Source organism: Zingiber officinale, chromosome 2B (assembly GCF_018446385.1).
Source record: "Zingiber officinale cultivar Zhangliang chromosome 2B, Zo_v1.1, whole genome shotgun sequence".
Lineage (NCBI taxonomy): Eukaryota > Viridiplantae > Streptophyta > Magnoliopsida > Zingiberales > Zingiberaceae > Zingiber > Zingiber officinale.
In genome coordinates this window covers 132,627,751-132,698,681 of record NC_055989.1, presented here as the reverse complement: position 1 = coordinate 132,698,681, position 70,931 = coordinate 132,627,751, and the positions used below count along the sequence as shown (strand labels likewise).

At 41.6% G+C, this 70,931-nt stretch overlaps 6 protein-coding genes across 7 annotated transcripts; 4 read left to right on the top strand and 2 right to left on the bottom strand.

Annotated features, from left to right (window-relative positions):
• Nucleotides 1-14,217: 14,217 nt before the first annotated feature.
• On the bottom strand, nt 14,218-16,400 carry LOC122047296 (peptidyl-prolyl cis-trans isomerase FKBP12-like). The gene is made up of 5 exons (XM_042608474.1): nt 16,247-16,400; nt 15,600-15,633; nt 15,450-15,511; nt 14,959-15,011; nt 14,218-14,562 (listed from the first exon to the last, which is right to left on the bottom strand). The coding sequence occupies exons 1-5, from the start codon at nt 16,332-16,334 to the stop codon at nt 14,461-14,463; spliced, it is 339 nt and encodes a 112-aa protein (XP_042464408.1). The 5' UTR covers nt 16,335-16,400; the 3' UTR covers nt 14,218-14,460.
• A 4,056-nt stretch (nt 16,401-20,456) lies between these two features.
• On the bottom strand, nt 20,457-21,291 carry LOC122047295 (protein MIZU-KUSSEI 1-like). The gene has a single exon (XM_042608473.1). The coding sequence runs from the start codon at nt 21,226-21,228 to the stop codon at nt 20,515-20,517; it is 714 nt and encodes a 237-aa protein (XP_042464407.1). The 5' UTR covers nt 21,229-21,291; the 3' UTR covers nt 20,457-20,514.
• A 7,786-nt stretch (nt 21,292-29,077) lies between these two features.
• On the top strand, nt 29,078-29,962 carry LOC122048734 (BRI1 kinase inhibitor 1-like). Its single transcript, XM_042610265.1, has one exon. It carries the CDS (start codon nt 29,078-29,080, stop codon nt 29,960-29,962), a length of 885 nt encoding a protein of 294 aa, XP_042466199.1.
• A 1,816-nt stretch (nt 29,963-31,778) lies between these two features.
• Nucleotides 31,779-35,166, top strand: LOC122047294 (galactoside 2-alpha-L-fucosyltransferase-like). Its single transcript, XM_042608472.1, has 2 exons — nt 31,779-31,999; nt 33,431-35,166. The coding sequence occupies exons 1-2, from the start codon at nt 31,831-31,833 to the stop codon at nt 34,843-34,845; spliced, it is 1,584 nt and encodes a 527-aa protein (XP_042464406.1). The 5' UTR covers nt 31,779-31,830; the 3' UTR covers nt 34,846-35,166.
• Nucleotides 35,167-35,904: 738 nt separating this feature from the next.
• LOC122047293 (alpha carbonic anhydrase 7-like) lies at nt 35,905-37,449 on the top strand. Its single transcript, XM_042608470.1, has 7 exons — nt 35,905-36,019; nt 36,091-36,308; nt 36,396-36,502; nt 36,576-36,678; nt 36,888-37,055; nt 37,167-37,220; nt 37,287-37,449. The coding sequence occupies exons 1-7, from the start codon at nt 35,920-35,922 to the stop codon at nt 37,368-37,370; spliced, it is 834 nt and encodes a 277-aa protein (XP_042464404.1). The 5' UTR covers nt 35,905-35,919; the 3' UTR covers nt 37,371-37,449.
• A 504-nt stretch (nt 37,450-37,953) lies between these two features.
• Nucleotides 37,954-39,541, top strand: LOC122047292 (F-box protein At1g10780-like). 2 transcript variants are annotated; one of them, XM_042608469.1, is made up of 4 exons: nt 37,954-38,779; nt 38,861-38,973; nt 39,038-39,141; nt 39,227-39,363. In XM_042608469.1, exons 1-4 carry the CDS (start codon nt 38,002-38,004, stop codon nt 39,234-39,236), a joined length of 1,005 nt encoding a protein of 334 aa, XP_042464403.1. In that variant the 5' UTR covers nt 37,954-38,001; the 3' UTR covers nt 39,237-39,363. The 2 variants fall into 2 exon arrangements, with proteins under 2 accessions (XP_042464403.1, XP_042464402.1); XM_042608468.1 differs by having other exon boundaries at nt 38,861-39,141; nt 39,227-39,541.
• The last annotated feature ends 31,390 nt before the right edge of the window (nt 39,542-70,931 follow it).

Here is a 70,931-nt window from a genome sequence, read left to right as displayed (position 1 = left end):
CATCAACCGTCTCATGTCCGTTCGATCAATGGGGAATGGATATTGTGAGTCCATTTCCGGTGGCGACCGGGCAGAGGAAATTTTTGCTGGTAGCGGTCGATTATTTTTCCAAGTGGGTGGAAGCCGAGCCACTAGCCAGGATTACCGAACAGATGGTCAAAAAATTCATCTGGCAACACATCATCTGTAGGTTCGGTATCCCTCATCGATTGGTTTCCGACAATGGGCGGCAATTTACCGGGAAGGTGCTAGAAGATTGGTGCAAAAGCTACGGCATCGAACAACACTTCACGTCCGTGGCTTACCCCCAAAGTAACGGTCAAGCCGAAGTAGCTAATCGGGAAATTCTCCGTATCCTGCGCGCTCGGCTCGACCACTTGGGAGGAAGTTGGCCGGATGAAGTGCCGGGCATTTTATGGGCCATCCGAACAACTCCTAAGGAAGGAACGGGCGTTACACCTTTTCATTTGGTGTACGGCGGTGAAGCCGTCATTCCGGTTAAAGTAGGCGTCGAGTCCGTCCGGGTCCAATTGTACGATGAAGGCAACGCCGAGCGGAGGAACATGGAGCTGGATTTGATTGACGAAGAGCGAGCCAAGGCATCCGTTCGGCTGATGGCATACCGTCAACGAATGAAGCAAAACTACAACCGCCGCGTCATTCCCCGATCATTCCAGGTCGGCGACCTTGTCTGGAAGAAAGTCAAACCGGTCAGCGACGTCAGCAAGCTTGAAGCTCCGTGGGCAGGTCCCTTCAAAATCATCGAAAAGCTCCGCTCAGACGCGTATTATTTGGAGGATGAGGACGGTCGGCAGCTAGATAGGCCATGGAGCGCGAACCACCTCCAGCCTTACCGGGCGGGGTGAAAGGTGTATCACTGTAAATCATCCTGTGTACTTTTTTTCGACTGAATACTGGAAATGCAGAAATGAAGAATCAAGAGAACAAATATAAGGCATTATCAACAAGAATCGAAGGCCCCGTACCGTTCGGACGGAGGTAAATTATCCGAGCCAAAATGTTCGACGAAGCAGACCCTGAGCCGTTCGGCCAGGAGTACGTTCTCCACGCTGGGTGAAAGGGGCATATGGATTATCCGAGCCATGCGCCCGAATAGCGAAGGCCCCTGAGCCGATCGGCCAGGAGGGGCATGCATTTAGATGCGCAAGCAAATTACCCGTGTCGTTCAGCCGGGCATAAAACCTGTTCAAGCACGAGATAAGCTGTGAAGGCCAAGGTCGCTCGACCTGGTAAGGAGTTAGCCTTGAAGGCCGTCTAGCCCAGACGTTAAACCGTAGAGCCGCGCCGACCGGCTATAAATATCCGTGCCGTCGAGCTCCGACGTTAAATATTGAGAGACGAGCCGGCGTCTATAAATAATCCGAGCGAACGAACCGACGAGCTCCGTCGTTAAAGATCGAGAGCCGCGCCGACCGGCTATAAATATCCGTGCCGTCTAGCCCAGACGTTAAACCGTAGAGTCGCGCCGACTGGCTATAAATATCCGTGCCGTCTAGCCCAGATGTTAAACCGTAGAGCCGCGCCGACCGGCTATAAATATCCGTGCCGTCGAGCTCCGACGCTAAATATCGAGAGACAAGCCGGCGTCTATAAATAATCCGAGCGAACGAACCGACGAGCTCCGTCGTTAAAGATCGAGAGCCGCGCCGACCGGCTATAAATATCCGTACCGTCTAGCCCAGACGTTAAACCGTAGAGCCGCGCCGACCGGCTATAAATATTCGTGCCGTCGAGCTCCGACGTTAAATATCGAGAGACGAGCCGGCGTCTATAAATAATCCGAGCGAACGAACTGACGAGCTCCGTCGTTAAAGATCGAGAGCCGCGCCGACCGGCTATAAATATCCGTGCCGTCTAGCCCAGACGTTAAACTGTAGAGCCGCGCCGACCGGCTATAAATATCCGTGCCGTCTAGCCCAGACGTTAAACCGTAGAGCCGCGCCGACCGGCTATAAATATCCGTGCCGTCGAGCTCCGACGTTAAATATCGAGAGACGAGCCGGCGTCTATAAATAATCCGAGCGAACGAACCGACGAGCTCCGTCGTTAAAGATCGAGAGCCGCGCCGACCGGCTATAAATATCCGTGCCGTCTAGCCCAGACGTTAAACCGTAGAGCCGCGCCGACCGGCTATAAATATCCGTGCCGTCGAGCTCCGACGTTAAATATCGAGAGACGAGCCGGCGTCTATAAATAATCTGAGCGAACGAACCGACGAGCTCCGTCGTTAAAGATCGAGAGCCGCGCCGACCGGCTATAAATATCCGTGCCGTCTAGCCCAGACGTTAAACCGTAGAGCCGCGCCGACCGGCTATAAATATCCGTGCCGTCGAGCTCCGACGTTAAATATCGAGAGACGAGCCGGCGTCTATAAATAATCCGAGCGAACGAACTGACGAGCTCCGTCGTTAAAGATCGAGAGCCGCGCCGACCGGCTACAAATATCCGTGCCGTCTAGCCAAGACGTTAAACCGTAGAGCCGCGCCGACCGGCTATAAATATCCGTGCCGTCTAGCCCAGACGTTAAACCGTAGAGCCGCGCCGACCGGCTATAAATATCCGCGCCGTCGAGCTCCGACGTTAAATATCGAGAGATGAGCCGGCGTCTATAAATAATCCGAGCGAACGAACCGACGAGCACCGTCGTTAAAGATCGAGAGCCGCGCCGATCGGCTATAAACATCCGCGACTGTGAACTTACTGGACGGAACTAAGGACGCCAAAACACGAGCGTTCGCCGCAAGTACTAAATTGATTATGGCCGAACGGCCAAACGGCCATCAGCTCGTCAATACTTCGCATTCACTGGATGCAAACAGTATAGCCAAGTGTTAAACGATTTCGAGGAAAACGAGTCTACCGATTAACCTGATCAGTCGTTTAGCAAAGGAACATAAGGAGGCCGAACGGCACGTACAAAAAATTTTGCATCTGCCGAGCGGATGAAATACAGAAAGCACTTGAAAGAACTCGCCTCACTCCGGGTCTTCAAAATTAAAGAAGGCGTCCGGGATATCATCAATCATGGCCGCCAGGTCGGAGGCGGGAATATGCATTCCCTCAGGAAGGTGGCCACCCTTCTTCAAGTGCGTCATGGTGACCTTGACCGCTTCGGCGAAAGTAGAAGAGACGTTGCCACCGAATTTTACGTCGAACCTCTCCGAGCGGAGGTATTCTTGGCGCGCTGCTGCCAAGCGACTCGGCTCTCCCTCTTTATATTTTTTAAGCACCGCCCGGGAGGCGGTTAAGAAATCTTGGAGGGCCTTCAAGTCCACCTCAGCCTTTGTGTGTTCAGCCGAACGGACCTCCCGCTCGGCGTTCAGCTGGGCCTCCAGATCCTTGGATCGCTGATCTAGCGCACGGACATCTACTTTCATCTTGTCCAAATCAGCTACCGCTCGCTTCTTCCGGGCAGTAGCGCGTTTAGCATCCGCTTCGTGCTTCTTGACTTGGCCCTCTAGCCGAGCCACTTCTGTAGCCAGGTCGGCGGCCTTCTTTTGTTCGGCCTCGAAGGCTTGTTTCTCTCGCTCAGCCGACGGACCCCCCGACACTTGGAGTTTTTCCAGGAGCTCCTCCAGCTCGGCTAGCCGATGGCTAGTGGCGATTTGCTCAGCCCAACGCTGTAAAGGAAATAATGAAATCAGGAACCAAACAGTAGCATGGCACGGGAAGAAAAATGAATTTACCTGAGTGGCCTGCTGCATGTTGTTGTCGCCGAGCTGCTTGGGCGTCATGAGGGCCACTTGAATCTGCGCGTCCTCAAAAAGCTTGGCGAGCGGACCCGTCAAGATTATTTCGTGAACGGGGCTCGATGGCCGATCGGCGGACAGTAAATATTCCTCCGATGGGAATCGGAGGGTAGTCTTGATGGTCGGGTGGCCGGCCGGCACTTCTTCAGCTGTAGTCGCCTGGCCCGAGGACTCCCCTATGGTGAAAGTTTCGCCCAACCGTCGCAGGCGACGACGAGTCCGGGGAGGAGAGCCGGAGGGCTGTGCGGTGGGCGAAGCCACAGGGGTCCCGATCTGTGATGGCGTGCGATCAGGCGAAGTTACGCCGATCGGCGCCTGTGGTTCCCCCTCTTGGGTCGGCGGAAGGCTGGAGTCTTTTCGACGTTTTCGCCGAACCTCCAATGGTGGATCCCCGACCTGGGGGACGCCCAGCTCGGCGGAGGCTGAGGAAACAGGATCCGCCTCAACCTCCGTTGAAGAGGATGGGGCAGCTTCTGTTTCAGGGGCGGACTGCGCCCCCCCCCCCCCCTCTCCTGCATCTGCCGGGCGGCTGGGGATGAGACCCCGCTTGGCGAGCTCTTTTTTGGTGGCCGCTTCAATTTCCACGGACTTTAATTTCAAATGAGCGGTAGCCTTGGAGCGCCACATGACTTCAGCTACAGTGAAAGAAATTAAAATCAATTAGACAAAAAAGACTAAGAGAGTAAAGAGTCCTTACTCATGCGGAAGGGGAGATTTGCCCGAACGGGAGATAATCCGAAAATATACAACACCCCCTTGAGAAGCAACTGGTCGATCTTGTACCGCTGACCGGACAACCAGTTCGCCGCATGAAGGTAGGCTGGATTGCTTCTGAACTTGCCGAGCTCCGGCTGGGTCGGCACAGCGGTCTGCCATTTGGTTCGGAATGCTGGCCGCTCGGGAAGTCGGATATAGAAGAAAAACTCCTTCCAGTGTTTGTTGGAGGTCGGCATATTATCAAAAAATTTAAAGCCTATTCTACTTTGAAAGATAAAAGTGCCCAACTCGGATTGTTTGGGGTAGAAGAAGAAGTGGAATATTTTGGGGTCAAGAGGGATACTGTGCAGCTTAAAGAGGACGACCACCCCGCTCAGCAGCCTAAAAGAATTCGGCACAAGTTGGCCGAGCGGGATGCGGAAATAATTACAAACCTCCAAAATAAATGGATGGGTAGGAAATCTAAGGCCGCCCTAGAATTGGTCTAAAAAGAAACAAATGGTGCCGATCGGCGGGTCATGTGGCCGGTCAGTCGGGTCGGCTATAATTATTTCATGGTCATCAGGGATCCCATACGTCCGAACAAGATGCCGAGCGCCCTCTTCATCAAACCGACTCTCCATGGTCATAAACCACGGGCCATGAACATCAACGGTGGGTACGGAAGTGCTTGCCATGACTAAAGTACCAACAAAAAGAAGGAAGGAAGCCGGAAGAAACTCAGAAACGGAGGACAGATAAGAGTTTGCAAGCAAAGGGGCGAGAGGAGTTCCACGTGAAATGGAAAGGCCGAACGAAAGGAAGGGAGGAGCTTACTGATGGAAGATGGACGGAGAGGATCACCAGAAAGCCGAAAACCACCAAGAGGCGAGAACTGGGACAGCCGGAATGACGCAGTCGTGGGCACCTTCGACGGAGGAAGCACAATGGAACAGGCAATGAGGCGTAAGTGCGGAGACGATGGCTTTATACGAACGAGGCTGGTTGGCCTCGTCCATCGGATGCAGGTCACGAGAGACGAGGTCATCATCCAACCGTCCATTTCAAAATGACCGGCGTCCCATCGTACGGATCGTCGCCGCCACGCGAGAAGAGCCACGTGGCGCCTTACCACTAGGCGCAATTAATGCGCCCATACCGCGCATGCTGCGATTTAATGGAAAGGATTTGCGCGATTTTCGAGAAGATTTCGACAAGCAAACATCCACGTTGAACAACAAGGCATCCAAAACGAAGAGCCGAGCGGCTGAATCCGGCATAAGGGCCGAACGGCTCAAGGAATATTATAGGTGATGGTAAGGCGACGACCGACCGCTCGGACACATAGTCCAGTCAGTCGGACTCACTGCCTCCTTCGACTAGACTTGAAGGGGAGGCAAGTGATCCGGGAGTAAGAGAGGGGGACCCCATTCAGCAGAGTCAACGCCACGAGGAGATCCAAAGGCAATAAGCCAACCATAAGCTTGGCCGAGCGGATAATGAGGACGACGACTGGCTGAGGCTTCCGAGCGGAAGCAATACACCCCACCGGAGACGGGGTTCCGACGCTCATGATGAATAGTAGGTAGTGCCGAGCGGATGGCCGGCTCAGCCGAAGGAATAAAACATCAACACTGCGAAGTCTAGAGCACATGACCGAGAATCTCCCGAGCGGATCATCACATCCGACCGGCCGGACGCGAGGAAACCGCCGACCGGCCGGACGCTCGACGGAGAGTAAGAAAAGGCAGGGATAGAAACATCTTCTGACAGCAGATGACACGCAGAATCTTAGGATGTGAGCTCACTGTCCCATCAAAGACGTGCTCATACTGTAGCAGTAAGGAGTCAGGCAAGTTCCTCTGACAAGCCCATGCTGGGTATGGGCTGGGGACACGTGTGTGTGCCTCGGTATATGTGCATCAGCCTCCTCAGAAGTCTATATAAGGCCTCCACTTATTCAACCGGAGGTACGCGAGTCCTCATTCTGGAGCCACCTTCTTCATCTATTCCTCGCCTGACTTGAGCGTCGGAGGACACCCCTCCCGGCTTGGTTTGGTTGCAGGTTCGCCAGAGCACTCGAGGATCTAGCGAGGGGGCGCCACGTGCCCAGCATCCGTTGACTCCTGGTTCGGACAGGATCAAACAGCATAAACTAGCAACAACAGCATAAGTAAGTAACAACAACATAAGTATAATAACAACAGTGTATCCACGGATGATCACCTCGCCTACCTCTCTACACCACGACCCCTGTATGGTCGAGAGGTCGGATCAATGACAACTATACGACACTCCAGCCGTCACTACTCTCGAGTGATCGAGTAGACAGTTTGCATAGTAGTTATCTAGCTACGTAGCAATAGGGTTCCTGCTGCTCACAACTCCAGCTATCACTACCCATGAGTGGTCGAGTGTGGTACGACAGGACAAGCAGCACACTCCAGCCGCCACTACCCATGAGTGCCTGAGCGTGCGGCCCTGGCCAATGACCCTCTCAACCACAAGGGACACATGGGCGCCGGCATGCATGCAATAACATGATGCGTAAAATGCAGCAGTTATCATATATATATATACACAAATCATGTATGCTACATGAAGCCAACATGCTCAATAAGAAACATGTATCAATAGCGGTCAAAGCAAGTAAACATGGTATCAGGTGTCCATATCCAATATCTAATATCCCGTATCTGGTATCTATATATCCAGTATCTAATATCTAGTATCTGGTGTCTAATATCTGCTAAATATCATATAGATAGCAACGAGAGATTGTATCGATATAGAAACGAGTAGCTCAAAGATTGAGTGGAAGTATCAAACGCAGGAAAAATAAAAGTGGAGTCAAGATAAACACAGTATCTATCTGAATATAAAGCTCATGCACTAGGGTCAAAATACTAAGGAGATAAAGTAAGAAGTACCCGCCTTTATACATAGACCGTGTCCAGTATTCCCATGTCGAGACGCTTATCCCGAATCCAACATCCTGCAAATCGCATGATATACAGTTTAGCTAATCACATATACAACAACTAGCTAAACCTAAAACCCATTTCTAATTCGATTAGGTAACTTTTTAATTTCACCTAATAATCCAAATCCAATATAAGTTCATCTTTAATCCACCAATCAATTCAAGATCTAAACTAGCAATCCAACTAATATAATAGATCATGTATCAATTAATCCTCAATTATCACAAACATCTTTTAGATTAATCAATACCAAACTTAAAATACGCATATCAACTACTCAAGTCCATAACCCATATTCCACAATCAACATTCCCATAAAGCAACTCATATCTCTGCTAACTCAACTTCATTATCAATTCCCTTATCAAATCTAATGTAGAAAAGAAATCAAATCTAAACATGACTTACCCCAATTCTTGCAACTAGGTGTCACTGAGAGTGACTCACAACCAACAGCAGCGATCCACTACTGTTTGATAACTCCTTCCCTTGTAAACTCAATCTCAAATGAGCTGCTGGTAGCTCATGATTAAAGACGCTCACAACTGGAACAGGATGACCGACACTGTGGATTGTTGGTGAGTAGTATGGGCAGAATCTCAATACATTACCGGTAGCTTCCTTCTATTACTAGGTCATTCGAGCACCAGGTAATTGGGCGAGGAAGAGGGAAAAGCAGTGTTGATCCTAGGGTAGCGATATAGCTCGGTAGGCGACGATGGAATCGATCTATAGCCGCTATCACTGGAGATGGCATACACCAATACCATTTGGTGATGGCGTCGGCAGTCTCGGCACCCACCCAAAAGAGCAGTGAAAATGGAGTCGTCGAACCCGAGAGTCGACAAATGGTTGCTCGTGGCTGAAGAGGGGTCGACGACAACGAAGGGGAACATCAGCGAAGATTAGGGCTCATGACTAAAGAGGGGTCGATGGCTGCTCCCACAACGACCGGCAGAATCGATGATCGATGGCTTGACAGGGACGTCGCGATTGGGGCATCGCAAGAGGGAAGAGCAGCGGCACGAGTCGAGAGAAGAGGAGCTCGACGGTGGATCGGGAGAGAGTGATAACGTTGGAGTGGAGCTAGGGCACACATGAAGAAGATGATGATAGATTTGTGTCGGTGCTTGGGCCCGTCGTCAACCAGCCGTCGATGCTCGTGAGGTGGAGAACAGGCGGAGACGGGAGAAGAGAGATTGAGTGGCGAAGGTGGGGAAATCGGGAAAGAAAGGAAAGGAAATTAGGAATTTAATACTTAGGTCTAATTCATTAACACCTAAGTTGAGTCCAAATCAACTACCAACTTAATGGTTATTCCAAACAGGCTTCCTACCGTACAATAATTGATCCCCGTAAACATGTCACACAATATTCGTTTAAATCCCAGAAAATCTCTAAAAATTCTTGAAAAATCTAATAAGATTATTTGTCAAATAACCTTATTATTTATTTACTATTTGAGCACCGTATTTTACAAGGTTCCTGCAAAACAACCACACAAATACAAACAAACAACCTAGTTTATATCTATAAATCTATCTGACCTACTAGGCTTATCTTTTGCTTAGAGGTCCCTCCTCTAAGTTGACCATCTAAGAGTTAATGCCTTAGGATCAAGCCGCACTCCTGTAAGTTTATCCGACCTATTAGGCTTTATGCTTGGATTGTATCCAAGACTTTACCATTACCTAGGGTTACCTTCCCATAGGATTTTCATTGCCTAGCTTCACTCATTAGGACTTCCACCACCTATGGTTACCTCCCCCTAGGATTTCCACTGCCTAGATTCACTCGCCAAGACTTCCACTGCCTAAGGTTACCTCCCCCTGAGATTTCCATTTTATAGCTTCACTCACTAGGACTTACCCTTGCCTAACTAAGTTAGGACTTTTCATTACTAGTCATCTAATCTTGACTAGTCTTTTTTCTTCCAAATATCAAGTCCTATTTAGATCAACTTCTGGTCAAACTAACTAGACTTAGGTAGATTGTCAAACATCAAAACCCCATAAGCTAATTGCTCCAACAACAATTTCATCCACTTATTCAATCTGAGCCAATTGTGTAGTTATATCTCCTAGTTGGCAAGCTTCTTTCATATGCTTCGAGTCCCTGCATATTTCACAAGTTGTAACAATCGCATTCACCAGATTGGTGCTCATCAAGTCAAACATTTTTGTTAGGGTGTCCATCTTCGTATAATCCACATCATACTTCACAGGAATTTTGATTGGGTTGCTACGTTCTGAACCCATTGGTAATAATTCAGTGCCACACTTTCAATAATTTTTTCTGCTTCATCTAGTCCTTTATTCATGAGAGCTCTATCCACTACAGAGTCCAAAGAAACTTTTATTTGATAGTTGATTCCATTGTAGAAAATTTGAATTACGAGTCATTTCTTTAATTCATGGAGAGGGCGCCATCTTAACATTCCTTTAAATTTGTCCCAAGCTTCGTGTAAGAATTCCCCATTATTTTGTCTGAGGCTTGAAATGAGATTCCTCATGTGAGTGGTCTTGATTGGAGGATAAAATTTCTCCAAGAATCTTTGTTTACATTGCTCTCATGTGGTGATACTATTTCCTACAATGAATTAAGCCAAGTTTTAGCTCCATCTCTCAAGAAAAAATCAAATAGAAGCAATTTTATCACTTTGGCTGGAACACTGTTCATTTTCATTGTGCCACAGATTTCATAAAATATCTTTAAATGTTGGTTGGGGTCTTCGGTAGGTCCTCCCCCAAACTAGTTTTGTTGTACCATAGAAATCACCATGGGTTTGATTTTGAAATTATTGGCCTTGATATAAGGTATGATGATGCTAGGCCTGAGGCTCCTTGCATACGTTGCTACATACTCTTTCAAAGGTTTGCTTGCCATTGCTAATTGTGTTTGTTCTTCTTCCAATTATCTCTATAGAATTCTTCTCCTTCTAAATATTCTGTCAATCTCAGTATCAACAAGCAATAAAGTTTCTACAGTATTAGATCTTCACATAAAAAAGCAAGTTCCAAATCAGAATTATTTGCAAGTACAAAAATATAAAATTTAAAAACAAGTAAGAAACTACAGAATATAAGAATGAAAATTGAATTACAAACTAAGAAAAATAAATATAGAATTTTATTAACAAAAATAAAAATATCTAGAGTAACTAATTACTTATCAACTAATGTTAATCACAAACAATTTCGACGTGGTGCTAAAAACTTGTTGTCTTACTGCAATTACACGATTAAGTCATCAAGTAATAAAATATTGATCCCATAGGGACTATGAACTAAACACTAGCTGAGTCAGTAAAATAAGTTATCTAGACTAATGAAGCTTGGTTGAGGTCACGAATAAAAGATAGCAAGAGGGAGTGAGAGAGAGTGAGCAAGAGAGAGAAAGATAGAGAGGAGAGAAAGAGGTCTAGAGGATGCAAGTGAGATTGGAAAGTTGGTTGAAAAATGATTTTAGAATTTTTGTTTCATCGTAATGCTAGTTGATGTGCTATGAATTGTTCATCTCTTATCCTCTATGTTTATACTCTTAAAGAGATTCTAACTAAATACTTGTACGACCCTGTAACGGTTGCACCAGAGTTTTTATCCCTTTAGATTTCAATGTAATTAAATGGAAGAAGTAACATAGAAAATTCAGTTAAAGAGATACCTCATGTCACATGAGGGTCCTCCGATCATACATTCTAAATTACATAGATCACACTTCCTAACATAGAATTGGGACACTCTGTCAAGATGATACTCTAGAATGTTTGGTTATAAAAGGGATATCCTCTGTCACTAAGGGCCCCCAGTCATACAATATAGAGTATCTCCTCCACATGGTGACCAATCCTTTATATCCATTCAATTAAACACACATATAACAAACATTGATCACACACACATTTAATTAAACATAAACAAGACATAAATATGTCATTGAAATAGGAAATTGGCAAATTCATAGTGTATACATTAACATCACATTACAAATACTTCATACATATTAGAATACGAAGGACTACTCCATAGCAAGAGAACTAGAACTCAAAGACGTCAAAGAACATAATGTACAACCCAAATCTAGAAGAGAAGAGAAGAAAAGAGAAAGCTTAGCCGGATGAAATCAAAGTCTTTGGAAGGAGATCCTTGCTAGGAAGATGGACATATCACTGAAAATGGCCTCGGATCGTCGATAAATCATCAGAATCTGTTGTGCATTTGGACCTCGAGGAGAAAACCCTTCTCCCTTTCAAAAGGGAATCTAAAACCTATTTTATAACAGGGGCACACGACCCCTAATTCTCTATCACACGGTCATGCTAAGGGACACAATCATGGCATAATTCTTGCTGGAGACCTAGTATGACTGTGCCAAAAAGGCACACCATGGAAATTTTGGTTCGGTTGCAAAAGGGCACAACTGTGCCTATAAGGTACACCCGTGACATTATAGCTTCTGGTGGGGAGCATGATTGTGCCTTTTGGCAAGGCCCAAGCATAATATCTATTGCAAAAAGGATATGACGATGCCTCTTGGCATAATAGTTGCTAGTGTCTGGCTCAAAGCACATGACCATGTGCTTGTGAGGCACAACCATGTGTGCTACTGAAGTCCGCCTCAACGTCCGATTTGGTCCATTTTCGCTCAAAAAAGTATTTTATCAATCAAAATATAACGAGAATAGATCTTCGAACTAAAAGAGTAGAAGTATGACATAATAATGAAATAGGGTGCAATAAATATAGATCGTACTTATTAAATGTAAATAGATGTGCGATAAACAATACCTAAAAGGATGCATAATCTATGCACATCAATTTCTCATGGCTCTCTTTGTTGTCAATCTAGTCCTGTATCAACATCTCTTGCTGTTAATAGTCTGTTGATAGTATAATAAAAATTTAAGATGTTATTTTCATGTGATGCTATGTGAGCTATTTCTTTTGGAAAGTTTATTTTATAAGCTTCACATACAAGTCTTGCTATGTTGCCCAAGTAATTTTCTCCAACTCTCATCACAACTTCTCCAATTTCTATGTCAAGTTCATTTATAGCTTGATAGTCTCTTTAAACTGTGGCAATCCATTGTTCTAAGTAGGTATCATACATTTAAGAGTCATCATATTCTCCTATGTTTAAAAGTATATTTTTTTCATGAAAAAAGTAATTTCAGGTGGTCTTCACTTTCCTATGGTTCTAAATACCAAATTATTGTTTATATAAGGAGTTTTTATTCTAGGAGGATACCTTATCCATAATCCCTTGTTCTCATTGAACTGTCATCTTCTTCTGATACATCCTCTATATATTTTATCATCTCAGTCGACAATATAAAAGAAATGTCATCTTCTTCTGACTATAGTTTAGTCAATTCTTTCTTACATCTAATGTATCCTCTGGCAACATACCCAAAAGTCCCAAACAATTATGCTCCATTCAATTATTTGCATCCCCCTCTCTCTCTCTCTCTCTCTCTCTCTCTATATATATATATATATAAAAGGATTTGTTATCCTGCGCGACGTCACAGTGCGCGACTGTGCGCGCCGCGCAGGATAACAACTGTTTTTATTTTTTTTTATTTATGAATTAAAAAAAAAATTAAAAAAAAATATTTTCTAAAGAGTTTATTTCTAGGGTTCAGGCTTTGGTTATAGTGTTAAAGCTTTTTTTTTTTTTTTTTTTACCTCTGAGGTTTAGGCTTCCCAATTAGGTTATAGTGTTTGGTTTTAAAAAAAAATTAAAATAAAATTAATTTAAGTATTTATTGAGTATTGTAATATGTTAAGGGGATATATTAAGGTATTAGAAATTTATATAAGGAAATGTGAAATTTTATAATTATTTTTTAATTTAAAAACTAATAAAAAAACGCTGATTGATATGCTGCGCGCACAGTCGCGCACTATGTAGGCGTGCAGCATATCAATCCTCTATATATATATATATATATATATATATATATATATATATATATATATATATATATATATACATACACGTTGCGTATAGTGCAATGCACGACTACACGGTGTGCATCATTTTTTTTTAAGTTTCAGGTTTAACCATTTAGGATTTTGACTTTAGGATTTAGAGTATAATATCAAGTCTAAAAAGAATTCAAATATATATGTGTGTGTTGGTGGGCGAGGCTGTTCGACATCCACGATAAATTTCCACGACTTAGATGACTTAGGATGCCTGGAATCAATTAGGGCACATGGAATTACTAAAGACACCACCCTGAGTGATTCCAGATACCCCGAGTCATCTCAATCTTAGAAATTAAGCACAAATGGTAAGTCGAGAAGCATATCACTCCTTAATCAACATCCGCACTTGATTTTCACGATTGAGATGACTTGGGGCACTCCGAAACAATCAGAACATCTAAAATCACTTAAGGCACACTAAATCATCTCAATCGCGAACAGCAAGTCGGAAACGTATCACTCTCCTATATATGAAACAAAATGGGATTATAACATTGTTAGCTTTGTGAAATATAAAACTATGATATGTCAAAAAAAAAACTCCTTAGTTTTCTTTATATTTTCCTGAAAAACAAAACCGACTCCATAACTAACCACTACATAGATTGACTCTAAAATCAATTACAAATCTGACTCAACTTTAGACTGAGAATTTAAAAATGGCCCAACACAAACAAATTGAGAATATTATTACTCAAACAACTGAATCATCAAGTAGTCAAAAAAGGAAAATATTAGTAATGTGTAAATTGAATAGCTCAAACTGGAAGACCATAGAGGAAAACATATCTTATCATGTCTGCAATCAAAATACAAAGTTGGACCAAATCTGACATTTTCCTTCTGCAAAAGGACAACCATCAGATCTTACTGCAAAGATAAATTTGAATTCCAAAAGGCAACAACTCATATCTGAATCATTACAGGAATTGTCTCATTACTGGGTAGACAGTAGTTTTTTTCAGAGTAGCAGTTATTTTTCAGGTTCTACAACTCACTGCTAGCGAAACTTAGTTGTTACTTTACGCTAAGAACTTCAATTTCAAACACCAGCGGCGAGTTTGGACGAATCCCCCAAGCTTGAAAGCCGCCAGCTCCATAAGCATAGTCTGGGGTGCACTGCATATGGTTCAAGACGAGAGATTAGAAAGTGATGGAGTTTCAGGTACCATTTTATTTCATCGAGATGGGAAATTCATAGGTTGAACACTTTCAGATTATAGGACTATAAACCAGCTATTTCAAACAAAAAATGTAAGAAAGATGAGAAGAGAAAGATGTTAGATGCATCAAAAGAGATACCTTTAGAAGGCATTTACAAACCATGCGTCTATAGCATGTGTACCTGCATTTACCTCCCTCCATATCCGTGGGGCCGACACTAGGGGGGCCGCTAAGGTAGCGGATCTACCTTTATTTTTTTAGTAGGCATTTACAAAGGCCAACATAGGCTGCTATAACAATTAAAACAACCTTGCCAAGAACATGAGAACGAGATTAGAGGACAAAAATTACCTGAAGTAGAGCGACTTCTCCAACTTTCATATCCATCACTCCCTCATCCCACCCTGTAAAGAATGAAACATCAAACATGATTTAGAATGATGCAATTAGAAAAGTAAAATAAGCAGTGAAATTAGTCATTCATATTTCCATAAAACAAGTATAAATTATATATTTATATAAATGAACAAGAACTATGAACTCCATTTTTGATTCCAAATACGTTGTTTATTCAATGTCCTGTTCTTTGTAGTCAATCTCTTCTGTGTTTAACATAGATCAGATGACATAAATGAAGCTAAATCAGAATTCTGACTGATCAATCTTTCATGATGCTCCTTGAGTTGTTAAAAGGGTTTAGATAAACCAAAACTATCTAACCCAAAGTTAGTACAATCAAAGCACCATGAAAGCTAATCACTACTATTTTCCTTTGGAATTCATTTCAATTTCAGCAGCATTGTGATAAAATAAAAAAATGGTTGAATGAGATTGAAAAATACCTTTAATTACTGAACCCAGGCCAATATTGAATGTGAAAGGCTGCTGCCCAGGATCTTTAGTGCTGAAACCATAAAAACAGTGCTTTTCGTAATTGGTTTTAGAGAGGGAATTGAACAAGGGTAGGAATAAGAACAAGGAAAAGAAAGTACCTCCAGAATTTCTTTGACAGATCACCATCCTTACCTACAGGTTAATAATAAGGAATCATCCTAATGAATTAATCAGAGTCCAGAGAATATGATATATAACAATATTCAAAGAACACAAGCAACCACTCTGGATGAGATTCAACTGAAGCATAAGTTTGATATATGAGATATTAAAGAAGACTTCGTCTCTTTCGTACATATGGAATCACAATATTCAGAATTTACAAAAGGTATCGAACGAGCCTAACATCTCAGTCTCATCAAAAGTTTATCTTTATGCGTGTAGAACCTCATCCTTCACACCAGAGCAAACCAACGGCTATAGTAAGGCCAACGCTAAGAATTAATTCAAACGATCTTAGATTACTGCAGAATGGTTTCATCAAGAACAAGCAGGCAGCATAAGAACCTCCGGCAGTAATCACAAAACCAAAAGAACAGAAAAGAGAACAACAACAAAAGTTCAATTTTTTACATCATCGTGAGATTTATAATTGATCTACAAGCCACACAAACCTCGGGCGATTTCCTCTTATCTTCTATTGGTCGAGACCAAATGCCCCGCATAAATCAACGAACAAGGCATAGATCACGAAAAAAAAAAGAAAAGTGAGAAACGGAAGACCGCGAGGTGGTGTGCTACTGACCGAAGCCGGTGCAGTGAACGGTGACAGACTGGCCCTTGGTAGGTTTGGGGCCGTGGCCTTCCTTTAGCAGCTGCTTCTCCACGCCCATTTCCGGATCCACCAAAATGCTAACCCTAATCCACCACGGGATCTTATACAAGTCCTCTGTAATTTCTGAATTATAAGTCTTTAATATTTTCAAGCACTATTATTTCAATATTATTTTACTCTTAATTTTTTTTTTAAAAAAAAACGTCTATTTTAATATATATATATATAATATATGCCTTTAAAATAAGGAAATTAAGGGGAAAAAAATTAAAGAAATGAAGTTGGCCAAGTTTGTCATAAATGGGCTATCAGACTTTCATATTGATGTTAATTGGACCGGTGGTCCAGCCCAATAACGATCCAGTTAAGACTTACGTCGGAGCAAGAAGTTTGAACCGCTTCAACTAATTTTCGAATCGTTCGAAGTTTCTCTTCGTGGGCATGGAGAATCTGGTTAGGGTTCGGGGGAAACTTTGGGAAACTCCCCGGCAGCAGCGGCGACGGTGGATGTGGAGGGAAGATCGTGGCGGAGTTCTTTTCTATGCAGTGGCGGGAAAAGCGGAGAATGTTAGGCGCTTAGCATCGGGGAGAAGGATATCAGATCCGGCACTGGTAACCCACCTCGCTTCAAGTTGTTCCCTTCTTCTCTGTCACTTCTGTATGACGTCGCTCTCATTTGTTCCCATATCCCTATTTCTTTGTTATTGTTTTCCTCTAGAGATGTCGACAAGTACTGGAGCGGATTCAGGTGTATTGCTGTCTTCTCCAATTAATTAAATGGAGTTTCTTGATGTCGCGTGTATGTCCCCATGTAAAGCTCGAGAATGTCCCTCTATATCTTTCAAGAGGGTATGAGGAAGCTTGGAAGCTTGCATTTAGTAGGTAGGTATGGCATTCGAGACTGTTTACGTGAGGATGATGCAGCCGGTCAATGATGGATCTTTTTCTAGCCAACCCACCAATTTGCATTTTGTTTTCTCAAGGATATTTTTGTGCACTTCTTTAGAAGCTCTGCTTGTGCTGAAGTTGAAACCCAAGTAGGAGATGTTACCTTTTTATTCTTTCTTCTTTTTTATTTCTTTTACTTCCATTTGCCACTGAATTATTGATGATTTCAGTAAAAATATTCTGAATTCCTAAATAAAGAAAATTTCTTCGAGAGTACACTGTTAATGATAGGTGATCAACAACGAAATATAGGAAATAGTATTAATTAATAAGGTAGAAAACTAGGACAAGTCAGACTAATCCCCCAAATACCACTTATTATCTAACACTGCCCGCAATTTGAAGATTCAATGATAGAGTAAATTGGACTGCTGGTTGATGTTACACTGTCAAACTTTCTTAGTTCTCAGAGGAAGGTGTATGGAATCCTTTTCCTTTCCTAGTTGGTTTAGAATCTCTATTTTCCACAACGAATGAATTAGAGAAACTACAAAAATGAAATTTTCAATTAAAATATAGGCCCACATTATGCAAGAGGAATAAATAGATATGATTATCGTAAGCAATCAACAGTAAAAAGGTAGCAAATAATCTTGAGGAAGTATAGTAGAATGTTAGGTTGAACTGGGCTACTCGGGAAATCACATTAAGATAGATTCATTTCCTAGGATAGCATAAGTTCACCTATTTGATCAGATAGAAAAGAATCTGTAACTCTATTCTAATTTCTATGGTGCTTTCAGTTCCAACAATTACTATTATACTCTTCCAAGGTCATGCTCGTGATCTTGTTTCTTGTTCCTGAAAGTTGAAGCATAGAGATGTGAGAGGTGTTTTACTAGATAATGATTATGTAATATGGTAGAGATAGTAATGGTAAAGCTTAGTTTCAGCATCAGGTTAGTTTTGTTATGTTAAGTCTAAAGTTCTCCTATTCTTAGAATTCCCTATTCTTTATGTTTAGGGCTTGTCGGATTTCTGGACGGGTAAAGGGTGTTTTATTTATTTATTTTATTTTTGTAACAATACTGTGAAGATATGTGCTCTCACGAATGAGTTGGTGTTTCACTGATTTTGTAGTAACGCTGCAACAAGGCTTACTGCAAATTGTAGCAACACTTAATGTAACGTATAGCTCCTAAATATTATGCTTGCCGTAGCATTTCGTCACAATTTCGGTATCGTTGAGAGTAGCAGCAATTTATATTCATATAAAATTACTTTAGCTGACCTTGTGCCCATATCCGCAATTATCTGTTTTTGTGATTTTTTTTTTTTTGGCATTATGTTACGCTTTATGTTGTCTGAATATCATCTTAAGTAGTTCAAGGAATACTTATATGTATAGTTTGTAATGCGCTGAGTTGTATAGTTCCTAGCTAAATTATCATTTTCGTTGTTAATTTATCATTATGTTTGTGTTTCCTCATTGCTGCCAGTTCCCATAGACACATTAATTGTCGAAAGCTCAAGGCATCTGTCGGTCTTTTTCGATCTTGTTCATACTGTTGATGACATTAAATGTTTACCTTTTAATGATTTTATTGATTGGAATATAGCTAAAATAATTTCTAGGCGAAATAGATGCTGCATTCTGTTTGTATCTGTTTGTCATGAATTAGTTGATTATTTCATGTATTCATCTATTTGTTTGACATTATTATATTTTATTGGCTATAAGCTATACTTTGAAACTCCATTAGCTGAGCACTCAAAGACAGCGATGCTGTAGTAGAGGGATTCGATAAATCACTAGGTTTTGAGTCTAATGATCGTATAGTTCCTTCTTGATTGTGCAAACGTTTACCTGTTGATTTAGAAGATTTTAATTCATGTTTGTGTTGTTTGAAGCACAAAGAAAAAGCTAGCTGATGCAAATTTAGTTTTAGGACCTTAAAGTCATAAATTCAAAATACTATCTTCATCTCGGTTGCCAAGATCAGGATTCTGGGATTAACTGAGAATGATTCCAGCCTCAGTCAAAGCACATGGTGAAACTAGGTTTGCTGTTGTCTGTTTCTTGAAATATGTAGCAAAGCATTCTAGTTTAAAATGATTGAGAGCTTGAGGACAAATCATCCACAAATCTAGATTTTTCATCAGCTGTCAGGTCGCAACCGAAGATATTGTTGCACGATATGGAATTCCTTAACAAATTTGAGTTCTGAAATAGGTCTCACACATAAATTGTGATAGCTTAAAAAAACAGCTATTGAAATTGGTCCATCGTTGAATTGTTAAAGCCATTTTGTTTATGTGACTATGAAACGAGGAGAATAGTTTGCTTTCCTGATACATCTCATCAGTCACACTGGTGCAAGCTAACTGCGTTTATCCTTTTACAGTGCATTGATCTTGAAAGAATGAGCTGGATTAAAGCAAACCTTGAGGGTGACCGATCCATAATCAATGGTCTCTTTTCTTTTTAACACGAAGGAGAAACAACAGCGTGGTGGCAAATCACGGGCCATGTCTTTGCCCTTTAGAGGTTGTCAAGTCTTATCCCAGTGCCTGGTGAGCACTGTGGAGCAGCCTCCACATGAGCATCATCCATAAAGGCAGTACCTTTAGGTGCATGGAAGAAACATCAATTGGGCGAAATATATAAAATGAAAGCAACAACGACGTTTAAGCATGGTGAGCTTGTGAGTGCCTCATCCAACAATACAGGTACGTCGATGTACCCAATGCATTACAATTGTTTTGGGTATGAAGGTTGACCATTGATCACTAGCAAAGCTTTTCTCCATATCGGAAAAGGCCGTACCTTTTCCAATATCTCACTTTTTGACTTTATCACTTTTAGTTCTTTGAATCTTTGCCCATTCATTGATCTCTCATTGCTTAATTATAGAGCCATTTTCATATGCAATTTGTAAATCAATGAATACTATCTCCGATAATTAGCAACTCTAGCTTCGTCTACGTTTGTGCATCAAGTTTATTATTATTTTGCTCACTACATATATAATTAAGTTAATTATAATTAATATGAAATAATTCATTTAATTATGGAGCAACTACTACAGGCGCATCATATGCATTAGATACAAAGCATGACTAGATGTAAATGCTGAAAAATCCTCTCATGAGAAATAATGTACGTATTAATTACATTACCACATGTATTTTATCATGTATATTTGTAAAATAAGGTAGATTAAGAAGTATTATTGATTATTTACAATCGTACCGACAATAATATCATTACTTCATATGTGGAGCTCAAAAATTAAGAAGGTTTAATTGTTTATTAATTCGTGTTTAATAGGTTTGGTATTACAGGACTATTACTTCAACCTGACGAGGAAGATGCTGAGCTCGCCGCCGGCGCCGGTGCTGTCGTCGGGGTTGATCATGTAGAAGGACTCGGAGTCCTTGGACCCCACGACCCGCTCGAACCTTGCTCTCATGTACGTCAGCTCGCCGTCCGCCGCCGCGTCCTTCTCGGTGAAGAATCCCGGCAGGACGCCGGCGCCCATGGACACCCCCCGCAGCAGCCCCATCACGCGGCGGTCTTCATCGGAGGCCTCTTTTCGGCGGATGGCGTAGCCGGCCTTGCGGCCGTTGCAGTAGACAGCCCAGACGTACTCCTCGGCCACCTTCCGCCGCGGCGTCCGCGTCTCGCTCTCCAGCGCCAGCTTCACCAGCCCGGACTCCATCTCTCGCTGGAGCACCCACGTGGACACCGGCAGCTCGATGAGAAAGAAGGGCGGCGACCGGGGGTCCTCCTGAATGGCCAAGCTGATGCGGCCACGTCGGGGGCCAAACAGGGTCACGGCGATGGCCTTGTCGGCCAGCATCGCCTGCTTGCTCGGCCGCGCCGCCAGCAGCTTCACCATCTTGCAACCGGAACCCAGCATCGGTATCAGCTTGAACATCTTGAACACTCCCCCGCTGCCCCCGCCCCTTCCGGCCGCGGACGCCTTGCTGGACTGACGGTCTTCGAAAGCTCGCCGGAGCAAAGACACCATTCCGGCCGGGGACTCCACCATCGGCGGCATTTGTTTCGCTGTAAGTTGAGATCACTAATAGATTAGTTTAATTTTTCTCCACGGGAATCAAACTCACTGGGTTATATAGAGAAAAACTAGCTAGGCTAGGGGTGGGACACCGTATATCTAGATAAATTTTCAAATCCAATAGAAACCGACAAACTTTCAAATCAAACGAACATAATTCTACTGACCCTCTATGGAAGAACATTAGGCTGAAAGTGTGAAACATTTTCCCTTTACTCACACTTTTTTCTTTTCATTTGAATTAATCTTCAATTCTTTTCTCCTTTTGTTTATGATTCAATTTAATAACTTGTTATCATTTTTTTCCCTTTGTAATCCAGGTGGAGATTCCAATTCTAGAGAGTCTGTCTCATCGCACTATAGTCCGGGGCTACCTCGTTACCATTTAGCCCATTGAACTAGTCAATTTGATAAAGTCTTGTCAATGGAATTCTTTTTTAGCTTTCTATGAAAGTGGAAAAGGAGGGCCAGCTCTAGTTGATGTGAGTGTGACCATGGGAAGATTAGGGTAGAAGATAAGGGTAGAGAGGCTGGACCACAAGCTAGGGCTTAATAAAAAGCGAATTAGAAAGGGGAATAAAACAATATTTTACCATTGATAATTAAATATTAATATTGATGGGATACAATGACATTGGCATGTGGTTGTTGGATGCTTATATGAGGACAAATTGTGCATGCTAGCTTAATATATTTGCCTCAGTGTCCTATCATCTTTCTGCCAATTTATCTTGTGAGATAGAATTAATAATGGGGGATGCATAGCTTTTTTCTCAAGATATCTTTGATGTTTTATTGTGATAACTTTTTCTTGGTAGTATGATATAATTTCCTATTGATCATAGCGCTTTGAGATGGTTTATAGTTTGGAATGAGAAATAATCTCGGCAATTCTTCAATTTCAAAGCCATTTGGAGAGTGGATGCACTTTTGAGGTAGCCTATGAAAATTGAATCCACAAGTATATTATTGAATTGCTCTCGTTCGATCACCCTTTAGCTGAGTTCGAGCTAATTTGAATGACTAACAAACTTCAACATCTATCATAGTTTAGACTATGACAACAAAACAAAAATGTACATTAAGTTGGATGGCATGTCTTGTTGGTTTTGGAGCACATAGGGCCTAACTAAAGTTATTAATTAATTGGACGACAAGTTTATTAAATGCCAAGAAGTGATCTTGTACTGATAGCTTGCCCAAACGTAAAACACATACAAAAATATATATATTATTACAACAAAATTAGCAATATCAAAGCTAGCTCACTCCAGTTGCATATTAAAGAGTGATTAGGAATGAGCATCTAGATATCACTAGATCAATCTATTGACATAATGCTTTACTTTAGATTTGCAAAATAGTTAAAGTTGACAATTCCTAGTGAATGGAGGGAAGTCTATCTGACATGAGGTTAACGGTCAGGGTAGAGGTCAAAATCAAAAGGTGGTCAACACTCGGATGTCAAAGGTTTGAACGAAAGACCATTGCAATGGTCGGTTAGGTGGCCAGGCCTCGATTGGTAGGAGACGGGTCTGAGCTGATCTCCACTCAGGCTCGGGATGATACACAACACAGCTAACGCTCGATACGGAATGACAGAACGTCGTATGGGACCTGGCCAAGGCCATAGTAGAGTCTCGGCCGAGCGGTTTCCTCGCTCGGCCAAGCAACGGGACCTAGCTATAGAGGAACCAGAGTCCTGGCCGAGGGACTACCTCGCTCGGCCAACCAACGGGACCAATGTAGTATCTCTCGACATTTTTTTGGGAGATAGTGCCGCTGACACGAGGCATGGTCAACAGGCCGATTGTACGGTCGAAACTTCTACTGTCGTGTCAGGGATATACATGTCCTGCTAAAGTATGGTGTCAGAGGTACTTTCCTGATAAGGCCCTTTCATGGGACATATGGGAGAACGTGTTCATGCCTCGAGAAACATACACGCTGTCCACCAGGACTCTATATAAAAGGGGATCATTTATCGACGGAGGTACGCTCATTATTATTGAATTCCACTGTTACTGTTGCTCTACTTCTTCACATTTTCCGATGACTGACTTGAGCGTAAGAGGATTAACGCCGGAGACCCCTTCCCTGACCCGACACTAATGCTGTTTGTTTTGTAGAGTGGAGCAAAGTCTATATGTAGTCAATGACGCTGCCACCTCTCAATTTTTTAGCTTCACAGTTTCGGACAGGCAGAATGTTAATTTAAAGTGTGTAGAAGCTGCTTAAATATTGCTAATTTTGTCTTGTAATTCCCTTTTGTTTTTCGTAATCGTTGATATCAATTGTGTAAAAGATTGCCAATATAAATCTATCTATAATCCAAAGTTAATAATTTTAACACAATGAACTTGCTAACATGGTTCTTGTAAAGGGGGCACATAGCACATGTCCAAGAACCCTTAGTTGATTAAATGAAGCTTCCAAGTAAGCTTTTTTCTTTCTTTTTTTAAAAAGTAATAATAATTCATTTGATCATCACCATGAAAAAGGACTTTAAAATCAAAGGGTTTCATTTCATTTGATATTTGATCATCAAATGAAAAGGACCCTTAAAAATGTTGTGGCCCAAAAGCCATGTGAATGTATGTGCCTTTTCCTTCCTTCCATATCTAATGTTTTCTTGCTTTTGAAGGCTTGCATCTATGAGTTTTGTTTGATTGGTTAACCAATGATTTGCTTCTCTTTATCTGAAGCAAATATTGTTTTATTTCAAATATGGATTCCTTTCATAAAATATGGAATTAAACTCCATGTTTAGTTTAAAATTGACAATATTAGACATAATGTGATCTAACTACACAATATATATTAAATTATTTATAAAGTATATTATTTTTATCGATATATTTTTTTAAAAAATAATAATAATTTTATGTCATCAAATGATCTAACAGTTTATGAAAAAATAAAAGATGAAAATGTAAATAAAAAATAATATCATGTATATTTTTCTATCTTTTGTATCTTCAAGAGAATAGAAGATAACTCAGAATTAGTTCATTATTGTCCTTTTTAAATATTTATCATAATATTTCTTTAAAAAAAAAAGAAATCAAGTGTCTTCTATTTAATAATAATGATATATAATGTGTCATTGACAGGTATATTTTATATTCTAAATTTAAATACTTTTTTGTTTTGTTTCTTCTATTTATTAGAAGAGAAAGGCCTCAAAAACCCCCAAATGTAGTCGGACGCCAAATCTAACCTTAATTGGGTCATACAACCACCCAATATTGGCCCATGAGAGAACTGCGCACCCCCATTTCGGCCCAGGAATTGTCATCAAACTTGTTCATTTATTTTATTTATTATTTACAAACAAACAGATAATTGGAGATTTTATCCTTTTATTTTATTTGAAACCATCCTACTATCCTTTCTTATCATTATTCTAGGAAATTTCTTCACAAAATTCCAATCAAATTTTGAGTTGTTGAAATTCTATTCTATTTTTTCTAAAAACCAAATTTGGTTTTTGTAAAGAACTTCAATTTCCCTTGCCATGTAGATTGTAGGCATATTCATTCACAAGGCATCCTTTTGCCATCCCTTTCAGTCCAATTCACACTAAAAGAGGTCCACTACAAATTCCATAATTATAATGCCAATTGGGGTTAATGATGACATCTACTCAATTATGTCATGCATTATGACAATGGCATGTGATTAGCTTTACACTAATGCCATGTTAACTATATGCCAATGGTTTACACTGATCATTCATCTGAACAGAGATGTTATTGAACAAGCACTTATCATCGATCGACTAGGTAGGCTTAAGTTATCGGACAAGCGCTTTGTATCGCATATTGAATCAACCTACAAAGACAAGATTTGAGAGGAAGCACTTGAAATTGGTCTTCATAGATACAGATACCATATAGAGAATGAAATTTGTTTTTCTACTTGTTTCTATCAGTGCTGATTGAGCTCCTAGTGACAAGGTTTTTCTTATGCCACAACCAAGAATCTGCAGGGGAGGTTAGCAGTGGTGGAACATTCACTGCACTGCGGCGCAAACCGAAAGGCCACCCTTGGCCTTGGCACCTTCCAAATTGCTTCAGTACCGACTCTTCGCCGCTCTCATGGTATTCCTCTGAAAAGACTACTGAGTGCTCTTTAGGTTCAGACTCCCCCTGATCCGTCGCTCGGTTTCGAGCATTTTCGCGGTCTAGTTCGCGGTAAACACTCTCGTCACCGGAGCCAAAAGGAGAGAGCGTCCGGAGGCAGCAGCCGCGGCACTTGGCACAAGAAAACAGAGGAAAGAGTGGCATTCTTGCAGATGAGTAGGAGCAACAAGTGAAGGCTTGTGCTGTGTGCCTCTTTATAATAGATAAAGGCAATTTGACAGTGGAATCAATCATTTAGGATGAAGATTAAGTAAGTTTTGACTGTGCGGTTCTTTGTTCTTCACCAAGATTAGACATCATGATTACAGATTTGATCATGAAGGAAGTCGAAGGGACCAGTGACACACAACAGAACAGCTCATCCATCACTTCACTGGATGTGCATGTTCCACCAGAGTTTCCTTGTCTATCTCCTTTCAATTCCAAGCCCCTCTGAGAATCGAAAGAGAAGGAAGAAGAAAGCTAAAGGCTTTTCTCCTCTTCCATCTGATTGATGTTGAACTCGCATTGAGCATTCAACTGTCCAAGGGACCACGCGTCCGTGCCCACCATTAAAGCTTTAGGGAGATCACTGCTACAGCTGTTGTAGAATTTAATTGGGTGTTACAGCTCAGTGTGTTCGTTGCTCGTGGAGCATGACTGATTCCGAAACACGTTGTCATTCTCAAACCTCCTAACGAACTGTTTGCAGAATAATATTTCTTCATTGTGTTCGTCAAGCTCTCACATATAAATAAACCTCCTAGCTAACTCATGTACGTACGTAGTGGGTTTATGCTCGATCGATAATTGGCAGTCATTTTCGGTTCTTTCCCTGCCAAGACAAATGGTGGCGCCATGCCTCTGCTCGCCTAAAGGTATGTGGGTGATAGATGCACCCCAACTCTATTTGGCCGGGCAGCTTGTTTCCATGTGAGAATGGGGCGTCTTCTTCCTCGCAGGACCACCTCCCTCTGCTCCTATCATTGCACTCATCGCGTCCCTGTGGAGCAAAACAAAAGTAGGTTGGCACGTCTCCATGCTGCAGGGGCCCCCTTCTCTGTATCTGACTGCCATGGATTCTCCTCTGTTTTTCTTTTGTTCTTTTTTTCTTCACATTCGGTTGCACAAGCGTGTTCAAGGGCAGAAGAAAGGTTCGTGCATGGAGGTGTCGTCACAGATCTGTGAGTCAAATCATGAGGAAGACTGTGGGGAGGGTCACTGCATCGCCTCTATTTGTAGGACTTGTGATCGACTTAACTTTTAGATTTTTTTTTTTAAAGAGCTTATTTGTTTTTCATTTTGCCCCTATGGTCAAGCAAGTATAGTGTTGCATTTTAAAGAAGATCACAACTATATTACATTTTTAAAATCAATACCACTTTAATATTGTATAAATCCTAAAATAAGTATCACTTTGGCGTTTATTTTTAAAAATGAGTACCACAATATCTTGATTTTAAAATACAATGCCACAGTAATTCGTAGGAGGGGTAAATAGAAAATAAATGCATATAAAAGTTAACTCCATCTTTTAAAAAATATTTATAATTTTAATTGTGTGTGATCAATTGCTGATGAAAATCAAAAGGATACTCTAAACTAAGAGAACCATGGTATTAATATCTTTTTTTCAAAAAATAAAAATTAAATGAGCTTCTCTCCTATTATTTTATCCCAAAATACTTGAGATTCAACGTTATTGAAGAAACTACTGGTTAATTTCTATGACGTATATAAGCTAGAAGCTAGCAATTAGTTGACATGTTATAGATGCTACATGTTAGCTTCAACACGGTTGATCGTGATGGATCATGTCTGAAAATTATAGAGATAACACGTTGAACACGATGGACTAACGGTTGACTGGTAGAAGACATTTTACTCCATGGAAAAACCTCTTTATGCTCTTGCGCACACGGAGATGAGCCAACAAAATGTCAACGTCCAGAAACCAAGGGAAGACCCTAGCGAAAGCCCTCCGACGCTCAAGTCAATGCAAATCCAGGCGGGTGGATGAAAAACAGTAAGAATGTGCACATGAGAGTAAAGTTACAGATGTTTAGAGAACTCATGGAGAGGACTTCCCACTTATATACCACCTCACATAACCTCCGCAATCATAAGATATCAAAGTATGTCAGAGTTTGTTAAGTAAAAAAAAAAGTATAACCTAGGTGATGTGCAATAATCCTACGAGAAATCTTTCTCTTACATATATATCTCTTTTGTCGTTTATAACTTCTATTATTATTGAGGTTGATAAAAGAATATGTTGTTATAAATGGTCTGCTGATAAGAGACGTGAAGGTCAAGTTTCAAGAAAAATATTCTCTGATACATATTTGTTATCCTGACAAGTAGTCAGGATATTGTCTGCTGAGTATATCTTGGCAGGTCTCTAAGGTCGGTCGATCCCTAAGGTCGACCGTCTCTATTGAGTTGCTCGATTATATTCTGTATAATCTACTCTGTCATGTACTGTATTGTATATATCTTGGTCGACCAGTAAGGTCGATTGCCTTTATGTTTGTCTCAGTATTAAGTCGCTCGGTTATATTTTGTACAATTTTGAGATATTCGTTGGAAGAATAATATAATGCCCTGGTTATGTTATGAATCCGCTTGAGAAATACTATGATGCCCTTGACACATTGAGAGTTTGTTTAAAAATCAATATAATAACTTATGCGTATTAGAAATCCATCTAATCCGCAATATGAAGCTACGCACCTTAGGCCTGGTCGGTATTTTGTTTGGCCAGGTGTACATCGAGACTCTGGAGAAATGTTATGTTTTGAGAGATCCGGTCAATATCTTGAGCCAAAGTGTCTTAGGCCCGAACGACCTTTTGTTTGGCCGATAGTATAATAACTTGTAGATAAAATGCACCTAGCCATCCGTCTAGATTTATAAAGCTATCCTACTTATACATAGAAGAGATGAGTATGGAGTTATATAAACCCGGTTAGTTCTACTATTGAATAGATACCCATAGAGCTGGCCGATGATCAGATCGACAGACATTTGTAGAGAGGCTTCTACATAGTAATGAGTTCAACCCTCCCTTTTGATGGTAGATCAGTTATTTCGGTCGGCATGTAAAGGCGACCATCCTTAAATTTGATCAGCTATTGAGTGACCAAGCACCCTGTTTCTTTAGTTCAAAGGTGAAACACTGAAAATCTTATGTTCGACCGACTTAAGGGACAATCAGTCTTTTTTCCGCACAGCTCAGAATCCGACCAGGCCTATCCAACGAGCCCTATCATTGGGCCGTCAATCAAAGCTAGATAGGGAGATGTTATCTTTCATTGGCTTTGACTGTCATATTAGGTTGATTTTGACTGTCATATCATCTTTTGAATATAGTGATTGTCATAGAGTATATATTATTTATTTTGCTTGTTTAAATATTATTTGAAAAAGATTATTACACAACGAGTAAAATCAAAATATATAAAGTCATTAGAATAAATGAAAATGTGTTACTTGCTAATTTATACACTGTCAAACGATAGGATAATATAATTATATAAGGATATTTTGAGCCATTTTTGTCGAGTTTCATTACTGCTTCTGAAATTAAAGTTATCCTTGAAATATTTGGCCTAACTGACTAATCACTTAATGTTTATAGTGAAATTAAATGTGTATGTATATATCTGCTCCAAACCTGAATGCTTTAACACGCATCATTCTGATCCATGGAAATAGAAGATAAGGCTACGCCACCGCCACCGCCACCGCCACCGCCATCCTCGGCCACCGCCTCCCCCTCTCACGACTTCTCCTTCACCATCTCCTTCCAAACTCTCAGCTCGCCGGCCACCCTCACGGGCACTGCCTCCAAGCCGCTCTCTGCCTCCTCTGCCGCTTTCGACTTAGCCCCCGCCGATGATATCTTCCTCCATGGCCAGCTCCTCCCTCTCCACCTTCTCTCCCACCCCGGTAGTCCCCCGCGCGCCTCCGACATCTCGTTGGATAACTTCACCTATCCCCTCGGGCACACCGACAGCGACCGCGTCCTCAACTACTTCGACCCCAGCAAGCCCGCCAAGGAGGAGAGCAGAGCCACGAAGCCGACGTCGGTGTTCGCGTCCTTCTTCGGCCTCGCGAGGCTGAGGAAGCGGAACGAGAAAGAGGCGGCGGAGGAAGTACCGACTGCGAGAACGAAGAGGAAAAGGAAGGGGCTCGACGTGAGCAGGTTGCTTCGGAAGTACGCGAGCCTGGTGGAGCTTCTGTTCTTCTTCAGGACAGGGGAGAGAGAGCGGCGCCGCCGCGACGACGACCTGCGACGGCGTCCGTGCTCCTTTTCGGGGCACTCGAATCTGAACCATAAGGCGGCTGCGGCGGCGGCGACGCAGGGAGAGTGGTGGCGGCGGAGGAAGGGGCAGATGTCGGCGCCGGCATCGATGAGGACGTCGCCGACCAACAGCGGCCTCCTCTCGGCCTCTTCGATGACCATCTCCTCGGCCTCCACGTCGGACAGCAGCACGATGGAGGAGCTGCAGAGCGCGATCCAGGCGGCGATCGCGCACTGCAAGAATTCCATCGCCGTCGCCGCGAAGCAGAAAACCGGCGAGACGTGACGTGGAGGCGGAGGAGGACGCTGCGTTGGCCGGAAGTCAACGTACAATCTGTAGAAATTCAAGAGCAGAACAAAAAAAATAGAAAAATAAATTAAGTATAATTATTTTTTTATCCTAAATCCTAATTATATATTCCACCAATTGTGCGTTGCTTTTCAATCTTCGCTTCCTAATTTCCACTTTTCTTGATTGAAATTTACATAAAAAAATATAAAACAATAGTCTTCGTTAGACTTTTTTTAAAGGAAATTTCAACAATGACTAAGAAAATTTAGGTACGAAAAAGAGTGCGAGGCAGTTTTTTCTTCTTTCTTTCAAATATGTATATATATATTCTTTGTTGAAAAATAAGTACATATAATAATAATTCTCTAATTAAACTTATTCGACATTTCTTGCACTGCACTTAATGCACTTGCCGTGTTTCCTTGGAATTACGAGAGAATTAATTGCTTACGTGCTTGTTTAGACTATTTAATAATTACTCTATTTTCTTTTTCCTCCTTTATATATAAGTTTATGCTGATTAATGGATGACCGATTTGGTCTCATGATTTTACATAATTATAGTTTAGGTTTGGTCTGGTTTGGTTTAATTTGATGAAACCGAATGCTTAAATCTAGGTTTGCTTTGTAATCAATATTCTTAAGAACTAAATATATATATGTTTAATTTTTTTTTTATTTAAATGGTCCCTCTTTAGTAGTTCAGCTACTATTACTTAATTAATTCAATATTACAGAGCCCATTCCAATAATTAGAGGTTGGTGATTACCTTAAATCACTTATTCTAATCAGAGTTCATTGAGAATTTTTTTAGTGTCAAATGGGTCGGATCATGCTTTACGGCATTTCACATGTGGAGCACGACTTACGTGGTTCGTGGATTAAACAAATAAGATTAATAAGGATAAATTAATTACGTGGTAGTGCTAAACACGATCCACTAAAGGTTAGGTCAACTTAAGCCAAGTTCAACTCGTCCATAGCTTGGTTTATTTCTAACATTTTGACTACTAAAGGTCAAAGGTGTGTTGGATCATGATACGGTAGAGCAAGTCAACATGTTCGGCCCAGATGAACTAAGTCAAGTCAAGCTCGGATATGATCAAACTGAGTTCGGGTTAAGTTGGCCTTCTTACATTCGAGTTAGATCAACCCTAATTTAAAACTCTACCTTCCGAGTTAGATCAAACTGAGTTCCTTGAATCTTTGTCAGACCTTTGTTTAAAGATTCTTGTGGTACTTGGTAGTTGGAAGTCTACCTTCCGAGAAGACTCACCTGAGAAATATTCTCAATAAAGATCGATCTTGAGAAGTCGTGCTTATAAAAGTAAGTTGGTTCAGGTCTGACTTATATCCAATCGATCGAAATTAATAGGTTGTGATTACTTTGACCGAGCCATCACATCCCTCGATGATGTCGAATCGGATCATATCATAAAGCAAGACGATCAATCTCGACGTGCCTACATCGCCGCCTGCAGCACCATCATCCACCGGCTCAATTATATTTCTTTTTAATTTTAGCATCTAGAAGTAAAATAAATTGGGTTTGAATTTTCAAAATGAAATATTTCAATTTAATTCTAATTTTTCTACTATTTACACACCTGGTCGCGATCCGTTTGGAGCGGATCCTGTGAATATAATACGTGTGCGCGCGTTGGAAGTAAAAAAAATAATAATAAAAATTCTCCCCGCCGCAATATTTAATAGATTTATTCGTGCACAAAACCCCCTCAAATTAATATATTAGCAGCGAGGACCTCCACGGAAGCTTAATTAAATTGGATGCCAAGTTGCCAAGTTGAATAAGAGAAGCTTGCGAGCAGGTAGACGGCGACGATTACCAAACGAGGGAGAGATGGAGAGGGAGAGCTTCGCCAGAAGGTTGACGAGGCCGTGCGCCGGCGGCGGCGAGGTCGCCCGTTTGCTGCTTCCGGCGGCGGTGCTTGTCCTGATCTGGGTCGGGACGTACCTGCGGCTGGCTTCGCCGGAGACGCGTAGCGGAGGTGCAGCGTTCGGATCATCAGGTTTTAATACGTTTTACTTTTTTTTTTTTAATTCTTTTTTTTCTTCTTCCATGTGTTTTGTGCTTCGCCGTCTTCGTAATAGTTTCTGCATGAATTCTATATCGGTGCACTTCTTCATACAATCGGTAATGAAAACAAATATAGCAATTCAAGATGATATAAATTGATTTCAATACTTGCCATATTCAACATGTGTAATTATTATTATTTCCATAATTGTTATTACTATATTCGTCATATTATTTTTCATATATCCTTTAGTTAATTAAGTTTTATAAGTATAAGACTATAATAAATCTATGAACAATTATGTTCTTTTTAGTATGTCAAATTGATTTATTTGCGTGTTCACAATAAAATCCTAGCCTCTTTGCTCTATCTTTTACAAAATAATAATTAGGATAAATTCAGAAAGATATTATTATCAAGACTACATTGACTTACAGAAAATAATTTTTTAGTAATAGAAATATCCTGTGCAGGTGAAAGATTCCATTAGATGATGTGAACTGTTCTGGTCTAGTGTTTTCTAATAAAATTTGAATTAACATTTTTGTATTTGGTTTGTAAAGAGAAATTTAATTAGAATGTGATTTTTTTCTTAAAATTATAATCCTCTAATTTTATGTGAATTCCATGGATGGGGAGCATTGGAAAAAGCAAACTAGTTGGACGACCTATCTGATTGAGCCACTTAGTTAGGTATATATGTCCGCTTGGGTACGTCACTCGAGCTAAGTTGTCTCAAATAATTTGATAAGTTGTCTCAAATAATCAATGCAACATTGATTTGAAATTGAGTTGCATTGGGTAGATTAGAAAGGTCGAATGGGATATATAGACACAATTAGATATATAATTAAATTGGAGGGTAGATAAATCAAATGTATTAGTTGATTTGCCATTTGAATGTGAACTAGATGAATGATCAAATGGTTAACGAGGCTAAAGCGATCAAATAGAATTAGTATATCGACTTGACATAGGAAAAAAAATATATACTTAATTGGATAATGACTAATCAACTAAAATAATAAATATTTAAAGATAATTGGATGACTATTCTTGTCGAATTAAACGGGTCAAGGAAGGCAACTTAGATGAGCCATCCGGTAATAAATAAGGGCAACTTGTAGCAATTGAATTAATGACTAATTACCCTGAATAATAAATCCCTAAAGATAATTGGATGAACTATTCAAAAAATAATAATTTAATAAGTCACACGAACAATTGGCAATTTGTTAGATGTGATAGGAAGGCTAATGTAAGCCAAATCTTAGTTATAAATATGTTATATATATTATAAAAATTTCTAGTAATGATATATTAATATGGAAAATACTTATTACATTCCACTCCAAGAATTTTGAAGCTCTTATTTCTATCTTTATTCAATTAGATCTTTAAGTTTTTAATTTTTTTGTTAAGGTCCAAAAAATTATACGTCGTCTTCCTCCGCCGACCGGCTTCTCGGTGGCCTCCTCTCCCCCGACTTCGAAGCAAGCACCTGCCTCAGTCGATACCAGGCGGCAATCTACAGGAATCGGTCGCCGTACTCTCCTTCCTCTTACCTCCTCCGCCGCTTGCGCGAGTACGAGGCTCTCCACCGCAAGTGCGCCCCCCACACCGCGCTCTACGACCGCTCCGCCGCCGTGCTCCGCTCAGCCGGCGGCAATGCCTCCGCCGCCTCCGAGTGTCAGTACGTCGTCTGGATCCCCCACAACGGCATCGGGAACAGAGTCCTCACCATCGTCTCCGCCTTCCTCTACGCCCTGCTCAACAATAAGGTGCTCCTCCTCCACATCCCAGACGACTTCACTGGCCTCCTCTGCGAGCCCTTCCCCGGCGCAACGTGGGCCCTCCCGGCCGACTTCCCCATCAGAGACCTCTTCAGATTTGACACCAAAGCGCCGGAAAGCTTCGGAAACCTGCTAGAGTCGAAGGACGCCTCGATTGATTCTCGATCTTACGTCTACCTCCATCTTCCGTGGTACTACGGCGACTGGGACAAGCGGTTCTTCTGCGAGGACTCGCAGCGAACGCTGCGGAAGGTGCCGTGGTTGCTGCTGAAGTCGGACCACTACTTCGTGCCGTCTCTGTTTCTCGTCCCTGAGTACGCCGACGAGCTCCGCGAGCTGTTCCCGGAGCGGTCCGCAGTATTCCACCACCTCGTCCGGTACCTTATCCACCCGAGCAACGAGGTATGGGGCCGCGTCACCAGGTACTACAGAGCTTATTTGGAAAAAGCCGACGAGAGAGTCGGCGTCCAAATCAGGGTCTTCGACAACTTCTGGGTCCCTTTCGAGAAGATGCTGGAGCAGATCATGAGCTGCTTGCTGGGCGAGAGACTGCTGCCGAAGGTCTCTGAGAATGCCGTTGCTGCGACATCCATCGACACGAAAGTGAAGGCGGTGCTGGTGACGTACTTGAAACCGGACTACTCGGAGAAGATCAGGGATATGTACTACCGGCGGGCGACGACGACGGGGGAGGTCGTCGGGGTATTCCAGCCGAGCCACGAGGGGTCGCAGCGGACGGATCATCGGGACCACAACGTGAAGGCGCTGGCGGAGATCGAGCTGCTCAGCCTCAGCGACGCGCTGGTGACGACGGCGTGGTCGACCTTCGGGTACGTGGCGCAGGGGCTCGGGGGACTGAGGCCGTGGATCCTGCTTCGGCACACGCAGTCGCCTGACGCGTGTCGGCAGGCGGCGTCGCCTGAGCCATGCTACCTCATGCCTCCGCGGCCGGAGCAGTGTTTCGGAGGCGGCGGCGGGCATGCCATTTTGAGGAATGTGAGGCAATGCGAAGACGAAGGCGGCGGCATCAAGCTATTCGATTAGTTAGTTATTTTCAGTTGAAGGCAAACTGTGTGCATTCCAATTTGATAAATGTTGCTCATGGTAATTTGTAGGGATGTAAACGAGTTGAACCGAGCCGAATAGTATTAGGTTCGAGCTCGACTCGTTTAAGTTATATTTGGACTAAAGCTCGGCTCGAGTCTTGTAATGAAAGTTTGATTCGAGCTCGAATCAAACTTTTATTACAAAACTCGAGCTCGGCTCATTTTGGAATTATCAAGCTCGCGAACAGTTCGAGCTCGGCTCGTAAACATAATTCGTTAAGCAAGCTTGGGTTCGTTTTCGGACTTATTTTAGAGCTCATTTTTTTGGCTCGTTTTAAGGTTTATTTTAGAACTCATTTTTTGACTCGATTTAAGGCTCGTTTTTTAGCTCATGAGCCTACAAACGAACATGTTCGAGAGCTCACGAGCCAAATATCCTTGTGCTCGAGCTCGACTCGAAAAAACCATCGAGCTCGAAATCGAGCTCAATCTCGACTCGATAAGATAAACGAACGAACTCGAACGAACTTTTTATTGAATCGAGTTCCGAATAATTCACGAACCTTTTTGTTCATTTACATCCCTAGTAATTTGGATGAACTCTCCTCAAATTTGTTGGTAACACAACCGAATTGAATTAATTATTTAGTGTAACCATGCACATTAATTACAATATCTTTCCATAAAACAATTTCATAATTATAGCATTGTGTGTGATAGTTGTTTGGAGGCGGAAATGATTAATTAAAATTGAATATATCATAAGGAAAATAAAAAAGAGAGAGAAAAAAGAAAGAATAAATGCCCATGTAATGAGTATCCTTCCCAGCGAAGAACAACTCATCCAGCAGTTTTATATGTTAGTAAATATTGTTCCGACCCTCGCTGTGCAAGCAAGAAATCTAATTCATCCAATAAAAAAATATATATAAAGAAATAAATCATGTGCAAAAAGAAAGACAGTAATCTCCCTTGCTTGCTACTTTTTTTGATTCACTTACTCTCTTCGTTCCCGCTGATCTGTATATATGTATGCGTCTTCTTCTTCTTCGTTCTTGAAGAGCGGTCATCAATGGCGGATCACAGCATCAGACTCACGACCCTCTCTGCTTTCCTTGTCCTGTTCGTCCTTCTCCTGCAATCTCACATCGCAATCTCTCAAGAAGAAGTCGGTACGTGATCAAGCTTCGCGGCTTAAACATTTGAACTTGATGTGTATTTATGATCAAAAGCTTGATTGCAGATGACGAGATGGAGTTCAGCTACGAGAAAGGGAGCGAGGTGGGGCCGGAGCACTGGGGGCACATCCACAAGGAGTGGGCGGCCTGCAGCAAAGGCCGGATGCAATCGCCGGTGGACCTCTCCCACGAGCGCGTCCAGGTTCTGCCCCTCCTGGGCCGCCTCCGCCGTTCCTACCGCCCCGTCCCCGCCGTGCTCAAAAACCGCGGCCACGACATCATGGTGAGTGATCCGATGAAAAAAAATTCGATTTTGGTCACGCCAAAAAGAGAAAGATGCGATTTTGACCCTGAATCTTCAATCTGGCAGCTCCGGTTCGAAGGCAACGCCGGAAGTGTGCGAATCGACGGAAGCAAGTACGCTCTGAAGCAGCTGCACTGGCACTCGCCGTCGGAGCACACCATCAACGGACGCAGGTGCGTCGATCTCGATCCCTCCCTTCATCTCCAAACTCTTCGAATTCAACAAATCTGAGCTATCTTTTCGCAGGTTCCATATGGAGCTCCACATGGTTCATCAGACCGCCGACAACCGCACTGCCGTCGTTGGCATTCTCTACACCCTCGGCCGCAGGGAACCCTTCCTCGCCAAGGTCCTTCATTCACGTATATATAGGATTTGATTATGTTGGGCGCCCACCGTGCACGCCCAACATAGGCGCCTGAGTGCCCCTGAAGTGATCCGGACGCCCGACTGCACTCAGGCGCCCCCCCACGGGGTGCTCAGCATATCACCCCGGGGGTATATAACTGAAAAACTATTAAAATATCTCCTAAAATTTAAATAAATTTCTTGATGCAGATGGAGAGATACATCGATATGATCAAAGACAAACATGAAGCAGAGGAAGAGGTGGGCCTGGTGGATCCAAGGGTTATAAAGAGAGGGAGCAGGAAGTACTACAGATACATGGGCTCTTTAACCACACCCCCTTGCACTGAAGGTGTAGTTTGGACCATCATCAAGAAGGTAAGTCGAAAAACATTGGTCTTATCATTGATAAGGTAAAAGGTTAGGATTAGAGTTTAGTCTTTATCGATGTTTTGAGATTAATTAGTAAGGATGGTTGTGGTTTTGCAGGTTAGAACAGTGTCAAGGGAACAAGTAAGACGGCTGAGAGAAGCTGTTCACGATGTAAGTAATAATTTTTTTTAATCATTATTTGATAAAGTAATTAAGGATTATTAAATTCATTTGCAGCACGCGTCGATGAATGCAAGGCCAATACAGGAAATCAACAATAGGGGGATAGGTTTATTTCGTCCTCGACGAAAAGGAAATTGATGATTTGATGGGTGTATTTTTCTTTGTATTTTATCTTGTTTTTATTCAATGAATAAATGAGAATAAGTGATGGAATTAATCTTCTATGTGTCATGAAAATGAGAAGTAATACACAATTGAATTGAGTAAGTATAATTTATATATCAAAGAAGAAGGCAGAGAACATGTAAATCTGAATTATGAGAGAACAAATCCTCTTATCCGTAAATTACGAATCAAAGATGATCCACTACATGAGGATTAAGTAGATGAGATCCTTGATTTGGATGAACTTTATCTATTTAAAAATAAAATTTATCTAAATTAAAGGCCCTCATGTATTCCTGATTCATAATTTATAGATCAGAAAATTCCTATTAAAATTTAGGAGGTTTAGTAACCGTTCATTTGAATATGATCCGACCCGCCTAAATGATGAGCCGGGTACGGGTCGGTCCTTGGTTATGGTCGGTCTGATTAAAGCGTTGGCATTTGAGAAAATGAAAAAACTTTTTCCAATTGTTTTTTTTATGTTAATTATATTTTAAAATTGATTGCGTCGAATGTCGATGCAGAGAGCCAATTTTACTCTAAACCCTAAAATTCTAAAACAGACAAAAAAATTCGAAAAAAGGTCGCCGTTACCTCTTCGATGTCCCTGGAAACGATGACGAGGAAGAAAGGTCGTCGTTTTCCCGGCGAGAGGACGACGATGGAGTCGCTTCCAGACGACATGCTGCGCCGGATCCTCTCCAGGCTGTGCGACGCCCGAGACGTCGCCGCTTGCTCCCCCGTCTCCCGGCGCTGGCGAGAGGCCACCGCCTTCATCCCTTCCCTCCACTTCCTCAGCAATGCCTTGCAAGGAGGCGGAACCCCTGCCGACGCCGACATCTTACGCATGGTTTCGGCCGCCGCCTCGTCCCTCGAGGATCTCGTCATTCACTGTCCCTTTTCCGGCCGCAGTCTCGCCTCCTGCCTCGCCCTCTGCGGCCAATCCCTCCGCTCCCTCGATCTCCGTGTGGACTTGTTCGACGGCGGGCTCGACTGCGTCAGCCTCGCCAAAGGGTTAGAGTCTCTCAAGCTCTGGCATCCCTCCCTGATTTCTTCTCCCAATTGGGGTTTGTCCGCCTACGGGAGATTGCGCAGATTAGAGATGGTCGGCGGCATTGTTCTCAGCGAACATTTGGCCGACGTGATGCGTGCTTGTCCCCATCTCACTGACTTGATCCTGATTAGATGCTGTTCGGAAGGCGCGATCTCGATTGAACTGGAGCGATTGGAGAGATGCAAGTTGGATCTCTATTTGACAGTGCATTGTTCCCTAAATCTGAACTCGCCCAGGCTTCAAGACCTTGATATCCAAGGATTTTTCCGGATTCAAGTCGGCCATAATCACCGGTTAAAGAGGCTTTCCATCGCAAACAATGAAGGTGAATTCCACAACACCAAAATCACAACTTTCCTATCCATTAAGCTCAAATTCAAGTTGAATGATTTCAAGTGTTCGTTAGGTAATGTGACGATGGTGGATGTGGGGAAGCTACCGGAGCTGGAATATTTGTCGATCGAAGGTCAACACTGGTATTGGAGTGAGATAAGGACTCTTCTGCGAAATGCATTTGAGGTGGAGCATTTGGTCATTAACATTGAATATTCTGGCGATTTTCTTGAACCTGAAACTTTTCCAGCGATTCAATTGGAAGAATTCTTCGGCAACCACAGGAAACTACGTAAGTTGGAGATCCACGGTGCGTTCTTCGCAGCATTTCAGCATGGTATTAGTCCAGAAGATGTGAGTTTTGAGTTCCGCTCGTATTTTGGTAATTCATTGACGATGATCCTTGTTTAGAATTAATTTCTCATTTTTGATGTCGCAGTTGGAGTTAGAGTTCATGATTTCTTCCTCTCTCGAGGAGCTGATCGTCGCAGTCAGCTCGCCGCTGCATTTGAAGGAGAAGGCGAACACACTCGAATATTTGCTGAAGCATTGCGTGAAGCTGCGGAGGATATTGATCAGAATCTCGCAGATGGTCAGTGATGAGAAGTTTGATGATTTCTTTGAAGACATTGGCAATATCAGGAACTTGTACTGCACGATCATCCATATTGACTTACCATTATCTACTGTGCCTGTGTAAACTATACCATGCAGCTCTCTATTAGTTCTAATGTCTACAAGATTATTAATCCAATGCATGTGGTTTGAGATTGCATATAATGGATAGACTAGCAGAATATTTTTAAAAATACTTATCATTACTTCCAGTCGGAGCTTTCTTCCTGGTCATAACTCGATAGCGAGCCATGACCCACGAAGGGACGAAGTTTGATCTTATTCAGCATTTCAAGTTCATTTCTGCAGCTAAAGACCAGGAAAACAAAACTCATGGATTTTGTCTTTTCAGCATTCTATATTTTTCACAACTCGTATCTCAAGTCCCCATAAATATCAATGAGAAAACACTTCAGGAAAAAAAAAAGAAATTAGCTCACTAATGGCATTCGATATTGAACCAAAATATGCTTGGTCTTGGTCTTCAAGTTTCAGCACCAGACGAGTTGCTTCCGTCCATATACTCGGGCACAATCTTCAGTGGTCTCTACTTCTCATACTGGGAAAAGAATGAAGCAAAGCAGCATGTGTGAAAGATACAAAAACAAAGAAAGAAAATGGAATAATGCTGAAGGACAAAGGCAGTGGTTTCAGAATCGACAGTTTGACTAGTTAACCAGGGAAGGAGGACAAGGCAATGAACATAATACTCAGAAGAACTTTACCTTCTTAAGAAAGTCATCAATCTCCTCCGCAGTCAGAGCTTCTACATTGTCATCAGCAAAAGATCTCTCAGATTGATCTGAAGCACAAAAATCTAGATTCATACTTCCAATATCTGTTGGTCCATCAAAACCATCAGATACCGATGGAAGGTTATTTTTCATCATATTAACAGGGAAGGTGTTGTGCTGTTGCTCTCCATTTGACTTTTCTGCACTCAGTGTTGGTTCGAGTGAGCTTGGCACTGAGATAGTACTTGAATTATTTGAAGATTTCTTCCTTAGCAAATTAAAGAAGGCATTCCTATTTTGAGCTTGAGAAAGTATTTTTCTATCCCCTGTGTTCTTGTCGATGTTAACATTCTGGTCAGTTGAGACATTTGAAGGAAGAACTGCAGAAGACAAGATGGGACCAACGGGATTCACAATCTTGCTTAGACCTTGACCATCTTTAGCAATGGAGGTGACGCCATTCTTCTCTCGGTTAAGAACCTGAAAATTCCCCACTGAAGATGTCTTTGCAACATTAGAATTCGTTGGCGACCGAATAGTTTGGTTCACGTGCAACTGTTGGCCAGCCTTGGTAAGAGAAGTAAAATCCCCACCTCTTGGAACTTTAGAGTTTGCCTTATCTGACAGGTTGCCGCCATTCTGAGAGCAACAAAATATTGTGAACAAACGAAGAATAAAAACATGAACACTGAAACATCCTTTTGAACTATTGAGATCTATGAAAGGTGGAACTCATTTTGAGCTTGAAAATCACTCGACTCAAATAGTCCAGCTTGAAGACGTGGAACACAATGTTTTTATCCATTAAATTGCTTGTGTATAAACAAATAAAAATCCAAACGTGGACGAATTTCATTAAAAAAAAATACAATTCTACCGACGAACTTATTCGTCGATAATTCCGGATATTACCGATGAAATATATACTTCCGTTGGTAATATCCGGAATTACCGACGGAATATATACTTCCGTCGGTATTTCCGGATATTATCGACAGAAGTATATACTTCCGTCGGTAAACTATTTTTTTTAAATATAAGGTTTATCGACGGAATCTAGATTCCATCGGTAAGGCCGGCTAAAGCTAAATCCTAGCCCCTTCTCTTTTTTCCACGCGCGCGCGGTGGCTCCTCTCCTCCCCGATTTCGCCGATAAGAGACAACTCTCCCCTCGTTTTTCTCTTCGATTTTTCGAAGCGACGAACACTGATATAATTATTTTTATTTTGTAAATTGATAACATTTGCTGCTCTTCTCCGGTAGACCTTCACATCTTCAGGTATAATTTAGTAAATTATATTTTATATTATTTAGCATGGTTTAATTTAGATATATGTTATGTTCGTATATTAATCTGTAACATAATATAGTTCTTTTGTTTGTTTGTGTTTGTATGTTAATCTAAGCTAATTTCTAATTCTCAATTTAATAGTTTTAGGTGAAAATGTCTATGAACAAAGCTGGGATGTACAATCGATTAAAAAATAGATTTATTAGAAATGATTTTATTGCTGAAGTTGAAGAATTTGTAAACTTTGCAAGGAGTCATCCAGAATGTATGAATGGTGATGAGCTACGATGTCCGTGTAATCTTAAAAAATGTAGGAATAGAGCCTTCCGTGATGAGGATACCGTGAAAGTACATATATGTAGAAATAGTTTTGTATCAAATTACTATAATTGGTATTGCTACAGAGAGTCTTATTTATATGAATCAATTGGGTCTTCTGGTGGGTCGTCATCCGCCACAACTTTTACTGCTCCTGAATTATTAACTAATGATATTGCAATGCAATCAATGGTTCACGATGCGATGAATGCTGCAGTTGATGATTCCAATATAGATAAAACACCAACACTTGAATATCAACAACTATATGAAATGTTAAAGGCTAGTGAAAGAGAATTGTGGGAAGACATTCTCTCTGGTTATTCTCAGTTATTAGCTACTACAAGGTTATTCAATATGAAGGCAGAACATCATTTTTCATAAAAATGTTACGATGACATATGTCAATTGATGTTAGAATTGCTTCATGCTGATAACATAATGACTGATAGTTTCTACAATATAAAGAAATTGGTCAGAGGGTTAGATTTGCATGTAGAGAAGATTGATTGTTGTATAAACAATTGCATGATATTTTGAAATGAAGACAATGATCCGCGTGAATGCAAAATATGTACACACCCTCGTTATAAGCATGGTACTCGCATACCAGGGCAGAAAAAGAAAAAAATTGCTTGGAAAGTGATGTATTCTTTTTCGTTAACCGCTAGACTTCAACGTTTGTATACATTTGCTGCTACAGCTTGCCACATGATGTGACATCATGAGCATGAGCACGATGGAGGTATAATGTGTCATCCTTGTGATTCCCCTGCATGAAAACATCTTGATGTTTTATTTCCCTTTTTTGCAATGAAACCACGTAATGTGAGATTAGGACTTTCCGTAGATGGATTTCAACCATTTGGTCAGTTAGGGCAACAATATTCATCTTCGCCAGTTATATTAATATCATACAATTTACCGCTATGGATGTATATGAAAGATAAATTTATATTCCTTACAGTACTTATTCCTGGTCCAACAAATCTCAAAGAGAAGATAGATATTTTCTTGCAACATTTGATTACCGAGTTGAATGAATTATGGAATGTAGGGTCAGTGACTTATGATGTTGCAAGTAAAACTAATTTTAAGTTGCATGATGCATTATTATGGACAATCAGTGATTTTCCAGCATTCTCAATATTGTCGGGATGGAGCACGGTTGGTAAATTAGTATGTCCACACTACATGACAGATTCTGATGTATTTTCATTACCTTACAGTGGGAAAGTATCTTGGTTTGATAATCACCGTAAATTTTTACCACTTGATCACTCTTTTAGGTGAAATAAGAATTTTGTTTTTTAAAAAATATTCTAGTCAGAAAACCTCCTCCAGTGCATGTTTCAGGTGAAGAAATCATTGAGCAAATAGACAGTTATGGATTTCTACCAGTATCTCAACCTGGTTCCGATGAGGATGAAGTTGAACTAAGCTCATCTACTGATAAGGACATAGAAACTGTTAATGTTGAATAAATGTTAATGATGATTAAATATTAGCATTATTATTCATCAAGTAAGTTATGCTTCCATATTATTTTGTATTTATATTATCATGTTTATAAACCTTATTATGATGTGTTGCAGTGAAATTTTTGCAGATATCATTATGACAGAGCAGCAGCCTGTAACACCCCGTGGCTACAAGGTCCATAGAGTTGTCGGGGGGCTCGTAAGTATTTTTCTTATTAATAATTCAGGTTCATATGTAATATATTTTTCATAACTGTTGGAGCAATCTGGGTACCCTAAGTTTTGATGTTTGGCAACCCGTTTAAGTTATGATAAATGATCTCAAGTGAACCAATATGTACCAAAGGGATTAGAGATGGATTTGAGTCTCTATTGTAGTTGGTTGACACAATTGGGTTAAGTTTCATGCATGAAAATATGAATTGGGTTCATATTGCATGAAAATTGATTTTTGATGTATAGATGTCATATAAACTAATACAAGAGATGCATTATGGTTTAGTATAGGCAGATACATCAAGAGGAAGCCAAAACTAGGACTTTGGGTCAAGGTTCAATTGAACTATTTAGCTAGTTTTGAATTTTATGTCAATCTTGGGATATGTGATAAATATATTTTTATATATATTTTTTCCAAGTAGATAAGGTTAAAATAGACTTCTCCACAAAATTTGAGAATTTTTGGAGATTTATAGAATTTTTGGTGCATTTCTGAAGTTGGTCAGAAAATATTAATTTTTTCAGAAATAGAGTACCAGTCGACTGGTAACACTGTTCACGAGCTCATTTTGGCGATGACAGTCGACTGATACAGTCTAAAAATATTTTCTAGCATTAGAAAATGACCAAAAGAGTGGGGAACATATATGTAATCTTATGGGGGGTTAATACATGATGTTTATGGTCATTAGAGGTCAAAGAGTCCAATTATTGGGATATTGTTGGAGCTCTTTTCGATGTATGACAAAGGGGGAGAAGTTTAGGTTTAAGTGGGAAACCTACATACCTTTGCAAGAAATCCTAACTCAAGGGAGAGCTTAAGAGAAGGGGGAGTGATTGTTCATTTATTAGTAAAGGGGGAGAAGTTTGCCTTTTATGGGGGAGGTTAGGTGAAGGGGGAGTCTAGAATTAGGTTTCATGATTTATGCATGTGTAGATTGCATGTTTATTTACATTATTATTGTCTCCCTAACTTAAATGAGTTGCCAAACATCAAAAAGGGGAAGATTGTTGGAGCAATTTGGGTACCTTAGGTTTTGATGTTTGGCAAAGGTTTAAGTTAGGTTTATTGTTGTATTTGATATGCATTGTGAGTGTGCAGGATACAGGTACAACAAGGAAAGTCCAAGTGTGATCTTGGCAAAGGAGGAAAGTCCAAGGATGAGTCTTGACGGTGTAAGTCCAAGCAGGTAGTCTTGGCAACGTAAGTCCAAATGTGACTTGACAATAGACGAAGTCCCGGAGGTGCGACCTCTTAGCAAAGGAAGACCCGACAACAATGACAAAACCGATGGAAGCTCCAGAAGGCATGACGTGAAGGATGGGGAGGCATCCGAGGGACGCAAGACTGATGGAGGAGGCTATAAGGCTAGGTCTAGGTTGGTCGGGCGAGGATGAGTGCTGAGTGAATGTACTTGAGGGTAAAATCTTAGAATCAGGGTTTTGCTGTAGTGTTACTGTAGCAGTCGACTGGTATCGAGCCGTTGGGATGTAACGTTCAAATTTTCACAAGAGGCCAGTCGACTGGTAGGCGGGATTTTCCAACCCGTGACCTATATAACCAAGCCTTGGGAGCTTGGTTGAGGTTGAAAAAAATAGACGTGGTTAACCTCTATTAAAGTCTCCAAGGTCTTCTTGAGTGATCAAGAGCTTGTGCGAGTTTGTGGCGAGGTTTCTCCACCCACAAGGAGCTACTCGAGCTAGCCGGAGGTTTTTCAAGGAGTCATCCACCAACAGATCGGGATTGTCCACCTAACGGATAGCCGTGGAGTAGGAGTAAGTATTGGTCCCCGTGGGTGTTTTGATGTGATCAACCAAGTTGGTTAGGTCTTGCTGTGTTTGATCCATGTGTCTGAGTGTGCAGGAGCTTAGGAGCGCAGGAAGTCGAGCGGAAGACGCAGCTAGCGAGAAGGACGGCACGGGAAGGGAGCCGACGGGCTCGGTGCGTCAGAAGGACGAGAGAACTGCGGAAGAGTACATCGGTGGGCGAGAAGAGCGTGCACGGCGTTCGAGGAACATTAAGCCGGGGAGGAAGACTGCTCGAGGAAGGCCAGAAATTGGGTTTGGGTGAGCCTTATTTCGGTTGGCCGAAATCACCCAAAAGAACGGAGTTTCGGAAGCCAAAGCGAAGAAGAAAAGGAGTCAAAAGAGGCTAGAAATTACTATAGCAGGAAGTTACTGTAGCAATAACTTGAAGGCGCCTTAAACATGCATTGAAGGCGCCTTCATTGCTTATTGAAGGCACCTTGAGCCAGGTCAGAATGACCTTTCGAGCACCGGATAGAATTCTATCCACTCACCGAGCTGGAGGCGCTTTGGACCTTGTTGGAGGCGCCTTGGACCCTCGGGATAGAATTTCCAAAGGCTATTTAAAAGCCCTTGGAGGTAGGAATTAAACAACAACTCAAGCAATCAATTGTGTAGCCATTCCTAGCAATAGTTCTAAGCTTTCAAAGTGTAAAAGGCTTCTCCGCCTTCAGTAAAGGAGATTCTTTTTAATGCGCTTCCCATTGCCCTAGATTAACAACCTCCTTGGTTGTAACCGGGTTAAATTCCTGTTTCTTTTCTATTTACTGCTTTAATTACTTTACTGCTTTATTTACTATTGCACTAATTGAGTTGAAAGCACGAGGAGGGTATAGTTTATTTTTTGTTTTCAGCAATTCACCCCCTCTTGCCGGCCTCCGCTGCACCTACAGTAAGTGATCTCCAAACCACGTTACATAAACGTGTTAGAGGTTTGATTGTCTTGGTTATTGCCTCTAGGTTTAGCTTTCTATTTATTAGATTTGTTTTGTATTTCTGCTGTGCACTAACAAGTGTAGGAACCGATGATTTGGGTGAGACGCTATTTGTTGGTGCGGTTAGCACTAACGATCTAACCCAAGTTTTGATGAATGACAAAATAGGTTAAGTTAGTTTTGTTGTTAATCTAACACTCTGACCGAGTGTGCAGGAGAAGTCCAGACAGGTCGACGGGCTGACCGGATGTCTGGCACGAAGCCCAACTAGGTCTACGGGTCGACCGGATAGCTGGCACGAAGTCCAAACGGGTCGACAGACTGACCAGACGTTTAGCACGAAGTCCAGCTAGGTCAACGAGTTCATCGGATAGCTGGCGAGAAGTCCAACTAGGTCGACGGGTTGACCGGATAGCTGGCGAGAAATCCAGACGGGTCGAAGGGTTGACCGGACGTCTGGCAGGTAAATAAAGGTAAGTCACTGGAGGGGAGTGGCTGTGAGGACGCGTTCTCGGGAAGAGAACTTAGGCGTCGATCCAACTTAGATCCATTTCGAAAATCTAAGTTGAGATCGTGACTAGATTTAAATCTCGGAAAGACGGAGTCTAAGTCATACTCATTTCTATTAAACAATGAATTATACTAATAATCTGTTTTGTAGGGTATAATTGCCTCTGATTAACATATTTCTTGCAGGAAGGAGTCTGCTGGAAAACTTGGGTTCGGGCGCTTGATAACCATGATTTTACTACATTATTTTGATTCATATATGCATGGTTTGATGTTGATTTCATAGGTTAAAATCATGGTTACATCACATTTTGTGCATTGTGTGTATTTTTGAACTTAATTGCAAATTACTTTATTTTTATATTATTTGATGCTAATATTTGATTTTTATTTTGTAGGCATCAAAGGATCTTGAATTTGGATCTATTTGGACCGAAATTGGGCTCGAATCGGAGTTCAAACAAGAAGATCAAGCTTTGGAGCATTATGGGTCGTTCATCAAGAATAGGACAGATCTGGACCATCCATTGAAGATCTGGCCGATCCAACCTAATGGGGAGCAGATCTAAGCCATTGATGAAGATCCAGAAGTTTTGATCCAGATCTGAGTTCATCCAGCCATTGATCCAGCCGGATTAATCTGGGCCATTCATTGAAGATCGGCAGATCTGGGCCATCCAGTGATGATCTGATCAATCCGACCTAAGGGAGGGTAGATCCAGACTCTAGATCAAGATCAATACCTTCGGATAGGATTTTGGGCAAGCTTTTACCATTGATTTAGCTCCAAATTGCTCCTAGCCGTCCGTTCAAATCTGGATCAGATTTAAAACAGAAGCTACAGTGGCCAGCTTCTTCGTCGACTCCACAGCGCGCAGCAGCCTCGTCCTCGCGGCAAACTTCCGGATTTTGGCCCCTTTCCTTCTCCAATCACTCTCCCGAGCTTCAATCTCGGTAGTGAGCATCTCGGCGGCATCATCCCGATCTTCTGGAGCCATTGGAGGGTGTTCTCTTCGGTGGAATTTGGCTCGCGGCATCTCCCTTTTCCAGCTCGATTTGGAGGTGTTCTTCCAAATTTGAGCTCCGATTCCCATCAGCAACATTCGGAGGTGGTCTTCCGGCGTTCCTGAGCTTCACTCGACGTTCATCCGCGTTCCATAGCCTTCCATCAGATCCAGAGACCAGATTTCAGATTTCGGCCATTCTTGGGGTTTTGGGTTGTTTCCAACGTGCCGGGGGTGGTCCGTCGGCACTTGTGAGCATTCCTCGAATTGATTTGCAGCTTAGAATCTCCACTGAGGTTCGAAATTGGGTGGTTTCGATTTTGGTACTCTTGTGTGACGGCAAGAGTATGAAACTTGTGGAATTGATTGTGAGAATAGATTGGTTTACCTTTTTAGTTGATTTTATTACTTTTTTATAGCTTAGATCAGATTCATTTTATGTTTGTTATGTTTTTAGCAAGTAGTTAGCATTTTATTACCTTGTCAAAGTTTAGTTTAAGTCTTATTTGGAGTTTGTTTAGTTGTTAAGTGGTAGGTTTCAAATTAGGGTTTAAATTCTGCTTAGATTAGATTTTATTTCTGTCTTGTTATTTCATATTTAGTTTAATCGTGTTGATGATTAATCCATAGTGTAGTGTGACAATGCGTTGTGGATTAATTATTCGCACTTAGTTAGATTTCATTCCGCATTAGAGTAATTTCTTACTTGTCTTGCTTTTAATTTGTTAGGTTTAGAATTAAAATCCAAATCCCCTTTTCCATATTAAAAAATCACAAAAATAGAAATAACATACGATCCTAAGTTTACCATCCTATCGTTACTTTTGTTGGCGGACGACCTGAGTCATTCCTATGCTACATTAGTATAGGAGGGGTTTGGTACTTCATCATTTGATGCCCAATTCGTGACAAAATTAGGCCGTAATCAAATTGGCGCCGTTGCCGGGGAGAAGTAATAGTGTTTGGTAATCTTATGATTGTTTTTTCTATTTTCTCTCTTTTCTTGTTTCTATTTTTTTGTGGTTGAAAAAAAAAAATTCAAAAACATTGTTAGGGGATTAATTATTTCATCTCTTGTATGCATGTGTGATATCTTGTCTATTTCCTATGTCTTTTGATGGTATTTGCATGAGTGTTTCAGGAAAGACTAGGAAATCTGTGTGTTATCAGTAGCTTTAGAGATTCAGTATGATCAGACCTTCAGATTTGTCAAGCAAAATGAAGAAGAACACTGAAAAGACTCTTAGAGAGCTTTGGGCACCAGATTTATCAGTTGATTCATTCTGCATCCATTATCCTGATTTAGATGCAAACTTCGAGTTATGAACTATTGTGCATTTATTACCGAAGTTTCATGGACTTTCTAGTGAAGATCCCAACAGACATCTACATGATTTGGAGATGGTTTGTTCTTCATGGAACCCACTTGGCATATCAAAAGAAGATGTTAGACTTAGAACATTTCCATTCTCATTGGCGGATTCAGCAAAATATTGGTTGTACTGTCTCCCACCCAACTCTATTATCAGCTGGTTCGAGATGAAGAAATTATTTCTGGCGAGGTTCTTTCCTGCTTCTAGGATCGCAGCTATTCGGAGGAGTATTTGTGGAATCCAACAATTCACAAGAGAACCGTTTCAACAATATTGGGAAAGATTTAAAAGACTTGTTACTTGTTGCCCTCAACACCAGATAAACGATCAACTTCTGATTATGTACTTCTATGAGGGATTGTGTCTCATGGATAGGAGTATGGTTGATGCAGCTAGTGGAGGGGCTCTAGTTAACAAGACATCTACTCAGGCCAAAGAACTTATCGAGATTATGGCTTCAAATTATCAGCAATATGGGACTATACCGATGATTATCGAGGATGTTCATTCCTTTGCCAGTGTATTCTCGACCAAGATCCAGTATTTTCAGCCTGATCCTCAGTCTTATCAGATCTATCAGCAGGACAGGTATAATTTAATTGCAGGATTCGGGTATGGGAACACACAACAAGGGAATTCTGATTGGTCCCAACATTATCAGTCATATCTTCAGCATCAGCCTGAGCAACATTTTGATGGATCGAAAGCGCTAGAGGGGGGGGGGGTGAATAGCGCTCGTGGCTATTTTAGCGATTTAAAACACAGAATAGAAACGCAGCGGAAAGTAAAATCAAACACAGAGACGCAGGTGTTTTACTTCGTTCGGAGCCTATGACGACTCCTACTCGAAGGCCCGCGGTCCTTGACCGCTTTCGGTGGGCAACAACTATATATCGGAAAGATTACAATTTGAGTTACAATTAAAGCAATAAGTAAATTAATACCGACAACAAAAGATCGAAGAGTCTGAGCTTCGGGTTGTCGATGTCGAGTAGTAGCACTTCAAGGTCGTCTCGTTGGCAGCACTTCACAAAAGAAAGCTTGGAATTCGATGATCCTTTGGCTGCACCCTCGACCCTCTTTTTTTATGACGTTCCGGGCGCCTGGATCCCTTCCGGGCGCCTGGAGTGTGACGTGGCCAACCAACTAGGGTGCTCCACGTGGCGAAGTCGCGGCAGGGATAAAAGTTGGTCCCGGGCCCCCGGACCTCCGGGCGCCCGGATCCATCCCGGGCGCCCGGACCACCTTTTTCCAGCAGGTTCCTCACCTGCAAACAAAGGTTAGTCCGAGCAAAATACCCTGCAAGACAGTGTTAGAATATGATAAAACACAGTAAGTAATAACTGACAGTCTTCGGACTGTCCGAGTCTGACTTCGAATTTCCAACCGGAAACCCTAGGTCGACCTGACGCCTACTGTTCCCTCTACGGGGAACGCGTCCTCACCTACTCCCCTCAGGAGAGATTACCTGATGCCAGTCCGGTCCTCCAGACCGACTGGACTTTTTGCCTAGGGTTACCACCCCCTAGGACCTAGGGTTACCGCCCCCTAGGGTTTTTCTCCACCTAGGGTTACCGTCCCCTAGGACCTAAGGTTACCGCCCCTTAGGGTTTTCCTCCACCTAGGGTTACCGCCCCTTAGGACCTAAGGTTACCGCTCCTTAGGGTTTTCCTCCACCTAGGGTTACCGCCCCCTAGGACCTAAGGTTACCACCCCTTAGGGTTTTTCACCTGCCTAATCGCAGCTAGGACTTTCCTGAAACACTCATTCAAACATGTTAGATCACACACTAACTTAACTTTGAATCCTTTGCCATTATCAAAACTAAAATTCGATCGTCGGATGCTTCCTGCACGCTCCCTTTTAAATAATTTCTCTACTCTTTCTTTGAATTTGAATTTCTATTTTTATTTCTTTCTTTGAATTTCTCTACTCTCCCCCTTTGCCATATATAAAAAATAAGCTAGTTTTGAAAAAACTTAATTTTTCAAGACAGAAACTAGCAGAAAACGTTTTAACTTAGGCAAGGAGCAAGTGAAAGTCAATACTTTAGAATAATAATATTTTTCAAAATTTTGTCAATTGATTTTGTTTGAAGTGATTTGCCAAGAGGAACTCTTAGTGTGTTTTAGGAGTTTCCAAAATTTTCACAGAAAAATTTTCAAACAAAAGTTTAACTTCAAAATTTTCAATCTTCAGATTTTTCAAACAAAAAAATGTCAACCTCAAAAATTTTCACACAAAATTTTCAACTTCAGAAATTTTTGGAAGAAAACATTCAGGTTTTTTTTTTTAAAAATTTCCAAGGAAGATTTTCAAAAATTTTCAAAGCTAAAAAAAATTTCAACTTCAGAATTTTTCAAAAAGGTTTCAGCTTAAATAACTTTCTAAGAAAAAAATTTCCAGAATAGAGGACACTTGAAAATTTGGAGAAAGTTTTTGAAAAGGCTGCTTTGAAATGTGTTTCAAAAATACTTAAGGCAAAGGAGAAGCGATAACCTTATTTGTTAATAGCTTGTCATTTTGTTTTAGTAAGGTATCAGAGCCCTAAAAGTCCAAGCATGAGTAAAGATTTGTTTTGATCAGGTATCATATCCCTTAAGTACAGACATGCTTAAACTTATTATTTCCTTCACCAACTGTCTAACCGTTTAGCTACTTGCTGATTGCCTAGAGGGCAACAATGTTCACTTGGTTAGTCAAGTCAAGTCAATTGATCCAGTTAGATTTGACTAAGGCTGGAAGACTTAATTTGATTACTGTTAATCATGTATTTAACGCCCAGACTTATATTGATGCACGGAAATAAGCATTCTCGAGTCCAGGCTGTACCCTATGCATCTCACACCGTTCTATGTTTACAAACACAATCAAGGTAAACCTAGGTGTTTGTGAGATGCTCTGGCTGAGTCCTGGGGGAGCATGATTTCTAGGGGGAAATCCTAGGCTAAATCCAACTTTTGAAAGTCTAGTAAAGTAGGGATTTGAAAAATCAAAATTTGCCTAGAATTTCAAAAAAAAAATGTGATAGAAAGACTAAACTATTAGATTAGGGTATAATCAATCAAGTCTGAAGTAAAAAGTCGACATAGATACAAGAGTCATAATAGAGCTGCTACATGCTGCTACATGCTGTACTAGAGTCATAATAGAGCTACAGTCGAAGCTACTGAGATGATGAGGGAGGTGGTCCAGAACCCCGCGATCGGAGTAGTGTCAGGAGCTCAGTGTGACGAGCCCGATCGTCCTCTCGTAGATCTCGGCGCAGGTCGGAGAGCTCCTGCCGTACGTCTCGTCGTAAGTCGGAGACCTCCTGTCGGACCTCTCGTCGAAGATCGGCGACCTCTCGCCGCATGGCCTGATGAAACTCGGAGCTCTCGTTCTGGAGACTCGACATCGCCCTCTCTAGTCCGGAGACTCGATCAGCTAGAGTGCGGGGAGCTGGGTGTGGTGCTCGAGGTGGTGGTGGGGCAGGAGCAGCCTCCTCAGGAAATAGTGCCAACATGAACTCATCTTGCTCTGCCTCCTCTGCCTGCTGGTGTTGTGCCCCCCTATGCCAGGACATGGTACCCTCATCGTCTATATGGATATTTGCTAGGGAAAAGTTCCTAGCTCCTATGATGTCAAACTCGGTCATGTGGCGGATGTCACCTCCGGTGACATCAATGTGCAATGAGGACAAGTAAGCTGTCAGAATGTGACAGTAAGGCATATGTACTCGTCTGCTGGTCACGTATCCAGCTGCGTAAATAATAGTTGTAAAGATGTGTAGGCTGATGTCTATGTCTAACCTATGACATAGGGCATAGAGAAGAAAGGAGTGAAATGGACGCATCACCGCAATGTCGTGAGTGGTCAGCGGTAGAATACAAAGTACTAGAACCCTATAAAGGGCGTAGTCCTGAATTCTAAGGTTAAGTGACCTAAACTGGGTCTCAGTGGGATCACCCTGGTCCTCAAAGAAATACGAATAGATTGTATCGAGGGTAATATGTGAGTAGGGATCTCCAAAAGGTAGCTCCCTAGGAGGATAGCATAAAAAGGTGCAGGGTGACTCTCGTAACCCTAGAAACTCACGAATGGTGGTGGGAGATAATGTGATATCCGTGCCAGCTGCCCTAGTGGTATAGGAGTAGTCGTCTACTTTCACTAGATTGTTGTAAAATTCGGCACATAAACTTATGTTTACTGGGCTGGTGCACTCAACAAGGTTTCGCAACCTATAGTGGTTTATGGCCTCGGAGACTGGAATACAAGAGCGTAGAAAGAACGATCTATCTATACATTTGGTTCTAATGACCATGTCATTGGTTGACATAAACTTAATCCTAAGCTCGTCGGTGGGAAACCTAGGGTCAATGCTAGGTGTAGAGGGCCTAGCACCAGATTTAGAACGCTTCCTAAATTTCAAACTAATATTACACTAAGAAATAAACAAGTATTATAAGAAATAAAGTTTAGGAGGGGATAGAATTTTTACCGAGGAGCCATTGTAAGAAATTTTAGAACTGACGACCTCGGTTGAGTCACGACTTTGTATCAACTGCGGAAAATTTTAATTTTGAAAGTCTTCACAGGGAAGCTAAAAAGCTTTAAGGAAAACTTGGGTGCAAGGGTAGGGGGCGCCTGCTGCCCCCTATATATAAGGGAGTCCGGGCGCCCGGACCTGTTCCGGGCGCCCGGGGTCGTGTGAGGCGGGGCGCCCGGGATCTCTGCGGGCGCCCTGAGTCTGAATACCGGGGGTGCCCGCCCCCGGTTTTTGACCGTCCGTTTTTAAGTTATTATTTTAACAACATTTAATTTGATTAAAATTTTAAAAAAACGTTTGTTCATTTTTTTTTATTAAAAAAAACATTTAATTTGATTTTTTAAATAGTTTAATTGAGAATTTAAATTAATTCAATTTTGGAATTGTTTAAGTTAATTTGATATGAAGATGTTTAAGTTAAGTAATTTGGAGGAATATTTAATTTTAATTTGTTTAGTCATCTCACCCGATGTATGTTTTCAATCAGGGGATCCTATTATTTTGTGAGATGAATTAGTTCAATTTATAGGGTTATGTTTAACTTTATGTTAGATTCGGGTTTAGCTTTGGGTTCAACAAGTAAGCGTTCTTTGGATAAACTTCTGGGCTATGGTGAGTGACAAGGAGCTCATTAAAGTAACCATGCCTTCGAGGTTTCCCAAATAGTCCTACCCATTGAGCTTAATACTAAACCTTGGTCTAACTAGTTAGGATCCATTTAAGGGTAGCTTCGGTTAGTTCCACTTGGCCAAATGCACCAGGTCGAAGCCATATCTTCCTAGACATGCGATGCCCAAGTTTTCCCAACGTACTATCATCCAAAAACTTCACCAGTACTGTGCTTCAAGTTAAAATTTAACCCTTTTTAATCTATCCTTATTTACCCATCCGGGTAATCTACTCTTATTTTCCCATTTCGGGTAGTTTAAGTTCGGTTACCCTGTCGGGTAAATAGTTTTCGGAGTTGCCAGCTATTATGGACCCTCCTTCTATTTAAATTTTAATTCCGAATTTTGAATTTTAAGTTTTTAGTTTTTAGATTGATTTTGAATTTTTATTGTTGAGTTTAAGATTAATTTCGAATTTTGAATTTTGAATTTTGAATTTTGAGTTTTGAGTTTTGAATTTTTAATTTTGAATTTATGAATTTTGAATTTTGAATGAATTTTGAATTTTAGAATTTTGAATTTTGAATTTTAGAATTTTGAATTTTGAATTTTGAATTTAATTTGTTGAATTTTGAATTTAATTTCGAATTTTGAATTTAATTTTGAATTTTTATTGTTGAGTTTTTAGATTAATTTTGAATTTAATTTTGAATTTTAAATTTTGAATTTAATTTGTTGAATTTTGAATTTAATTTCGAATTTAGAATTTTGAATTTAATTTCGAATTTTTATTGTTGAGTTTTTAGATTAATTTTGAATTTTTATTGTTTTAGCTCCCCCTGGATCATAGCCTCGATAAGGTTTATTGAGGTAATGTATTTGATCCTTAGGAACCCAATAATGTCCAAGTCCAACTTGATTGATCAGGTTGGACTTGGCAACCCATGCTTGGACCACTTTTCTATTTGGTTTATTTATTAAGGATAGGTAAGATTTATATTTCTTTTTATATCCTAGTCCAGTTCGATTGTAAATTGCCCTTTGTGTTCCAAGAATCAAGTCAAGATTCTTGGATCCTAAGGAAAATCGTTCTAGGGTAGTTTTTAAATCCTTTACCTGACTTTTCAGATTGGAATTCTATTCCTCAAGTTTTTGAACTTGAGTTGAGGTTCCAGTCTGAACTTGATCAGTTAAGGATTCGTTGTTTGGCGTTTCTTTAAGGAGTGTTACCTCCTTTAGAAGCGCTTTGATTCGAATCTTGGACTTAGCTGTTGGTGCAACCTTAGGTCAAGGTTGACCTGGTTGACCCGACTCGAGGTGACTTGACTCGAGTTGTATTTTGATGTTTGACTTGGGAAGATTGTCGGTGCAACCTTAGGTCAAGGTTGACCTAGTTAAGTTGCATGTTGATGTTTGACACTCGTGAGAGAATTCTATTCTTGATATGGGACAAGAATAGATGTTTGGGAGATTATTGGTGCAACCGTAGGTCAAGGTTGACCTGGTTAACCTGATTCGGGGAAAAGTCCAAGTATGGAGACTTGGCACTGGAAAAGTCCAAGCAGGAGGCACGCGAAAAGTCCAAGTATGGAGACTTGGCAGGAAAAGTCCAAGTATGGAGACTTGCGGGAAAAGTCAAGTATGGAGACTTGGCACGGAGAAGTCCAAGCAAGGAGCTTGGCACGAGGAAAAGTCCTAACTGGGATGTTAGGCGGTGTGGAAAGTCTGTGAGTAAAGCCGAGCGGTGGAAAAGTCCTAAGCGGGATGTTAGGCAATGAGAAAGTCCTAAGCTGGGATGTTAGGCGGTGTGGAAAGTCTGGTGAGTGAAGCAGGCGGTGGGAAAGTCCTAACTGGGATGTTAGGCGGTTGGAAAGTCTGGTGAGTGAAACCAGGCAAGGAAAATCCAGATGGATCGGGGATGATCGGACTCGGTGTTGGAAAATCCGGATGGATCGGGGATGATCGGACTTACGGTGTTGGAAAATCCAGATGGATCGGGGATGATCGGACTTCGGTGTTGGAAAGTCCAAGTAGGTCAAAGGGATTGACCGGACACTTGGTGGGGAGTCTTAGCGGGTCAAGGGTGACCGGATGCTAAGCATGATGAACCAATAGGTCAAGGTTGACCGGATATTGGTTTGAAGTCTTGGGACTTGGTTTGGGCAAAACCAAGCTCGGATCGGTCACGGACCGATCGGTGATACTGTTTGCTCGATCGGTCGGTGACCGATCGATATCGAAGCTCTGTTGATTCTTGATCGATCGGTGGCCGATCGCCAACAGAGGCGAAAGAAGGCGGTGATCGGTCCACGCCGATCGAGGCCATCTGATCGATGCGGGACCGATCGAGAGACGATGTCGCGGAAGCACGGCCAGAGTTGGGATCGGTCTGCGACCGATCGGTATCTGATCGGTCCACGACCCATCGTGCGCACGATCGTCCTCGTCGAGGAGCGGATCGGCGAGATGCTGCGCGTCTGATCGGTCCGTAGACCGATCGAGTTCTAGCCGTTCGACGCAAGCGGCTAGTTTCTTCATTGTCTTCTTCGCGGTATAAAGGGGTCGAGGCTGCCGCGATAACTCTTCTTCCTCCTTCCTGTTGCTAAGTGCTTTGCTGTGCTTGAGTTTTGTTGAGCTCGTCCAAAGCTTGCGTGAGCTTCCCGGAGCAATTGTTAGAGTTTTGAAGCTTCATCCGGACTCGATCGAGAAAGCAAGATTGGTAGAGTGCTTGTGTATTCTTATTGTATTTCTTGCTTACTCTTTGTTCTTGTACTCTTTGTTTGCTGTTGCAAACGTTTGTGGCGAGGTTTCTCCACCCACAAGGAGTATATTGTATTAGCCGGTTCTCCGGGGACTCATCCACCGACGGATTGGCCGGACTCGTCCACCTTACGGACATGCCGAGGAGTAGGAGCCCTAATCTCCGAACCTCGTTACATCCTCGTGTTAAGGTTTGGTTTTCTTCTCTTTCGTTTCTTTGTATTTTCCGCTGCGCTAACGAATTGTAGGAAGAAACGCGAGAGATTTGGGGTCGGCTATTCACACCCCCTCTCTAGCCGTACGAAGGATCCTAACAAGTGGTATCAGAGCGAGGACGCTCTTCGTCGGATCAACACCCGTGGGAGCAAAGCTAGAGATGGATCAATTCGGAGAAGACATCACGATTCCACCCTTCTACAACGACAACTTCACATATTGGAAGGTAAGGATGATGTATTTTCTTAGGACTAATATGTTGAACTGGTTTTGTGTACAAGAAGGGTTTTCTCCTCCAATGGATAAAGAAGGAGAGCCTCTAGAGAAGAACAAGTGGACGAAGGAACAAGTCCACCAATCCACGATCAACAATGAGGTAACTAAAACAATTGAATTTTCATTACCTACTAATATTTTGTGTAAGATAGGTAAATACAACAATGCCAAGGAATTGTGGGATAACTTGGCCAAGTACCATGAGGAGAGCTCCACTTCAAGCCATGAAGAGGAGCCTAGTGAGCCAAGTAGCTCACATCATGGAGGGAGCGAATTGGGAGTTGAGGGCTACTCAACATCCAAGGAAGAAGAGGAGGAGAGTTCCTCTTGCTCAAGTTCGGAGCAAGAAGAGGAAGTTTCCACCTCCGGAAGGGTTGAAGAAGAAAGCTCATCTCCATCCACAACCCTAGGTAACTCAAACACTGTGATTTCAAGCAAATTACACATAATGTGTTTTGAGTGTAGGAAACATGGGCACTACAAGAGTAAGTGTCCAAGGAGGGTTAGGAAGACTCCACCGGCACCAAAAGTCAAGGGAGCCGGAGTCCCAACACGCAAAGGCAAGAAGCACGTGGTGTGCTTTCAATGCAAGCGAAGGGGACATTATCGGAGTCAATGTCCAAGGGGGAGGCAACCTCACAAGGACAAGGGATGCACATCGATAAGGGGAGCTAAGGCAAACCCTAAGGTACCTTTTAAGGCACACTATTGCAATTCAAATAAGAAACATGCTAGTAGTTTTATTGCTATTGCAAATAATGATGAGCATGTTAACACTAGAAATCAACACATGTGCTTAGGTGCTAAACATGTTAGCCTAGGTAAGGATAACACTAGAAATACCAACCCTAGGTTTAACGCTTCTAAAATTAAGGAAAACCTAGGTAGAAATCCCAAGAAGACTAGACACATGCCTAGGAATATCTCAAGAGAAAATGACAAATTAAAACTTGAGGTATTAGAGAGGGAAAATCAAGTCTTGAGGTCAAGACTTGATAATTTAGAAAAGGCTCTTAAAAACATGGAGAAGTCATCTCTAGGGTTTAAGGGTCAAAAACCAATGTCCAAGGACAAAAAGGGTTTGGGTCACAAACTTAAGTCCCAAATGGTCAAGCCCACTTATCACAATGTTCCATTCGATTATGGAACAAAACCTAGGGCTAGGAAGACCATTACCAAGGTTACAAGGAGTCACCCCTATAGTTGACCTTGATGAGACCCAAATGACCAAGGCTTCAAAGCCTAAGAGGGTCATTAGGAGGGTTGCTAGGGAAGTTATCCCTAGTGAATATTTAGTGAACCCAATGAGCTCAAGTAGGTATTGGGTTCCTAGGAGCATTTTCTCTACCCCATAGATGGGTTAGAGAGTGTCAACTCCAATAAGAAGGGTAGTTAACCCAACTTTGAGGAAATTGACACTCAAGGAGCATTTTCAAGGTTTTGTTAACCTTTGAAAATGAAATAGAATTACTAGTTACTCCTTGAAGAGCTAAATGTGCCTAATGGTGGAAATATCATTTTTAATCTTAAGTGGCACAATTTGAGGAAAACCTAGGGAAATACCATAATTGGGATTTTGGTTTCCCTTAGGGATATAAGGGCAATCTAGGATTAGATGTTAAATTAGCTAAGTGATTAAGGATACTTAGATAGGTAATCTAGGTATTTCATTTGTGCTAACTTACCATGATTGTTTGCCATATGCCATGTCATGACATCATATTTAATTTATGATCATTTGAAATGTCATGATAATGCTTAGGTTATTTATATGTCATGCTTTAGTTTAGTCTCAAACTTTATGCCATGTCATCATCTCTTGCATTAATAATCAATTGAATTGATTTAAGGATGAAAAACACATTTTGATATTGAGATCAAATTTGTGTTTAGAAAATGCATGAGACCTTAGTCTAAGATACCTAAACCCATATCTCACATCAAATTGACTTGAATGTGGTTTGATACATCTTAGATGTGTGTGAGATATTAGGATCATGAGTTAGGATCAAGGTGCATAGTCCTTGTACCTAGATGAGCCTAATTCAAGAAAGGAGGATCATAGGGAAAGCTTGTGTACAAGTCATGTACATCTAGCCCTAAGATTATGGTCCTAAATTCAAATGATTTTAAAAGCATTTTAAAATTGATTTGAAAAACCTTGATGAAGCTTTCCTAGTGATAGCATTCATCATTGAACATTGTGATACAAAGTTGAGTTAAACTTGAACTATTTCAAAGTTTTTGAACTTTGTATCAAGATTGAAAAATGGAAACTATTTTCATAGAAAATTATTTTTCCGTGATAGTATATGGTATGAGGAGTGTATCCTCAAAATTTCACGATTTTTAGAATTTTCTGGAATTTATTAGGAGTTTCTGAATTTCCGGAAGGGGAAATCAGAAATTCTGATTTCAGTGGCTGGATCGGTCCGGGGACCGATCCAGGGAAGATCTGATCGGTCTGCGGACCGATCCAGAGGATTGTGGATCGGTCTGCAGACCGATCCAGTGAGATCCAGGAGCTTGGTGCGATCTGGCGAAGGCCTGATCGGTCTGGGGACCGATCAGTGCGTGCCAGTTTCTGATTTTCAGCTGTTGGTCTGAAATTTCAACTGGAAGTTGGGTTTTTCTAAAGGTTTGAAACTCTCCAAGACATTGTTGGTGTAATGGTCAAGGGGGAGTTGACCTTTAGGGGGAGTTTTTACCTAATTGTCAAGGGGAGTTGACTTTTAGGGGGAGTTTTTACTCCTAAAGACTTGAGTGATATGGAATTATCACTAAGTTGATTGTTGAGTTTAGTATCAAGGGGGAAATTAAGAGTTTCAATGAAAGGTATGGGACTTTCATTAGGAAGAAACTCTTGACCTTGATACTCTCCTTTTTCTTTTTGATGTGTGTCAAAAAGGGGAGAGTGTTCATTGGAGAATTATTGGAGAACCCAAGTTAGGTTATCGGGTTAACCTAAGCTAGGGGAAGAATGTCAAGGAATGTTCAAGGTAGAACATTGGAATTCTTTTTGATGTGTGTCAAAAAGGGGGAGAATTATTGGAGAACCCAAGTTAGGTTATCGGGTTAACCTAAGGGGAGAATGTCCAGAGAATGTTCAAGGAAAGAACATTGGACATTGGAAGATGGTTGGAAACCTAAGTTAGGTTATCGGGTTAACCTAACTTGATTATGAGTTTTGTCAAACATCAAAAAGGGGGAGATTGTTGGTGCAACCTTAGGTCAAGGTTGACCTGGTTGACCCGACTCGAGGTGACTTGACTCGAGTTGTATTTTGATGTTTGACTTGGGAAGATTGTCGGTGCAACCTTAGGTCAAGGTTGACCTAGTTAAGTTGCATGTTGATGTTTGACACTCGTGAGAGAATTCTATTCTTGATATGGGACAAGAATAGATGTTTGGGAGATTATTGGTGCAATAGTAGGTCAAGGTTGACTGGTTGACTGATTCGGGAAAAAGTCCAAGTATGGAGACTTGCATGGAAAAGTCCAACAGGGAGCTTGGCACGCGAAAAGTCCAAGTATGGAGACTTGGCGGGAAAAGTCCAAGTATGGAGACTTGGCGGAAAAGTCCAAGTATGGAGACTTGGCGAGGAGTCCAAGCAAGGAGCTTGGCACGAGGAAAAGTCCTAACCGGGATGTTAGGCGGTGTGGAAAGTCCTGGTGAGTAAAGCCAGGCGGTGGAAAAGTCCTAGCTGGGATGTTAGGCAATGAGAAAGTCCTAAGCTGGGATGTTAGGCGGTGTGGAAAGTCCCGGTGAGTGAAGCTGGGAAAGTCCTAACGGGATGTTAGGCGGTTGGAAAGTCTCGTGAGTGAAACCGGGCAAGGGAAAATCCGGATGGATCGGGGATGATCGGACTTACGGTGTTGGAAAATCCAGATGGATCGGGGATGATCGGACTTACGGTGTTGGAAAATCCAGATGGATCGGGGATGATCGGACTTGGTGTTGGAAAGTCCAAGTAGGTCAAAGGGATTGACCGGACACTGGTGGGGAGTCTTAGCGGTCAAGGGAGTGACCGGATGCTAAGCATGATGAACCAATAGGTCAAGGTTGACGGATATTGGTTTGGAAGTCTTGGGACTTGGTTTGGGCAAAAACCAAGCTCGGATCGGTCACCGACCGATCCGGTGTCTATGTTGCTACGATCGGTCGGTGACCGATCGACATCAAGCTCTTCGATTCTTGATCGATCGGTGACCGATCGCCAACGAGGCGAAAGAAGCGGTGATCGGTCCACGGACCGATCAGGGCATGCTCTGATCGATCCGGGGACCGATCAGAGACGATGTCGCGGAGGTTGGGATCGGGCGTGGACCGATCGATCGGTATCTGATCGGTCTGGAGACCGATCAGACAACGATCAGGAGGCGCAAAGAATTCGGGAGAAGAGAAGTCTGATCGGTCCGTAGACCGATCAGGAGGTTCCCTGATCGGTCCATGGACCGATCAGAGACGGAACAGAAGAGAAGGCAAGGAAATGGATCGGTCTGTGGACCGATCCACATGGATCCTGATCGGTCCACAGACCGATCCAGGCACTAGCCGTGAGCTGCTGCTGTTAGAGTTTTGAAGCTGCTGCTTCATCCGGACTCATCGACGAGAAAGCAAGATTGGTAGAGTGCTTGTGTATTCTTATTGTATTTCTTGCTTACTCTTTGTTCTTGTACTCTTTGTTTGCTGTTGCAAACGTTTGTGGCGAGGTTTCTCCACCCACAAGGAGTATATTGTATTAGCCGGTTCTCCGGGGACTCATCCACCGACGGATTGACTGGACTCGTCCACCTTACGGACACGCCGAGGAGTAGGAGCCCTAATCTCCGAACCTCGTTACATCCTCGTGTTAAGGTTTGGTTTTCTTCTCTTTCGTTTCTTTGTATTTTCTGCTGCGCTAACGAATTGTAGGAAGAAACGCGAGAGATTTGGGGTCGGCTATTCACACCCCCTCTCTAGCCGTACGAAGGATCCTAACATTAGCTACTTTATGCATTAAATAATTAATTAAACTATATAAACGACTTTTACTTACAGAGGGGTTCGACCCTTCGGAAACGGATGCGGATCCGTGGCTTCTCTCGGACTCGGCTTCCGATTCGTCCTCACTTCCGGATCCGTTGGTGAAGTCCCGGGCTGTCAAGGCAAGAAAGTTCGTCTGTTCTTGTTCTTCGTCGTCGGATTCCTCGGAAGAAGACTCGTCCCATGTTGCCTTCAATGCCTTCTTTCTTTTGGGTTTCTTTGGATCCTTCTGGTTCGGGCAATTTGCCTTGATGTGACCCTTCTGATTGCACCCGTAGCAGGTCACTTCGAATTTACCCTTCGAGTTTGGTTGGGCTTCTTTAGACTGGATGGCCTTTCTGAGATCCTTTTTGTTGAAGCCCTTCTTTTTGCAGAGCTTCTTAACTAAGTTGACTATCTCGGTTGTAAGTTCATCGTCGTCTTCTGAATCTGGTTCTTCTTCTGACTCAGGTTCGGTTCTCCGCTTGATTCTTGATTCGCGCGATCTCCCTGTTCCTGCAACCAAAGCCAACCCTTTCTCGGTCGGGCGTGCATTAGTCTGCTTGTGAAGTTCGAATTCTGCAAACAGTTCATCTAATTTAATGGTGGATAAGTCCTTGGAGACCTTGTAGGCATCTACCATGGATGCCCACAAGGTGTTCCTTGGAAAGGCGTTTAGAGAATACCTTATGATGTCCCGGTTGTCTACCTTCTGTCCAATTGCATGAAGACCATTGAGCAGATCTTGAATCCGGGCATGGAGTTGTGCAGCTGTTTCACCTTCCTGCAATTTGATGTTAAATAATTTATTAAAAATTAAGTCTCTTTTACTTACTTTGGTGTCGGATGTCCCTTCGTGAAGTTCAATTAGCTTCTCCCACAATTCTTTGGCGCTGTTGAAGGGGCCGACGCGGTTGAGTTCTTCTTTTGATAGACCACACTGGAGGGTGCAGGTTGCCTTGGCATTAGCTTCCACTTTCTTGATTAAGGATGCATCCCAGTCCTCGTACGGTAGTGGTTTGTCGGCGGTGTCAGATGGTAGTTCGAATCCGGTTTTGACAATCATCCAGACTTCAAAGTGAGTCTGGAGATATGCCTCCATCCGACCTTTCCAGTACCCGAAGTCGTCTCCGGTGAATAGCGGATGGAGGGCAGTACTGTAGCCTTCTTGAAGGGCCATTTCAGTTTTACCTAAAGCGAAAAACAACCAAAAAGGAATGTCCCAGGACTTGGTCTTGGCTTAGTAGTGCGGTAGGAAAGAAAAGGATCACGAACTCGGGTGGTGTTGCACCAATTCCGAGAAAAACCGATTCGAGGGAAAAAGAATTAGAATATAGCTATGAGGCTAAATTCTAATCGACTCCGAAAATAAAAGAAAAAAAATACCACGAAAAATTATTTTGAATGGTGGTTGCACCGATTCAAAATGACCCCGCTGTGATACCAATTGATGGATCGAAAGCGCTAGAGGGGGGGGGTGAATAGCGCTTATGGCTATTTTAGCGATTTAAAACACAGAATAGAAACGCAGCGGAAAGTAAAATCAAACACAGAGATGTAGGTGTTTTACTTCGTTCGGAGCCTATGGCGACTCCTACTCGAAGGCCCGCGGTCCTTGACCGCTTTCGGTGGGCAACAACTATATATCGGAAAGATTACAATTTGAGTTACAATTAAAGAAATAAGTAAATTAATACCGACAACAAAAGATCGAAGAGTCTGAGCTTCGGGTTGTCGATGTCGAGTAGTAGCACTTCAAGGTCGTCTCGTTGGCAGCACTTCACAAAAGAAAGCTTGGAATTCGATGATCCTTTGGCTGCACCCTCGACCCTCTTTTTATATGATGTTCCGGGCGCCTGGATCCCTTCTGGGCGCCTGGAGTGTGACGTGGCAAACCAACTAGGATGCTCCACGTGGCGAAGTCGCGGCAGGGATAAAAGTTGGTCCCGGGCGCCCGGACCTGTTCCGGGCGCTCGGACCACCTTTTTTCAGCAGGTTCCTCACCTGCAAACAAAGGTTAGTCTGAGCAAAATACCCTACAAGACAGTGTTAGAATCTGATAAAACACAGTAAGTAATAACTGACAGTCTTCGGACTGTCCGAGTCTGACTTCGGATTTCCAACCGGAAACCCTAGGTCGACCCGATGCCTACTGTTCCCTCTACGGGGAACGCGTCCTCACCTACTCCCCTCAGGAGAGATTACCTGATGCCAGTCCGGTCCTCCAGACCGACTGGACTTTTTGCCTAGGGTTACCACCCCCTAGGACCTAGGGTTACCGCCCCCTAGGGTTTTTCTCCACCTAGGGTTACCGCCCCCTAGGACCTAAGGTTACCGCCCCCTAGGACCTAAGGTTACCGCCCCTTAGGGTTTTCCTCCACCTAGGGTTACCGCCCCCTAGGACCTAAGGTCACCGCCCCTTAGGGTTTTCCTCCACCTAGGGTTACCGCCCCCTAGGACCTAAGGTCACCGTCCCTTAGGGTTTTCCTCCACCTAGGGTTACCGCCCCCTAGGACATAGGGTTACCACCCCTTAGGGTTTTTCACCTGCCTAACCGCAGCTAGGACTTTCCTGAAACACTCATTCAAACATGTTAGATCACACACTAACTTAACTTTGAATCCTTTGCCATTATCAAAACTAAAGTTCGATCGTCGGATGCTTCCTGCACCAACACATTTTAGGGAGCAGTCACAACAATATTTGCAACAACAAGAAGCACAGTTCAAGCCAAGGACATATTCATCGACACAGTTATAGTTGCATTCAGATCAATCTACCGCATCAATTCCTGAGGAGATGGATTGTAGAGTTTGTGATATTCCTGACTTTTATTCTGCTTCTCTGCATGATTCTTCTAGCTTTTTACATTGTGATGTTATAGTTGATCTTGATAATATTATTGTTGATGATATTGTTGTTCCAGATAATCTTGATGTTGCAGGTATAGGAGATGATGATGGAAGTGTAGGGGAGACCCAAGAATCACTTCCTTCGATTATTCTACCACCAGTTGAGTCTACTGCTATTTTACTTAGTGACGATGGAAGTGTAGGGGAAACTCAAGAATCACTTCTGTTGATTGAACTTGATCCAGAGCCAGATCTTTTACCTGATCAAGATGATGCCACATTTACTGTTTTAGAACCTCTAGGTACCTATCAGGATGGTAAGGATGATATTTCTTCTGAATTTTTAGGAAATACCATGGAGGTAGTTCATTTTGATTGTAGTGGATGTGATATGTCTTTTGATTCATGCTATGTTGATTTTGTTATTATTTCTAGTACTTCTCACACAACATGCGTGCAGGGAATGCATCCTTTTCTTTTTAGTGTGCAGGATTTCTACAGATATTTCATTGGCAGTCATTCACGCAAGGATGCATTCTATCACTTGAAGAAAGCCCTAACAGTTTATGCAATAATGAAGCTTCTGGAGTGGACACTCCAACTGAACCGTCTTCGGCCACCGGAGAAAATTTTTGAGGAGTCAAAGGCGGAGGGAGCTGTAACAACCCACCCTTCTTACTACTACTCTCTCAGGGCGACCGTTACCTAACTCCTACTCTACTTACTAGTGTCACTTATGCTATTATTAGCGACACTTAGATTTATCACGGTTCAGGGAAATTCCTACCGAAAAATTTCGGCAGAGTCTCCCCTGTACCGGTGACCAAATCTATAATACACAAGATATATACACAGCCACATGCGGCTGGATCACAATTTATTCACAACCACGCAGTAATAAATCATATCATAATCAAAAACTAATCTAGCAACATGAACTAAACTCAATCTCCCAGAATGAAGCATAATAAGTTACAATGCACATCAAACTCAATCATAACTCATAATTTCATAACGGAAATAAGGAAAATGAACTAGACATAAACTCTAAATAAATAAGTCTTGCTAGTCCCCTCTGGACCTCTCCATAGTTCAGTCACCACACACATCCATCATCACCACCCTGTCGCCTCCCTTCATATCTTAGCTTTTCCTTTATCTGCAGTAGGAGGAAGGAAAAAAACAAGATCTATAAGCGAAAACGTTTAGTAAGTACTAATCTATCTCACAAAACTCGAAATGCATAAATGTAATGCAATAATACTGAAACTGAAATGCTAAAGCAAATCTGCATGTGCTCATGGTATACAGAAAATGAAACTGAATACTAAACATGCTCACTATCTAACAGGATAATAAGAAATGAACATTGAAAGCTTAGAATTAAAGAAACTAACTTTTTTATTTATTCTAAGCATAAAACTTATTATATTTTCTTATATCCTTGTAATAGAAATTAATCTTTTAATTTCTATCTTTTACTTTCTTCTTCTTTCTTTCTTTACTTTTCTTTCTTTGGGTTTTCTTTTCTTGGGCCCAGGCTTAGTACCAACTCATGCGCGTTCCCTAATAGGTTGGGGTTGCGAGCCACCAATCCTAAAAGAGCAGACCTCGGTCTACCAGGGCCAAGACCTCAGAAATGGTCACCTGGATTTGTTTAACGACAAGCTTTTGGATGTCGGGTACTAGCCTCTTGCTTTACTTACTTATTATCTTTCTTATTCTGGAAATTAAAAGGAAATGCCTTGACATTTAATTAAGCTCTTAATGTGCTTATAATCCAAAATTACTTTTCAAAATGGTTCAGAATTTCTAAAACATGGTAGTAGCATGGAAAAGTCTAATTCTGCATGCTTAAATTAAGTGGCACATAAATCTCAAGCTACATACTTTAAGATAGCATGCATATAAATTCTTCATGCACAAAAATACGCTAAATCTGTACACATGCTTATCATCACTAAAACTTACTGAAGCTTAAAATCTGTATAAACTTGTTGTAAAGAAAACTCATACTTTCACAAGGCAACAGAAATCAAAACTTGTTGCAACTATCTGTAGTGCCACGGCAGTAACTAAAGCTCTAAACAAAACAATCTAATAAAATTGTTCTTATTCCTCATATAGCAATGAAATTGAATCTAAAATCACATGCTCAGTTCTGTACATGTTTGTATATAAATTCTTCACGCTAAATCATTAAATTTGCTACCAGAAACTAAAGAGGTAATAACAACATATTTTCATGCTCTCCATCTGCTATGGAAGAAAACCAAAAATTCCAGCAAACTCTAAAGGAGAAACTTTGGAATTAAACATTCCTTAAACATTCTTTACAGTAGTAATAAACTAAAAAGGAACCTATATTTCTAGCAACCATATCCGGTTACAGCAGGTTCCTAAGCAAGGAACTAAAATCCCTAACCTATACCATCTTTCCTTTCTTTGTTCCCATTTGAGGCTCACGTCAACAACCTCAAAACCAAATCCGAACTGCAATGGAAGCAAAGAAAACCAATCGAAGCTCGGAACTACTCGGCACGGCAAAAACCGAAGCAAGGAAAACAAATCGAAGCTCGGAGCAACTCCTACCGCAGGTGAGTAGTACTTACTCTTGCTTTTAGGACTTACAACCAGAAGGAGAAATTTAGGGGTTCGGATGGAGCTTGAAGATCTTGGCCCCTTCTCGTCCGTGCGTTCACCTTGCCGAGAGTTCTCTCGGATGTGTGCCGAACCCTCGGAGGAAGAAGCTCGTCGGCCGCCGGAGTTAAGCCCTAAGCCGGCTTTCCTCGTTTCCACCGCGAGAGGGGAAGAATCGCGCCGCCGCTGTCGCGAGAGAGGAGAGGAGATTCGGGAGAAAAAGAAAAATAACCTAATCCCTCCTAACTTAACCTTTTATAACTAGGTCTAACTTTAAACTTTGGGTTCTCATTATAACTCAACTATATTCGCTTCGTACTTGGTTAACAAAACGAGCATAGCTCAGTTGGTTGGGCCGTGTCCGGTTGGGTCGGTCCGACCCGAGGTCGTGGGTTCGAGTTTCGGTTTTGACAAATTTCTTTCTTTTTGTAAACATACTAAACGACTTCCAAAAATTACGTAAAAATACTCTAAAAATTTTTAAAAATCTCTAGAATATTTTAAAAGCATTTCCAAATATTTTTATGGACTTTTAGAACTTGAAATAGGGAAAATTGGGTCGTTACAGGAGCGGTCTTCACTTCACCTACATTTATTCCACTTCCAGAATGACTTCTGGAACTGAATCGACTCCGACCACCAGAAATTCAGGGGAGTTGGTTCCATCTCACTTTACTTTTTCTTTCTGCTTGTATATATGACTTTGCTTTGTTTGCTGCTTGATAGTTTATTTTTAGCTTGTCTAGTCAGCTTTCATAATAAATTTCCTATGCATTCTTATATCATCTTAGAAATTGTGAAAGCTAGTTAAATTTGATTGTCGAATTTGATACATTATTGTCATGATTGGATTCTTGGATTAATGTGATTACAACTTGATGATGGATTTCATGTTGGTAGATTGAGATGATAATTTTTTATATACCTAGTGAGGATATAAAATTCTCTGAAACATTACACAAAATACTCACCTTGTCATCTTGAAAGGCACCAGAACTGGAGTTTGAGCCATTAGTAGATGAGGAAGAGGTAACAAACACCACTCTAGGTACCTTTCAAGATGACAAGGTGAGTATTTTGTGTAATTTTTCAGAGAATTTTATAGAGGTACCAATTATTGATTTTATTAGATGTGATGCATTTCTTGATATATCTTTTACCCACACTAATATTCTCCTATTTCCTTTTTACCCCACATGTGTGTGGGAGGTGTTTTGTTTTATTGATGTTGTAGGAGAACATAAGCTTCCGGAGTGGGTGCTTAAACTGAACCGACTTAGACCTCCAGAAAGAATTTTGAAAGGAAAAATGAGTAATAAGAAGAATTTGAGTGGAACTACGATTACTCCACTTCCGGGGTGGCTACTACTTCTAAATCTTCTTCAACCACCGGGAATGAAAGGGGAGTTAGTTCCAATTCAGCTTTCTTTTGCATTTTTAATTCGTGTTTTGAGTCTAATAAATTCGTTATACGTTTCTTTGGATTCATACTTTGCATTTGCACTTTGTTTTTACACTTTGCATTTTATTTTGCATTTTACTTTCATACTTTGCATTTGCACTTTATTTTTACACTTTGCATTTTATTTTGCATTTTACTTTCATACTTTGCATTTTATTAGTTCATAGCATTTCATTTGAATAAAATTCACCATGGGAATTTTCTAAGTAATATTTGTAAGATGGTAAAAGTCTTTTAAATTTGACCATCAATTTTAGGTCATTTAACATGATTGGATGCCTTTCTTACATGATATTGGTTAAAATGGTAGTGAATTCTAATTTGATTGATTGAGCTTGTTTGCATGAAAAATACCTAGAGAGGTCCACTTTAAGCCTATACGTTATTTTATTTTTGTGTGGCATGCACTTACAATAATTGAACTCTAGAATTTACTTAGCTTCTTTTCAAAGTCACAATAGCATATGTGTGCATGGAAATGAAGGATTTTTGTCATTTTTGTTCCATCATGATTTCCCATTTCTTTCTCCACAATTTTCTTGAAACATTCTTATCTAGCATTCTAATTCCTAATTCTCTTTGCTTGTCATTATTTCATTGAGATGTTTGGATGAATTGCTTGATGAGTTAGATTGTGTAAGATAACATGTTTTAAGTGTGGGGGAGGTGTATATTGTTTTTGGAATGTTTGAATTCATTTATTAATGCTCGGGATTCAAATTCAAGCTAATGATGGAGTTTTGGAAAGATGCAATGGAGTTAAATGTTTAAGGGTTTGATGGTTGGAGTGCTACTGTTCTAGAAAGTAAAATGATGAAAATATTGCTATGAAAGAATGGCTCTAATGTTCAATGCTTAATGTCTCCATTTCTTGAGTTTTATCATGTCAAAAGCAAGTTACAATTGCTTTAGATTTAGAGAGAGTTGATACTATATTGATACATTCAAAACTCAAGGAGACAATTGTTGGAAGAAGAAGTTAATGTGCTGGATTCTCCAAAGATGTTTCTGAAGCTGAAAATTGTTTACACTGGATTCTGAATTGTACCAAACTCTTGAAGCAGCTCTCAAATCATTGAGAAACTCAAGTAAAGCTTTTGTATTTTCAGTGACAAATGGTGACTGAGCAATGGTTTCTAATTTGGATTAGATTGAAGTTAAACCTTCGTTTGTGGAGAACTAGACAGAATTAAGAAAGTATCAACTTGTTGGAAATTGAGCAGTGAAATAAATTCAGAAACTGAAGCTCTGAAATTTGAAGCTTGGTAACATGATCTGTGCAGGTTTCTGTGATGGAATTTCTGATATGATCATTATGGATCCAAATGTATCATTCCACTCATGAAACACTTCAAGATGATATCAAAAGAGTGAAGAAAGATAAAGAAGCTCTTGCAAATGGTGTTTGGTTGCTTGTTATGTCTTTACAAACCTGCTGGACAGGATTTAGAAGTGTCCAGTTTCTGAAATTCTGAGTTTGCAGTAAATCAGAATTGAAATTTTGAGTTTTCA

Coding starts and splice junctions, on each gene's coding strand:
- LOC122047296 (XM_042608474.1), bottom strand. CDS start 16,334: ATGGGCGTGGAGAAGCAGCTGCTAAAGGAAGGCCACGGCCCCAAACCT. Junction 15,634..16,246: donor CGTTCACTGCACCGGCTTCG/GTCAGTAGCACA, acceptor ATTAACCTGTAG/GTAAGGATGGTGATCTGTCA. Junction 15,512..15,599: donor CTGTCAAAGAAATTCTGGAG/GTACTTTCTTTT, acceptor TTATGGTTTCAG/CACTAAAGATCCTGGGCAGC.
- LOC122047295 (XM_042608473.1), bottom strand. CDS start 21,228: ATGCCGCCGATGGTGGAGTCCCCGGCCGGAATGGTGTCTTTGCTCCGG.
- LOC122048734 (XM_042610265.1), top strand. CDS start 29,078: ATGGAAATAGAAGATAAGGCTACGCCACCGCCACCGCCACCGCCACCG.
- LOC122047294 (XM_042608472.1), top strand. CDS start 31,831: ATGGAGAGGGAGAGCTTCGCCAGAAGGTTGACGAGGCCGTGCGCCGGC. Junction 32,000..33,430: donor TGCAGCGTTCGGATCATCAG/GTTTTAATACGT, acceptor TTTTTTGTTAAG/GTCCAAAAAATTATACGTCG.
- LOC122047293 (XM_042608470.1), top strand. CDS start 35,920: ATGGCGGATCACAGCATCAGACTCACGACCCTCTCTGCTTTCCTTGTC. Junction 36,309..36,395: donor ACCGCGGCCACGACATCATG/GTGAGTGATCCG, acceptor TCAATCTGGCAG/CTCCGGTTCGAAGGCAACGC. Junction 37,221..37,286: donor TGAGAGAAGCTGTTCACGAT/GTAAGTAATAAT, acceptor ATTCATTTGCAG/CACGCGTCGATGAATGCAAG.
- LOC122047292 (XM_042608468.1), top strand. CDS start 38,002: ATGTCCCTGGAAACGATGACGAGGAAGAAAGGTCGTCGTTTTCCCGGC. Junction 38,780..38,860: donor TTCCATCGCAAACAATGAAG/GTGAATTCCACA, acceptor AGTGTTCGTTAG/GTAATGTGACGATGGTGGAT. Junction 39,142..39,226: donor ATGGTATTAGTCCAGAAGAT/GTGAGTTTTGAG, acceptor TTGATGTCGCAG/TTGGAGTTAGAGTTCATGAT.